The following is a 71,840-nucleotide window of genomic DNA, read 5'->3' as shown; positions in this document are numbered from 1 at the left end:
GTTCAATAATATGACCTCACTTGTGAGAGACTTAAATGACTGGACACCAATGCATCAGCTGCCCTTGCCAAAAGATCATCCATCATGCCATCGGCTTTATGAAGCACGATAAATGAAACCGCTTTGGCCTATTCACTTATAGTGCTTAGTCCAGTGACGAATCTAAATGTCACACCGTTGTACCTATTGCTCAGGTGTTTTTGGACTGTGAGTGTTGGGGACATGGGGATGAAATGGAGAGGATAGAGACCCACCTGAACAGGTGCTCCTCCCATAGAGTCATCCAGCTTCACCGTGAGGAAGGCAGAGGCTGCCAGCTCATCCTGGGTGCACTTCAGTCCCTGCCTGACACACACGCAGATACAGATTAATAAACACAAAAACACACACGTCAAGCCTACCTTATTGAGACCTTTCTACAGGTATCTAGCATGCACTACTACAAGTACGGAGTCAGTTTTGCCATGATTATTTCAGATACATCTTTCTTGATGAACTTAGACTAGGAGAACACATCTAAGGGTTTCAGAATATTCCAGAACAGGTTGGGGTAAGGTAAAATATCCCGTTGGTGTGATTTGTTATTAATGATGTCACGTTCACACACCGGGTTTCGATGTCATTTGCATTGACCAGGTGGAAAGATGCACAGTAGATGATAAGGTATGGTAGCCTAGTGGTTAGAGCATTAGGCCAGTAACTGCAAGGTTGTTGGATCAAACCGACAAGGTAAAAATATGTCGTCCCTGAGCAAGGCAGTTGTTCCCCGGGTGCCGAAGACAGGGATGTCAATCATGGCAGCCCCCCGCACCTCTCTGATTCAAAGGGGTTTGGTTAGATGCAGAATATACATTTCAGTTGTATAACTGACTAGGTATCCCCTTTCCTTGTAGATGATGTCATTTTAACTGTCTAGATGTAAATAAAGATGATGTCATTTTAACTGTCTAGGTGTAAATAAAGATGATGTCATTTTAACTGTCTAGATGTAAATAAAGATGATGTAATTTTAACTGTCTAGATGTAAATAAAGATGATGTCATTTTAACTGTCTAGGTGTAAATAAAGATGATGTCATTTTAACTGTCTAGGTGTAAATAAATGATGTCATGTTTATAGCATATTTGTGGATGATGTCATATGTACTGACCAGGTGTAGATGATGTGCTGCTCCCTGCCTCCCAGCCTGTAGCTGTAGAGGATGAGGTAACAGTCTCCTCCGTAGAACTGGCCATAAGAGGAGGGATCCACAGCCACCTTATCACCATCCTCAACACGCCAGATCTGAAACCAATAGTATAATTTTCCACATGTATGTTGCTGCCCTGATCTGTTTGAAAAGTGCCCAGCACCCTGAGTAACCCTTTGCTTCAAAATCTTGTATTTACCAGGGCTAGTTTTCCCAAAAGCATCTTAAAGGCCCAGTGCAGTCAAACACTTGATTTACCTGTGTTTTATATACAGTATATTTCCACACTATGAGGTAGAAGTAATACTGTGAAATTGTGAAAATTATGGTAATGATTATGCCCTTTAAGTGTAAAAGCTGTTTCAAAAGACTGCCTGAAATGTATGCCTGTTTTGGTGGGATGGAGTTTTGGCCTGCCTGGTGACCTATTAGAAAGAGAGTTCCAAACCTCTCTGCCAATAAAAGCTAGTTTTCAGTTTTCCCCTCCCTACTCAGACCAATTGAGAAATTGCTCTTTGCTAAGAATCTATTTTAATTGAAAACAATCACAGTAAGGTACTTCATTGTTACACAAAACAAAATGGCTGCATGGGACATTTAAGGCTAAGTTCATTGTTAGAACCTTAGTAGGAGAATTGTCAAATCTCCAAGCAGTTTCCCAAAACCAGCGTTATTAGCATTGCACTTTAAAAAGCTCGTAATCTAACGCCTGCCTCAGACCACTCTTAGAACAGCCAACTGCATCATTCGATTCTTTTTAGCCCTCCCGCATCACTTTATACAGACTTAGTTCAGTGGTCTGAAACATACGGGCAGTGAGCTACATCTGGTCCCCTCGCCAATTTAGTGCGGCACGTGGTTGTCTTTGTAAACATAAACAGCCAGACCCTGGGCAAAATTACTATGAGAACCCTCACTTAGTTATTTCCATTGTAGTCCAGTGTTGTGTGTTTTACCTGGACTTTGCCCTTGCCGTCGTCCACCATGTTGTGCTGGGCGGCCATGTTGTTGTTGGAGTGGAGGGTGGAGGCGTCGAAGGGCACTTGCTCCACCTTGGCGATGCGACCGATGCTGTAGGCCTTACTGGGACCCGTGGTCTGGTCCTTGTCCTTCCAGTCACTGAAGAACTGCTTGAACAGAGTGGTCTCGCCTCCTGCTGGTAGTACCTGGATCTGCAAGGCCGAAGAAAAAGGAAGAGTCAGTTGTTCTGTTGTTTACCATGAACCTCGATTCCCTCTCACATGCATTCCAATAGCCAATTGATAATCTAAATTTAGTAGTGTGGTTATGTGAGACTAGTTCACTATCAGTATTTGTTTTCAATTCATTATTGTTCAACATTTTTAGTAAAAAAAAATTTTAAAAAGTGGACATAGCTAACAACATTTTGAACATAGCCTAGTAGTGCCTGAGCAAGACCTAGCAAAGGTCAAAATGTTTTCATCCATGTTCATTTAAAAATGTTACTTCACATTATTCCATCAGCGTACCTGTGTCTTGTCGGAGTAGCCCTTCTCTTTGATGAACTGCTGGGCTGCTGACATGGCTGCTTTGCGCTCGGCTGCATTGGCCTTTGGTCCTGTGATGGAGGTAAGATAAAGTTGATTAATCATCAACACATCTCAACAATACTCTAAAAACTCACATATATGAATCACTTTTAACTGCATTCTATGTAAGAAATGTGTTGCATTGGCAACGTTTGATATCCTGGCAAGTGTTTAAAAACAGTGGCGAGGACTAGTCTACCTTTCCATACGAAGACGTTCTTGTCCACTCCGTTGTCCAGGATGTAGCACTCCTCAGCGCTCAGCATGGCCTGTTTGAAGGGGCTGGACGAGGCCACCACCGACGACTTCATAGAGCCAGAGGCATCGGAGATCTACAAAATACACCGAGATGAGATATCAATAAATACATACATTTATACTGTACATATATTGACAGTACTCCCTTGAAAAATAATTTGTTCTTCTCAAATGGATCCTTAAATAATATACACTAAATGTTATGAACAACTAAACACATAACGTCCTAGATTCACAATGCATGTGAATGAGCTTGAGAGATCAACAACGTGTGAGCACTGAGATGGACAACACCATTATCAAGAGAAGAGAACAATGAGATAGGAACAACAATTACAAATCATTATACTGATGTTGAACAACAAAGGTGCAGTAACATCAGTTACCATGTAGAGGGCACCCTTCTTCCTGTTGGAGGTGTCCACCTTCTCATCATCAGGGGTGCCAGGGGGGATACTGGGTTTGGGCCCCAGAGCCTAGGACAGATCCAAAATGGAGGATTAGCTTCATACAGAGACAGAGCAATGTCTGTCTGTCTGTCAGTCAGTCAGTCAGTCAGTCAGTCAGTCAGTCAGTCAGTCAGTCTCTCTCTCTCTCTCTCTCTCTCTCTCTTTTTGGCACAGAGCTGTCACAGAATGGTATCATCGTCACGTCCAACGATGGAATATTTGAATGTTATTTGGATACAGTAGGTGTGTAAGTACGAGTAACTTGCTTGTGTGTGTGTGTGTCGCTCTAATATCCAATAGTTCTTCCCGGCTGTATGTAATAAGAATTAAGATTCCCTTGGGTAACAATATATGAAATAATACCTAAAAAAAATAAAAATGACTGCATAGTTTCCTAAGGACTCGAAGCGAGGTGACCATCTCTGTCAGCGCCATCTTGTAGAAATTTGAGTTGGATTTGATATATGTGTGTGTGTGTGTGTGTGTGTGTGTGTGTGTGTGTGTGTGTGTGTGTGTGTGTGTGTGTGTGTGTGTGTGTGTGTGTGTGTGTGTGTGTGTGTGTGTGTGTGTGTGTGTGTGTGTGTGTGTGTGTGAACGTGTTTAACTATACTTGTGGGGACCAGAAGTCTCCACAAGAATAGTAAACAAGCAAACATTTGAACAACTGGGGTCAAATGCTATTTCTAGGGAGTTTAGGGTTAAGGTTATAATTAGTGTTAGTGTTAGAATTAGGGCTAGGCAGAGTTGTAGACTCAAGTTACATGACTTGGACTCGAGTCTGAATCGAGTCACAAATTTGATGACTCGAATTGATAGAAAATAAAATAATTTGGACTTGGAGCCCGTAGACATGGGAGTTGAATTGAATTGAGACTGATGACAAGAAAGTATCTGGCCAGGTTTTCAATTTTTTTGTCACTCATTTTGTGGATTATTCACACAGCCAGAGACAGTAACCGCTGCATCACCCTTGTAATACAAAATAACATGCACATTTGAACAGAGGGTGAAACACACCCTCGGCACTCTGATTGCACCAGCAAACTGTCAATCAACACAGGTCGGGAGAGCTGGAAAACAGATTGCTGATTTGCTGTACAGCTATAGGATCGGTTGCAGTGCAAACATGAATTTGGGGGGAGAGAGGATGGCCATAATGATACACAATGATGCCCCAAATCTGGTTTGGTGATCAATAATATTAACTGTATACTTTGCAAGCGCACCTGCAATGGGGCATCAATTACTGGCATAGGCCTAATGGTCTTCTGGCATGTAGACCTAACAATTTCTTGAAATTGATAATTTACTTATGAAGCTTTGCATTTGGAATTTGTTGTTAAAATGTATTCTTACTATTGCAAAGACTCTCGTCACTCACGCTGTCCAAACTCCCGCCAGTGGAGAGCGCTTTTTTTCTCTTGTTGAAATGTTTGCTGTTGCTTTCACACGTTTAAATTCACAGGCCCTATGTGATAAATCTATATTCCATTTAATACAAAAATAATTATTAGCATTTCATCATTCCATCCCGTACCATTAATTGCAACAGGTAGACATTTCTGTTTCATGTTTGATAGGCCTACGACACATTTTCATTTAGCCAACCATTTCTTACCCTGCTCTGAGTGGACGTGATGCCTATATTGTAGATGGACGTTCAAAAGAGTCATGAGGTAGAAGTTTGGTTTATTTTAGTTCTGCGTAATAGGAGCGCACTGTAGCACTGCTTTGGGGTCAGAACGTTGAATAAGATAAAATTATTGTTCCATGTATGCATGGTGTTGAAATATAATAAAAATAATTCCGTCTGATTAAGACAAATGTAACAATGGATATGGAAATAAATTGCCTTTTACAATGCAGAACCAGTTTATTAGTTTTAATTGCAATTATGGTCCTGGGGGCCAAGTGCTTCTATTATGTAGTAGGCCTACCTGCTTGAGCTCCTATTAGACAGAATCCATTTGGCTTTTCAGGGGAGGCTGAACAGTCTTGCACTCTACCAGTGTCCGTTAAGATAGGACAGGTTAAGCCTGATACAGAGGTTATATCTTTTGGGCTATTGCCGTGTATATTTGGTAAATCTACTTGTATATTTGGTATGAAATGACGCTTTCACCATTGGAACATCTGTAAATAAATCTACACTCTGAGCACGTCAACATACCTTGCCTTCTGCTGATGTCATGCCCTTACGACAGCTACAATATCCCTATTTTACATTGATATTGGCTGATAAAAATCACAAAGAGGGAGGGAGGGAGGGAGGGAGGGAGGGAGGGAGGGAGGGAGGGAGGGAGGGAGGGAGGGAGGGAGGGAGGGAGGGAGGGAGGGAGGGAGGGAGGGAGGGAGGGAGGGAGGGAGGGAGGGAGGGAGGGAGGGAGGTACTATTATCCTTAGCTTACCTTTCAGTAATGCATCTAATGTAGCCTTTCAACAACCTGACTCAAACACAGAGGAACGCTAGAAACTTGTTTTAGTTGCAAAATGGAACAGTTTGGACTACTGATTTCACCCTAGATTCCATTTTGCAACTAAAACAAATTTCTAGATCAGCCTGTGTTTGTTGTTGAAAGATGCTAGATCAGCCAGATGCTAGATCAGCTAGATGCTAGATCAGCCAGATTCTAGATCAGCTAGATGCTAGATCAGCCAGATGCTAGATCAGCTAGATGCTATATCAGCCAGTTGCTAGATCAGCTAGATGCTAGATCAGCCAGATGCTAGATCACCAGAGATCCAGATGCTAGATCATCAGATGCTAGATCAGATGCTAGATCAGCCAGATGCTAGATCAGCCAGATGCTAGATCAGCTAGATGCTATATCAGCCAGATGCTAGATCAGCCAGATGCTAGATCAGCCAGATGCTAGATCAGCCAGATGCTAGATCAGCCAGATGCTAGATCAGCCAGATGCTAGATCAGCCAGATGCTAGATCAGCTAGATGCTAGATCAGCCAGATGCTAGATCAGCCAGATGCTAGATCAGCTAGATGCTAGATCAGCCAGATGCTAGATCAGCTAGATGCTAGATCAGCTCGATGCTAGATCAGCTCAGATGCTAGATCAGCCAGATGCTAGATCAGCTAGATGCTAGATCAGCTAGATGCTATATCAGCCAGTTGCTAGATCAGCTAGATGCTAGATGCAGAAGATCAGCCAGATGCTAGATCAGCTAGATGCTAGATCAGCTCGATGCTAGATCAGCTCGATGCTAGATCAGCCAGATGCTAGATCAGCTAGATGCTAGATCAGCTCGATGCTAGATGCAAAAGTGTGCAGTGAATGTGTCACTGTCTGTCACCTTGATTACTCCAATATGTCTCTCGACCTGTGTACCTATGTTATAAACTTTCATTCATATGCTAGGTTGTAGCAACCTCATGATGGGTATAGGGAAAATTCCAGTATCATGTAGTAGCCTAAACCTATTGACGTTACATTGAACTGGGTGAATGGAATATCAATGAAAGTCATCCAATATGCTGTAATAGAAATAAGGCCATGAAAAAACATTTTTCTCTCTCTAATCTTAAACGACACCAACCGTGTGTGTGTGTGTGTGTGTGTATGTAATAATGATTTGGTGGATGCTTATATTAATCCTATTTCACACAAGTGTGTATTATACACATGTGAATTGGAAGTGTGTTTTTTACATATCCTAACGCTCCCTGAGACACCGTCGGAGAGTGGGGTCACGGCCAGGGTCAGCCATTATAAATGGCGAGCCTGTGTAACCGATGAGAAATGGCTAGCTAGTTAGTGGTGGTGCGCGCTAATAGCGTTTCAATCGGTGACGTCACTCGCTCTGAGACCTTGAAGTAGTTGTTCCCCTTGCTCTGTAAGGCTTTTGTGGCGCGATGGGTAACGATGCTTCGTGGGTGTCTGCTGTAGATGTGTGCAGAGGGTCTCTGGTTCGAGCCCAGGTAGGGGTGAAGAGAGGGACGGAAGCTATACTGTTACACCTGGAGTTAAGTGCCTTGCTCAAGGGTACATCGACAAATTTTTCACATTTTCAAACTAGCGACCTTTCGATTACTGGCACAACACTCTAACATCTAGGCTACCTGCCGCCACGGTGTGTGTGTGTGTGTGTGTGTGTGTGTGTGTGTGTGTGTGTGTGTGTGTGTGTGTGTGCGCGCGTGCGTGCGTGTGTGTGTGTATCCCTATCCCTCACCTCAGTGAGTTCCTGTGGCTCAGCACCATCCTCCACCATGTGGAGCTTGGCCCTGCCGTTCCTCTCGTTGTCCCTGATGTCGATGGCCACCTGGGAGGCCTTCAGTCTCTCGAAGCGGTTACACTCACTGCCACACCACTGGTAGATATCCTGAAGAAGAGGTGGAAAAGAAATACAAGACATAAAGTGTTTAGGTTTCCAGTGGTACCATGTAGGTACAGATATTACTGTCCGTTCGGTGACGAAGGCCTCTATACGTGTACTGATATTCCATTTCAGGTGTATATTATTTTTACTTTTCATGTTACTTAGCCAAAAGCCCTTTAGGCTTGTAGGGAAAAATCTTTACTTAAGATGCATAGCTTAACATTTTATTCAAATATATCATTGAGGTCCATGCATGATTATGATGTGAGATACTGCACCTATAAGTTTTCATGTTACTTAGCTCGTAGCCCTGATTCCAGATTACAGTTTTCCAATACTATAGCCTACATATACACAGGCCAGATCTACATTTCACCTGTACTGTAGTGAAGAGTTTTACCTTGCCCAGGTCCACGATAAAGCAGTCTCCCTGGTTGAAGCTGGCCCAGGACAGTACCACCTCCGTGGCCCGGATGGTCCGCCTCCCCTTGATGTGCAACAAGCGCTTCACGCTCATGTCATTGGTCACAACGTGCTGGAAGCCTGAAGCCACGCCCCCTTGCTGTGATAGGAGGGGTCAAATAATGTCAAAGAGTAACGATGAGGCTTGTTCGGTGGTGCGCAATGTTTGAAACCTTGCAGCTTGAAATGTATTACATAAAACTTGCATTATTCCCTATTCGACAAGACAGAGAATAATTTATGTTCTACACTACAGATTTCTACCCTAATGTGCTGTCAGCTGAGCCTTCCTGGTAAGCCGCCACACAAAAACATGCATATGGAGGTTAGAGGGAAATATTGAATCATGATAAAAGTTGGCAAACCATTGATATCACTGTCCAAACTTCAATTCAACTCAAACAATTTGTCCATTGGTTTGGGGAAAAAACATTGGCAAATCCTGGTTCTGCTTTTCCTCTCAAGGGCGTACAAAGTGTGTTCCCATGTGATTATGAAAATTCCCCAAATGAGAAACAGATCTACTCTGAGGGAGAGAGTTCTCCTGAGAAAGACAGATAACTTTCCATGGCAGAGAAGCAGCTTTGTTTATTTTCATGGAAAGAATGTTTTATGTCTACAGGGTAATGAAGCTTTCATATAATGAGCCCTAGCTTGGTACCCTGTTCCCCTCTCCCTCTTTTCTCACCCCTCCCACCCTCTCTCTCTTTCCCCTCTCTCTCAATGTCCAGATGCTTTTTTATCAGCGTCTGTGTTTTGAGGTGGTGGTGGGGAGGGGGTAAATGTGGTGTCGTAGTGAAATGAGGATTTCTCATTAATTCATTTCTCATCTTCCCCTTTTCCCTCTTTGTTCTGCTCCCTCATAATCCACATCTCTTTCTTTCTCCCTCTCTCTATTTTTCTCTCTCAGGGACACTGTGTGTAACTCTACAATAAAAGGAAGATAGTTTCCACAAACCGAACATTTCAAAATGGTAAACAGAACTGGGTTAATTACTGCCATCTAAACCAAGGTCTGAGGTTTTTCTGGAAATGTAAAAAGATGGTGAGAGAAACAGCAAAGGGTAAACTCTCAAATCCCACAGTTGTTGTATTTATAAGGATTTCAAAATGGCTGCCGTTGACATGCTGGTTGCAGTGACTATAGTGCCTGTCACACCTTTGGATGTAAACATGACAAAGGCTAAGAGGAATGAATGTTAATGTCTATGAACTTCAGACTCATTCACTTCATTGCAAAGTTTATGGGATGTCGCTAATGATTAAACCAGTGGTTTTTAGTGACATCCCAGTGACGTCCAAACCGTATCCACTTTTTCTATCCAGTTTTTTCAATATTTTCTATATCTTATTTGGGGATCAGTAATAATGCCTTAATCCTGCTGACCTTATACTGATAGAGTACGTCAATGGATGTCCAAAGAGTATTCCTTCCTATTGCCCAACGCATTGCCACAAACAGGAGCGGTTGTAACAGAGATGTTGCAGATGGCTACGACCAACCCCTCTTGCCTCAACTGTTACCTTTCTAATGCAACACAAACCCTTACATTTCTAATGCACAATAAACCACTTCCTTACCAACCCAGGGTATCCCAAACTCGGTCCTGCCCCCCTAGGTGCCCGTTTAGGTTTTTGACCTCGCACTACACAGCTGATTGAAATAATTACAGCTTGATGATGAATTGGTTATTTGAATCAGCTAGTGCTAGGGTAAAAAACTAAATGTGCACCCAGAGGGTGCCCCAGGACCGAGTTTGGGAAACCCTGAACCCACTGCTCTTGTTCAAAGTGTCATTAGTGGATGATTAATTGGAATTTAAAAAACAAATCACTTCCCACTCTACATCTTTCAGCTGTTAGCAGAAGAAGCTGACCTTGTATTTGATGCCAGACTTAAAGTAGCCCAAGAAGGTGATGGACTCGTTGTTCTGGACCTCTCTGAACTGGACCGGCCCTCCGCCCAGGAAGTCATCCAGCTGGGTGGCAAAGATGGCCGCCGCTCCTCGCTCATCCTGAGAACACTCATCCCCTGGAGGAAAGAGAGGAGAGAAAGTTAGAAATCATCCACAGAGAAATTGCTAAAACTTGTTTTGACCAATAGCGGTTAAGTATTGCCTTTCCAGGCCTTTATTCAAACTGTTGAATATGGTATAGGTGACTGCCTGTTTTGGTTATAGCAAACTTCTTTTGTAATTACAGCACACCAAGTTTACTAGTGAAAGTCTACAAGCCGCTTGCACATTCTTCACATTTTCCTGCCTTAAAATTAAATAGGGAAAAAAGGGACAAAATGTGATTTATTTCGTACTTATCTTCACTACCTACTCCACATTTTCAAAGTGAAAGCAAAAAAATAAAAAACTAACATGCATTGATTGCGTTTGTCTTCACACCCCAGAGTTATTACTTGGTGGAAGCACCTTCGGCAGCCAATACAGCTGGGAATCATTTGGAATCAGATTCAGCCAACTTTGCACAACTCTCAGGGCAACATACAGTGGCTTCAGAAAGTATTCACGCCCCTTGATTTTTTGTCCCACATTTTGTCATGTTACAGCCTGAACTTAAAATTGATTAAATGTAGATGTTGTGTCACTGGCCTACACACAATACGGCATCAGGTGAAAGTGGAATAATGTTTTTAGAAATGTTTATAAATTAATTACAAATGAAAAGCTGAAACGTTTTGACTCAATAAGTATTCAATCCCTTTGTTATGGCAAGCCTAAATAAGTTCAGGAGTAGAAATATGCTTAGCAAGTCACATAGTAAGTTGCAGGGACACACCCTGTGTGCATTAATAGTGTTGAACATGATTTTTGAATGACTACCACATCTGTGTACCCCACACATACAATGGTGTGTCAATACACCCAGTCACGATGAAGATAGAGGTGTCAGTTGCCAGAGAGGAAGGAAACCGCTCAGGAATTTCACCATGAGGCCAATGGTGACTTTAAAACAGTTACAGAGTTTGATGGCTGTGATAAAAGAAAACCGAGGATGAATCAACAACCTTGTAGTTAATCAACAATACTAACCTAAATGACAGAGTGAAAAGGAAGCCTGTAAAGAATAAATAATTCCAAAACATGCATTCTGTTTGCAATAAGGCACTAAAGAAAAACTGCCCTGAAAAAGTCCTGAATACAAAGAGTTATGTTTGGGCCAAATCCAATACAACACATCACTGAGTACCACTGTCCACCAAGCATGGTGGTGGCTGTATCATGTTATGGGTATGCTTTTCATTGGCAAGAACTAGGGAGTTATTTAGGATAAAAATAAACTAATAGAGCTAAGCGCAGGCAAAATTCTAGAGAAAATCCTGGTTCAGTCTGCTATCCAACAGACACCAAGAGACAAATTCCTATTTCAGCAGGACAATAACCTAAAATGCAAAAGGCCAAATATGTAACCCTTTTCAGGAAGCTAGGCGTATGTCGCACGTCACTACACAGGAATCAAATCAAATGTATTTATAAAGCCCTTTTTACATCAGCAGATGTCACAAAGTGCTTATACAGAAACCCAGTCTAAAACCCCAAACAGCAAGCAATGCAGATGTAGAAGCACAGTGGCTAGGAAAAACTCCCTAGAAAGACAGGATCCTAGGAAGAAACCTAAAGAGGAGCCAGGCTCTGAGGGGTTGCCAGTCCTCTTCTGGCTGTGCCGGGTGGAGATTATAAGAGTACATGGCCATTTAGGCCAGATCGTTCTTCAAGATATTCAAATGTTCACAGATGACCAGCAGTGTCAAATAATAATCACAGTGGTTGTAGAGGTGGCAACAGGTCAGCACCTCAGGAGAAAATGTCAGTTGACTTTTCATAGCTGAGCATTCAGAGGTCAGGAGAGGCATTTGAACGTTTTGTTCATTCTTTTGCGGGTTTTGTTGTTGTTGCCGAAATGCCTTCTTAAACGTGAACATTCAAGTGCCCCAATAATAAACTGCCATCTGTAAACATGAATACAATTGTTCAATTACAAGCCTCGTTGGTTGAGCCACAGAAAAAGACAGGAACCTTCCCGTTAGCCACGATTGGCTGGGATATTGGATGCCAAGAGATGAGTTCGGATAAGTCTGACCGGTAGCATGGTTCCCTATAACAAGCTGCTCAGTATGTTTAGATAATCTTTGCTAATGCATTTAAAAATATATATATATATAACCATGGAGAACTTCAAAAGTGTTGCTACTGCTCTCAACAACATTGCTGCACAGAATTTAGCAGACGCTATCGACAAAGATCAGTGGGAAAAATTGCGATGGACTACTTTCTACACACGGTCAGTGTGAACCGGAGTGATTTAACACAACGGGCCAAACAAGCAGTAGTTACAAACAAAACGGAAACAACACGGGACGTCTTACTTAGTTCAAGTGGTTCAGTCCGCCGTGAAGCGTTCATCCATGTATACGGGTAAAAGTCTAGCTACATTTTCAGATATTATGCATATCGAATTTAGTCAGAAAGTCGTTTTCATTGCAAGTTAAAGAGTACTGTTAGCTCGCTAGCGAACGTTAGCTTCCTGGCTCGCTAGCTAACATTACTTGTATGATCTGTGTTGTCTGTGTAATATTATTTGTATCTCAGAGAGCCATTTACCATGCTAATTATAGCCTAATGTTAGTTAGCTAGATAACATTGAACCGAGTTGGTTAGCTTTAGCTACCTGCAGATTCATATTAATGCATTTCATGCATGGTGGCTAGTTATGACAATCCGTTTGTACTGTATGGGTTGGGATTATGGTTCATATTTTAGCTAGCTAGCTTCATGTCTAAACAAGATACTCCACTTCGCCAGATGATTACATGACCCATCAAGTTAGGTAGGTGTGTCTGTGGGTGATTACGGCCTTCTATTGTATTTCATGAACATGTGTACATGTCTAGACAATAGTGAACCACCCACTTAGCCAGATGTGGCTGGGGTGTGGTTATAACATTTCTTTCACATGACCCATCAATTTAGACATGTGTGTCTGGGTCAGCATCATCTAATAATTTAAACACTTTCTATTTTTGACATTGCTACTATGCAAGAAACCATTTCACTCTACCGTTTACACCTTCTGTATCCTGTGCAAGTGACAAGTCAACTTTGATTGTATTTGATATAGTGTGTGTTTACCAGAGATGGTAATGTGAAGAACAACATGACCTGCACCAAAGTCAGATTAGGATAAAGGCCAAGAACTAGATAAAGTGTATTTTTACCTGGAGTTGTTCCCTTATTATAGGCTCCAATTTTCCCAAATTTTAGTCTTGAAATCTTTGTTCACTGCACTACCTTACTCCATTTGTTTAGCACATGTCTTCACATGTGAATCCTTGAAGAGATGGGTGGGGCTAAGGCTTAAGAGCGTGTGAACAATGCTGAATAAGTATATTCAAGGGACATTCTCAAAAGTGGGGTTACAAGTTTATAAACTTTCAAAGCAGAATTAGTTCCCATCCCACTGCAGTGTATGATTTTGTAGCTCTGTGTCTCTACTTTTATCCAATGTAAAAAACACTTTCTAATTTTGCAACATAAGAACAAATCGAGGTGGTCGGTCACATATACAATGAATTTGCTTATCAACGACTTTGAATGTTCCTGAGTGGCCTAGTAATGGCAATACTTGAAAATGGCTGTCTAGCAATGATCAACCACCAACTTGACAGAGCTTGAAGAATTTGTTAAATAATGATGTGCAAATAATGTACAATCCAGGTGTGCAAAGCTCTTAGAGACTTACCCAGAAAGTCTCACAGGTGTAATCACTGCCAAAGGTGATTCTAACATGTATTAACTCAGTAGTGTGAATACTTATGTAAATGAGATAATTCTATATTTCATTTTCAATCAATTTGCTTAAATTTCTAAAAACATATTTTCACTTTTTCATTATTGGCTGTTGTGTGTAGATGCGGGCAAAAACATCTAAATGTAATCTCTTTTGAATTCAGGCTGTAACACAACAAAATGTTGTTGAAATTTCATTGAAATAAGGTGATTCAACCAATCTGTGCCTAGTTGTAACTTCATCCCAGGGTTAGGTTGTCAGAAGACTGAGGCGGGTTTTCCTTTTTACTTGGGCTTTCCTCCATTTATATGTATGTCGATCCTAACAAACTCCCCAGTCCCTGCCAGTGACAAGCATATGTCATGGTTCCTCCGGGCACCAGAGGCACCAGAGACTATCTTTGCTACTCAGGTGTTGCTTATCATTTCATTATTATTTTCCTTTTAAAATAGGTGTATTTTCTGTCCTTGTTTGCAGAAGCTTGATTTTGGTTGCCCTGTGTGTTTGTTGCCTGAGTAAGAGGTCTAGAGTTTGTTGGTTGTCAGTGTTACTGTTATCCTTCTGTTACCTTATTTTCAGTCAAGTATTTACTGTTATCCTAAACCATTGATTCCTCATCTGGTTCAGCACCTGGATCCAACCCCACCACGTCACAGCAAGCTTCTGTCCCAACATGGACCCAGCAGAGATCAACCAGATGAGAGGTCATAACCCACAGAGGAGCACTGTTGGGAAGACAGCAAGAACAATTTTCCCAGATCTCCCAGATCCTCCGGCACTCACCAATTCCTTCTGTCCACAGCACACCCCAACCCAGGAGGAGCCAATGCCCAAGTCTCATCGCCCAGTGCTACAGGCGTTACCGTAGTTCCTCCAGGGACCCTGCACTGGGAACCCAAGATCCCAGCCCCTGAGCGGTATGACGGCCACCCAGGAGGATGTAAGGGTTGTCTCACTCAGTGCTCTCTGGTGTTCGAGTTACAGTCCTCCCCGTTTCACTCCGATCGGGCCATGATCACCTACATCATCTCTCTGCTCTCGAGCAGGGCCCTGGTGTGGGCCGTGTAGGAACAGCAGCCACCATCCTGCAGCTCCATATTAGCCTTCGCTGCCGAGCTGTGTCGAGTCTTTGACTACCCAGTCGATGGACGGGGAGCAGCAAGCTAACTGGTCCGCCAGGGGGCCAGACCAGTGGCTGACTTCGCCATTGAGTTCCATACCCTTGCCACCGAGAGTAGGTGGAATACTGAGGCACTGGTTACCGCTTCCACTAGGGCCTGTCTAACTCTATCATGGACGACCTGGCTGCCTGGGAACTTGGAGAGGACCTTGAGTCCCTGATGACACTGGAAATCAGGCTTTACAACCGCATCTGAGATTGGGGGTGAGAGTCGGGTTTTTTTACACCACCCCAGTATCCCGGCTTTCTGAGCATCCCACCTGAACCCAGCATTGAGGAGCCAATCCAGCTGGGACACACGTCTGAGCCCACAGGAGTGTGACAGAAACACGCGCGAAGGCTGCTGCCTCTACTGCGGAGGTTGCGGTCATCACCATGCTACATGTCCAGAGCTGACGGGAAACACCAGGGCTCGCCAGGACAAGGGGAGACCCTGATAAGCTGTGCAGTTACCGCCCGGCTACCCAGTCACTGTATGTTGCTACCCACAACCCTCCACTGGGAAAACCGTCAACACCAGTTTCAACTCTTCATGGACTCTGGGGCCGCAGATAACTTTCATTGATCCCCTGTGTGAAATGTCCCATCCCTCTGCAGATTCAAGCCCTCGATGGACACCCCACTGGCTCTGGCCAGGGGGACTATCAGACCAAGCCCATCCTACTGCAGGTTGGGGTGAACCACTCAGACTTAAGTTTTATTTTGATCACTGCTCCTGAGAACCCACTTATCCTAGGGTACTCCTGGCTAGTGCTACATAACCCACGATTCTCCTGGTCCATGGGACACCTACTAGACTGGGGTAAGGACTGCCAGATTAAATGACTATGATCCCCACCAAGGGCCTAGCCATGTCCTACATCCATTAAAGGCCAAGACCTCTCCTCTCTCCCTCCCGAATACTTCGACCTCTGGGAGGCCTTCAGTAAGAGGCTACAGGCCACCCTTCTCCCTCATCTCCCTCACAGTTATGACTGTGCCATAACTCCTACCTGGCTCCGCACCTCCCCGGAGCCATCTGTACTCTTTCTCAACCCTTGAAGTGGCAGTCCTGGACAATTACATCCGGGAGTCGCTGGAGGCAAGATTAATTCGACCCTCTACATCCCCAGCTGATACAGGCTTCTTTTTTGTGTGTAAGGATGCAGGCCTGCGTCCGTGCATCGATTAGAGGGCTGAACCGGATTACGATCAAGAATGTCCACTGCCTTAGAGTTGGCCAAATTCTTCACCAGGGAAGGAGATTAGTGGAAAACTGCCTTTAACACCCCTAGTGGCCACTATGAGTATTTAGTCATGTCTTTCTACTACAGACTTCCCCAGGACATTGTCTCATATCTGGGCCCCCAGTTTGTTGCAAGCTATTGGAAGACCTTCTGCTCTGTTGGGGGCATCTGTAATTCTCTACTCGGGGTTCCACCCACAGTTGAATGCGCAAACGGAGCGTGCCAACCAGGAGCTAGGGAAGTTACTCCGCTGCTTCGTCTACACTCAGGCCAGAAACTGGAGCAGATAACTCATCTGGGCGGAGTATGCTCATAACACACTGCCGAACTCATCCACTGGACTGTCACCGTCACCTGCCCAACATCAACATCAGGCAAACCGGCACCGAAGACATCTTCGGGCTCCTCCGACTGGGTCAACTGGTGTCACTGTTCATTCATGATCTGTCCTTAAAGGTGAATTTGTGGGGGCTTGCTCCTCGCTACATAGGACCCTTCAAGATCCTGAGTCGCATCAACCTGGATACCCATCGTCTCCAGCTTCCCAGGTACATGAGGTTCTGTCTGTCCTTCCATGTCTCCAGTCTCAAGCCAGTGAGTATGCTTGTCACCGGCAGGGACTGGGGAGTTTGTCAGAATAAAAAAATAAAGGAGACCAGATAAAAAGTTGAAGGAAACCATGCGTCAGTCTTCTGAATATCTCACCCTGGGATAGGTTGCTTTTCAGCGGAACAATTACACAAATGTTTATGCCAAAGACAGACTAGAATGGCTTTCCAATAGGTGTTGAGTGTTCCGGAATGATCCGGTCTCTGTCCTGACTTAAATCTGTTTGAAAAAATATATATAAGGTTTGAATATTGCTGTACAATAATTCATTGCCAAATTTACTGAGCCTGAGAAATGTTTACATAAACAATGGATATGTTGCCCAAAGAGTTACAGTGGGGCAAAAAACTATTTAGTCAGCCACCAATTGTGCAAGTTCTCCCACTTAAAAAGATGAGAGAGGCCTGTAATTTTCATCATAGGTACACTTCAACTATGACAGACAAAATGAGAAAATAAATTCCAGAAAATCACATTGTAGGATTTTTAATTAATTTATTTGCAAATTATGGTGGAAAATAAGTATTTGGTCAATAGCAAAAGTGTATCTCAATACTTTGTTATATACCCTTTGTTGGCAATGACAGAGGTCAAATGTGTTCTGTAAGTCTTCACAAGGTTTTCACACACTGTTGCTGGTATTTTGGCCCATTCCTCCATGCAGATCTCCTCTAGAGCAGTGATGTTTTGGGGCTGTTGCTGGGCAACACGGACTTTCAACTCCCTCTAAAGATTTTCTATGGGGTTGAGATCTGGAGACTGGCTAGGCCACTCCAGGACCTTGAAATGCTTCTTACGAAGCCACTCCTTCATTGCCTGGGCGGTGTGTTTGGGATCATTGTCATGCTGAAAGACCCAGCCACGTTTCATCTTCAATGCCCTTGCTGATGGAAGGAGGTTTTCACTCAAAATCTCACGATACATGACCCCATTCATTATTTCCTTTACACGGATCAGTTGTCCTGGTCCCTTTGCAGAAAAACAGCCACAAAGCATGATGTTTCCACCCCCATGCTTCACAGTAGGTATGGTGTTCTTTGGATGCAACTCAGCATTCTTTGTCCTCCAAACACGATGAGTTGAGTTACTTTTTTGCCCCACTGTATGCAAAGTTGGTAGAATCTTTGATTTATATCTGTAAAAAAAATATCTGGGGTGTGAAGACTTATACAATCAAAACATGTTTTTGTAAAAAAATATATTTAAAAAATATTCACTTTGAAAATGTTGTAGGTATTGTAAAACGGTAGGAAAAAACGATCCTATTTTATACATTTTTAAATGTGACGACTCTTCAAGGAGTGTGTAGACTTTCAATGGGTACTGCACAGTATGTACATAAATACTTATTTTAAAACTTGTTTGATCAGATTCAACAAGAACTCCACCAAGAGCCAGAAAGTTCTCTTTACCACAGCTAAATATGGTTTGAGTTTTGCCCTGGGGCTCCAACATGTGGTTGAAAAATTGAAACAATGGGATGGAGTCGTTTGCAACTCTGCGTGGATCCCTCTCAGATCTCAAACGGGAATGATAGAGAATGTTAGATCAGTAAAAGGCCGCCACCACAACAAAGAACTGAAGCCTCGATCAGAGGGAGAGCTGGGCACCACATAAACCCATCCAGACCCAGGCCTCTCTAATGTGGCTGGGTAATGACTAACAGGCACTGGTATGCTATGTGTGAGAGCCGGCAGCAAGCACACTGTGTTCACTCTGGTATGTCTCAGTGCAAAGTCGAACTGACAAACTAGACATAGGAGAGTTGGAGGGAAGCGGAGAGAAAGACAGAGAAAGAGAGGAAAGGAAAGAGAGCTAGAGAGAGAGGGAGGAAAGGAGACAGAGACAGAAAGAAGGAGATGAGGGAGTGTAGTATACACTCTCTCCTACATGTAATTACTTGTGTGCTTTCTTTGAAGATGTGCAGCTTTTTGACAATTGAATCAAGCTAATAGACATGACAGGAAAACGAGAGGGGAAATAGAATTACACAAGTTGATTTCACACAAGAGTTTCAACACTTCTTGTATCTCAACACTTAGATACAGTGTCAGGGTGGAAATGCTTTCTCAAGTATGTGTGTTGAGAAAGAGGAACATTTCCTGCTAAGCAATATTTGTTATATGCAGATTCAGAGTCTACAATACGTGTATATTTGACCATAGCTATAGGGTATTTATTCACATGCACACTGACAAAAGTAATGTTTTCTATAAGGGTTTATGTGTAGATTAACCACAGCTACCACAGGTATTTTTACATTATTTATATCATGCAAATTCACACGGCCTCTTATGGTCGAAACCGTGTAACAAAATAGCAAGTATTTGTAGAAGGATCTTAAGTCGATAAGGAACTGAAATGCTGCATCTCTCACCAATAGGGTCTATTGTCTCTGTAATGGCTGCTGTATCTCCCACCAAGATTGTCTATTTGTCTCTGTAATGGCTACTGTATTAACCACCAAGATTGTCTATTTGTCTCTGTAATGGCTACTGTATTAACCACCAATAGGGTCTATTGTCTCTGTAATGGCTGCTGTATCTCCCACCAAGATTGTCTATTTGTCTCTGTAATGGCTACTGTATTAACCACCAATAGGGTCTATTGTCTCTGTAATGCCTGCTGTATCTCTGACCAATAGGGTCTATTGTCTCTGTAATGGCTACTGTATCAACCACCAATAGGGTCTATTGTTTCTGAATCTAGCCATAATTTATTTCACACTGACCGTAATGTCCTATAAGAGAGCTCAGCCCAGGTATTTCTGAAAAACCACACTCGATCCCTCCGATGGTCAACAACTAACAGACCAGTATGCTCTTAAGCTCTCTCCATCCTCACCAATAGGGATCCCGCTAATGGCTACTGTATCAACCACCAATAGGGTCTATTGTCTCTGTAATGGCTACTGCATCAACCACCAATAGGGTCTATTGTCTCTGTAATGCCTGCTGTATCTCCCACCAAGAGGGTCTATTTGTCTCTGCAATGGCTACTGTATCACTTACCAAGGTGTTGGAACTGAAATGATTTCCAATCGTTTTGTTCTGAACTAAACCAGTATTTTGTTTGTTCTATTCCACTGTTCCAACCAGCAAAATACATTTCTGAGCCGGGTTCAAAGCCCCGGTTTATATCGTTCCTTTCTGTTCTTTGAAAATCTCTGAAATCGTAATTGTTTTACATTTTGTTCGATGTTAAATTACTTAACCAATTATGCAGTACGGATAGACCGGTTGCTATGGACCAGGCAAACTATAGCTCAGTGAATTGTTTACAGGCAAGATATAGCTCAGTGAGTTGTTTACAGGCAAGCTATAGCTCAGTGAGTTGTTTACAAGCAAGCTATAGCTCATTGAGTTGTTTACAGGGAAGATGGAAAGATAAGTGTCGGGGGTGAGATGCAGCTAAAATTTTGCGGGTTGGGAGAGAGCGAGAGAGGGTGGAGGACGAGGCTTGGCTTGCAACGCTTAGCATCTTGTAATGACATGTAGTATCTGAATTAGGCCTACATAATTATACCTACAGAGGAGCGGTTTCTAGGGCGGAACTTTGAATGTCTTTGAACTTCAGAGTTGACTTAACGTTGGACCAGAAAAGTTAGCTAGCTAACAAGCTTGTGTGTGCAGAGCGACACCAGAATTAAAAACACATCTTACCTTTTAGTAGTTAATAAATCCAGTGTGAAATGTGATAACTATAGTATCCCTAACAAGCATTGAAAAAGTTTATCCATTGTTCTCTAATTAAAAATCTCTCTCCCTATCTTCTGAATCACGCTTATAACGTCAGTAGGCTACAGCTAAGCTTCAGAGGGGGCGGCAGGCAGATGTCCAGCTGGCAGAAGTATCTGATTGACAGAGGGGGGGGCTTTGCATAGGCGCTTTGTTGCCTGGATGTAAAATGATGTTATTAACCGGTTTCCATGCTTTTAAAATAATGGTTCTCTTCTGGAACAGTATAGTTCACTTAGTTCCTGGTTCTGATTCTTTTCCTTGAAAATGTGTATTATTTTCCGGTTTTCTGTTCTGTTCCCTGAACCGGTTTCAACAAAGTAGCTCTTCTCTCCCTCTCTTTCTCAAAGTAAACATTGATCTAACATGACTGGATGAAAGCAAGAAATCTACTACATAGATATCTCAGATCCAGTCCATGTCCAATCAGTGGTTACTAATAGGAGTCTAGTGTAGTCTGTTTGTGTGTGTGTGTGTGCGTTTGTGCGTGTGTGTGTGTGTGTGTGTACGCAAGTCTTACCCATCCACATGTGTATGTAGTAGGAGGGAGCTGCAGTTGTGTAGAGGAGCAGATAGGCATCTCCTGTGTAGAAGTTGCCGTGCAGGGCCTTGGGGACAGGCTTCAGGTCCATGTTCTCAATACGCCAAACCTGCAGCCCTTTCTCCTTCCCTGCGGTCACAAACTCCTTGTGTGACACCATGACAGCTCTGAGAGAGAGAGACAGAGAGAGCTGGAGCTTCAAGAGGCAGACATACCATAAACATCATAAACATAAGTCATAAACATCTCTTTTACAACTTCTCTTCTTAATGGTTCAATATGCAGAAATCTCTCCATTTTCTGGTTGCTAAAATTCTAATAGTTCACCTACTATCAGTTTATGTAGCAAAACAAGCAAGTATAGTGTAGCAAATCATTGTACTAACCACTGTGAAATATATTTTCCATAATCCAAAATATTGTATTTTCAGCTGTTTGAAGCTTGTTTAAAAAAAACAAAAGTAAAATAAGCAAAAAACTAAATTTAAGAAGGAGAACCATAGAAATACTGCACATAGAACAGATCTAACGCTCCTTAGACTTGCTTTCAATGAGAATGACAGATCTATAATTTCTAAGTGAATTTGGTGTGTGTTGATAGTAGTGGGAGAGGTTGATTACACCGTGAATCAAATCATCGTACAGTGATAACCCACTGCCCTTACTCTACCCTCTCAGCACCATAAGGCTTAATGTGCCTCTAATACAGATAACCCCTTATCATGGGGCATTGCATAATCTTTTTCAGATCAGAAAGTGGTTTGCTAGTGTCATGTAGCCTATGGGCTCAATTTAAACAAAACTAGCGCAATGGAAAATCTAAGCGCAGGCGATAGCGCTATGGGTTCAGGGAAGTGTCAGAAATGATCGGTGCACTTGTCAGAGGCTTGGCCCCTCACTGGCCAATCAGAACGTGCTCCATGGCCAAATATGTGGTTGCTTCAAGTTGTGTATTTCCAACCGTTTATGTATTGCCTTGGAATCAACTCCAATTCCAATGTTAGTCCGTTATAGTTTGATCAACGGCCAAACCCTCCCATAACCTGGACGACGCTGGGCCCATTGTGTGCCGCCCTGTCAGGATTTGGCCAGGGTTGTTCCAGTTGTTGGTCACTAGATGCCCCCATTGTGCTTTTTGTCCTTATGTTTTTCCCTTTTTCCCCATTATTATTTGCACCTGTGTCTCGTTTCCCCTGAGTGTATTTAAACCCTTAGTTTCCCTCTGTTCTGTGCTCTGTGTTTGTATGTTAGCACCCTGCCCTAGTGTTCTGTGTGCGCTTGTCGATTCCGGGTGACGTTCTTGTGGTATTCTGTTTTTTGTTTTTGTTTATTTTTGGTGAGTTTCTTTTGAGGTCTTTTTGTGTTTTACCTACCACCTTTTGGATTTGCCATTTTTTATTTTAGGATTTTTTCTTTATTAAATACACCGTCTTAAGTACTGCTGTGTCTGCCTCATCTTCTGGGTTCTGCTGTCTATTCGTGGCTCAGTTGGTTAAGTGACTGTTTCTCACTCCGGAGACCCAGGTTGGAAACCGGGTCCTGACACCGCCCCATGGGTCTCCCAGTCGCGTCTGGCTGCGACAGAGCCTAGACTCGAACCCAGAAACTCTAGTGGCACAGCCTTAGACCACTGCACCACTCGGGAGGTCCGATACGTTTCTAATTCGGTCAGAAAGTCATTTTCATTACAAGTTAAAGCATACTGTTAGCTGGCTGGCTCACTAGCTAACATTACGGGTATGATCTGTGTAATAATATTATTTATAGTTATAGCCTAATGTTAGCTAGCTATGTCGGCCCCATGTTTCATGAGTTGAACGTTAGATAGCTAGCTAACAAGCTAGAAACGAACCAAAACATTGTTTAGAACGTTGCTTTTAGTTGCCTGGTTTGCTAGATTGACATATACTAAATTCATTTTTAAACTGATGGGTTTTTAAGTGTCAAAATACACCCGGTATGCTATTTTGGCTGCTGATGTCATGAACCTGTCGTTTTTGTGTTCATACTTTTTCATAACGTCGACGACAAGTTTGACGTCAGATGACAATAGAATGTTGATGTTGTCACTGCGACAACTGTCTACAGACATGTCAATAGAATGTTGATGTTGTCACCGCGACAACTGTCTACAGACATGTCAATAGAATGTTCATGATGTCACCATGACAACTGTCTACAGACATGTCAATAGACATAGTATAAACCAGCCTTCAGTCTTGAAATCTTTGGTTATTTAGTACACTACTGTACTCACTCTGTATAGCACATGGCATCACGTGAATCCTTAAAGAGATGGTTGGCGCTAAGGCTTAAGAGGGTGGGAATTATCTTGAATGGGAGTAGACAAAGAGGAGCTCTCCAGTAGGTGCACCAAAACATTCAAGGGCCATTTTCTCAAAAGTGGGGTTATCAAAGCAGAATTACTTTCCCATTGATCCTTAAATGTAGTGTATGATATACCATTTACTAGTTCTGAGTCTCCACTTTTATCCAATGTAAAAAACCCAAGTTCAAATTTTGTTACGTAAAGATCAAACCAGTCGGCAACAAATGATCATACAAAATATATATTTTATACATAACTTCAGACTACTGGCACAGATCAAAAATAGTTCAACTAACATTGTACTATTTGTCATCACTCATTCAGTCAATATATTCAATATAATGTAGTGTAAGGGTCAGGAAACTTTGACTTTTAAATTTGTATTAACCTATGGAGGAAACCCCTGAATCTGACACTGACCGACCTAGATTGAGAGATTGTGTAGGGATTATGCCAACTACAGATTATGTAGCTCCTTTCCCAGAACCAAGATTTGCTACCACAAGCCCACAGTGTAATATTGTGTTGACATAACCGTGGCTTCGGTATGCTTTCTTGACTCTTAAATGACACAGGGAAGATGAGGGAGATTAAACTGAAAATAGAAGCAAGGATAACATTTTATGTGCCTAGCAATTCTGAATCAAATCAAATCTAATTTTATTTGTCACATGCGCCGAATACAACATGTGTAGACCTTTCCGTGAAATGCTTACTTACAAGCCCTTAACCAACAACGCCGTTTAAGAAATAGAGTTAATAAAATATTTACTAAATTAACTAAAGTAAAAAAAATCTAATCAATCAAAAAGCAACACAATAAATGTAAATAACAACAACGAGACTTTATACAGGGTCTACCAGTACTGAGTCAATGTGCAGGGGTACAGGTTAGTCCAGGTCATTTGTAAAGTGACTATACATAGATAATAAACAGAGAGTAGCAGCAATGTAAAAACAAAGGGCAGGGGGGGGTCAATGTAAATAGTCTGGGTGGCCTTTTAATTAGTTGTTCAGCAGTCTTATGGCTTGGGGGTAGACGCTGTTAAGGAGCCTTTTGGCCCTAGGCGATCCTGTACCGCTTACCGTGCGGTAGTAGAGAGAACAGTTTTTGACTTGGGTGACTGGAGTCATGACAATTTTTAGGGGCTTCCTCTGACACCGCCTAGTATATAGGTCCTGGATGTCAGGAAGCTTGGCAAACTGCTTCTAAAACCACTGTTTCTAATGATGCCTACTACTATAACAAATCAGCAGAAGTGATATTATTATATGATAACAGCGGGTGACTCATTAGCTCACAAACCTTAGCCAACTGTGCTGCCTGTGAATTAACTAGCTCTCTGGTTCTGCTCTAACTGAGATAGATCCTCATCTATCTTTGCACTCAATCAACAACACACCCTTGAGACAATGTAAATGTGTTAGGTGAGCTAGTTATCATATCGACTGAAATAAAATGTGGTGACACCACACGGTAGCCAAGCGCGTTGGGCCAGTAACCGGAAGCTCGCTGATTCGAATACCCGGATGTGCCCTGAGCAAGACACTTAACCCTAATTTACTCCAGGGGTGCTGTACTACTATGGCTGACCCTGTAACACAACACATTTTGCTGCACCTATCCAGTGTGTGACAATAAAAGATAAACAAATTTATGACCAAATATTAAAATACCTTTCTCTCTCACACAGACCAACACACATGCTTGTCTTTTCATTTCCACGTGGGGATAATCCAATAATGTACAGTGAATGGAATTCTGTATTGAAAGCTGCAATAAGTAATTATATATATTTTTCAACCAGACTCAAATAGAAATATGTGTTATAGATCTGCCATTCTCATTGAAAGCAAGTCTAAGAAGCAGTAGCACTGTTCTTTTTGTGCTATTTCTATGCTTCCCATTCTTAAATTTCGTTTTTTGCCTTTTTTACTTTCAGGTTTTGTACACCAGCTTCAAAAACTGCAAAGACAATATTTTTGGTTATGGAAAATATACTTCACAGCGGTTTAGATGGTACAATGATTCTCTCCACTACACTTTCTTGTTTTGTCACATAAACTGAAATCAAGCAAACTATTATAATTCTTAGCAACCAGGAAATTTCGGAATGATTTCTGCATAGTGCATCTTTAAGTATTTTTGTTGTTGTAGTGAAAAAAAATGATACTTTAATGACAATGTTTTTAATATTTTTTTCATGTTTTATTTTGATGTTTACCTTACATAATATAATTTAAAAGTATTCATTAAGGTGTCTGTAATAAGGTGTCAGTACACATTTTCACAACGGTGGGGGAGTGCCAAAATGAAGACGGGAGGCTTCAAAACAGCGCCCCATATATATACTCTATACCTCATCTAGTGTACTAGTATAGGTCTATAAAATAAATCACTGGCATAATCTGATGCATATAATAATGAATCTGATGCACTTCGAACACAATGGTGACATTTTTTCATCTTCGCAGGGAACATAACAGAATAGGCTAGCCTGTGCCCCCAAATGGGCTGGCTGTGCTGGGAAATGTTATCAAACCGAGTAGTATAAATGATCCCATGCACAACTCACAATATGATACGCCTATTTACACTTCATTGATAAAGATGGTAAAATAAAGGCATTTGTTTGGCTATTAGTCAACTGCGTAAAGAGTTGAAGAGATAATGTTTCAGTCGATCTCTGTTCAGATTTAAAACAGGAATAGACCGAATTCACAGTCGGTCACACACATCTGGATATGAAATCATTTGGAACTTTGCGCAAATTTTTGAATAATTAAATCCAAACTTCAACAGTGTCTACGATTGCGCACGATAATTTAGACGAAGCTCGATAAACGTTTAGGCGTAATAAAGTTTCCATAGAGACCATTGGAGGTTCAAACAAGTCTCGCAACTTTGTAATAAAATGCATTGCAACAAAGAATCAAAATGCACCAAATTATAATACAAAATTAATTAATATCAAAAAGTAACTCACGGTTTGACAGATGTGTAATGGAAAATAAGACAATGGGTGCTAAGTGAGCAGAAACAGATGTGGACGCGAATACAACTTCTTAAAACGCCTGTTCATTGCTTGTTGAGTGTTCAGCCCTTATGGGTTTGACATTGAAGCAACGCATTGATTGGTCGACAATCAAAGCCATGAAAAAAAGAGCTGTACAGAAAATCGAATGAAAGGTAATTCGTCACTTGCTTCGTAAACAACAGGTGTGGACTAACAGTGAAACGCTTACTTACGGACTCTTCCCAACAATGCAGAGAGAAAGAAAATAATAGAAAAGTAAAACATAATAATACAAGTAATAATAGATACACAATGAGCGACCATAACTTGGCTATATACACGCGGTATCAGTACCGATTCGATGTGCAGGAGTACGAGGTAAATGAGGTAGACGTGCATATTAGTAGGAATAAAGGGACAGATAGTAAAGTGTAGTAGCAGCATATTTGATGATGAACAGTTGGCAAAAGAAAAGGTGTCAATGCAGATACTTAAATAGTTAACCAAATAGCTACCTGAACTAACTATTTAGCAGTCTTATTATGGCTTGGGGGGAGAAGCTGTTCAGGGTTCTGTTGGTTCCAGACTTGGTGCATCGGTACCATTTGCCGTGCTGTAGCAGAGAGAAAAGTCTATGATTTGGGTGACTGAAGTCTTTGATCATTTTTAGGGCCTTCCTCTGACACGACCAGTATAGAGGTTGTGGATGGCAGGGATCTCGGCCCCAGTGATGTACTGGGCCATTCACACTACCCTCTGTAGCGCCGTGTGGTCGGATGACAAGCAGTTAGTTACCATACCAAGCGGTGATGCAGCCAGTCAAGATGGTCTCAATGGTGCAGCCACATAACTTTTTGAGGATCTGAGAGCCCATGCCTCCTGAAGGGGAAGGGGCGTTGTCGTGTCCTCTTCACGACTGTGCTATGGTGTTTGATCCTTAATGATGTGGACACCAAGGAAGTTGAAGCTCTCGACCCGTTCCACTACAGCCGCGTCGACGTGAATGAGGGCCGTTTCCTGTAGTCCGCGACCAGCTCCTTTGTTTTGCTGACGTTGAGGGAGAGGTTGTAGAAAACTGTACATCAATGACTATAGACAAATTGGTCTCTTGGGTTCGACCATAATGTAACATAATAAGGCAGTGCAAACGGTAGGCTGTGTTCATGTCCTGTAGGATTCATAGTCTACTTACCTTCTTGCACACCCACACACACACATAGAGAGAGGCTGCAGCCAATCATTTCCATCGATAAATGGTCAGGTAAAGTCAGAAATTAATAAGCAAGTCTCGTTCTGGAACGTATTGACTTGAGTGACTTGCTGCTCTCTGGTTACGGCCAGCTGAAACATCACTACAAGCTAAACACTCTTATTTTGAGAGAATAAAAGTATTCATGATGTCATGCGCTACCGCCAGCTCCTGGTCAAATCAAATACAATTGTATTGGTTTCTTACACATATTTTGCGAATGTTATCGCCGGCGTAGCGTCATTTTTACAAACATTATTGGGCAACTGCACAAAGGGCAAGAAGGTAGAGACAACAATACATCACACAAAGCAGCCACAACTTTCAGTAAGAGTGTCCATGATTGAGTCTTTGAATGAAGAGACTGAGATAAAACTGTCCAGTTTGAGTGTTTGTTGCAGATCATTCCAGTCGCTAGCTGCAGCGACCTGAAAAGACGAGCGACCCAGGGATGTGTGTGCTTTGGGGACCTTTAACAGAATGTGACTGGCAGAACGGGTGTTGTATGTGGAGGATGAGGGCTGCAATAGATATCTCAGATAAGGGGGAGTGAGGCCTAAGAGTTTTATAAAAAAGCATCAACCAGTGGGTCTTGCGACAGGTATACAGAGATGACCAGTTTACAGAGGAGTATAGAGTATAGAGACTAGAATACAATATATACAGTGGGGACAACAAGTATTTGACAATCTGCTAAATCGGCAGTGTTTTCTACTTATAAAGCATGTAGAGGTCTGTAATTTTTATCATAGGTACACTTCAACTGTGAGAGACGGAATCTAAAACAAAAATCCAGAAAATTACATTGTATGATTTTTAAGGAATTAATTTGCATTTTATTGCATGACATAAGTATTTGATCAGGCTAGGAGTTAGGATAAAGTTAGGGTTAAGGTTAAGTTTACGAGTTAGGTTAAAGGGTTAGGGGAAGGGTTAGCTAAAATGGTTAGGGTTAGCTAACATGCTAAGTACTTGCAAAGTAGCTAAAAAGTATTAAGTAGGTATTTAGCTAAAATGTTAAAGTTGTCCATGATGAGATTCAAACTCGCAACCTTTGGGTTGCTAGACGTTCGCGGTTTATGCACACCATCCACCCTACTTTCATTTTAGCCTTAAGTTACAGTTTGTCTTATGTAAACATACCAAACGTAATATATCATACTGATTTGAGTGTCCCCGATTTACATGTGTTATGTTACGTCTAGTCTATTAGACCAGGCTGGTCTCTAAGGTGCAGGGTAGAGTACCAGGTGGTAGCCGGCTAGTAACAGTGACTAACGTTCAGCATTGTCTCCGTCTTCTAGATGGTAGCGGGCTGAACAGGCCGTCGCTCGGGTGGCTGAGGTCCTTGATAATCTTCTTGGTATCTGTAGACGTTTGTGAGGGTGTTAGGGGCCAAGACACATTTCTTCAGCCTCCTGAGGTTAAAGAGATGCTGCTGCTCCTTCTTCACCACACTGTCTGTGTGGATGGACCATTTCAGCTTGTCAGTGATGTGCACGCCAAGGCTTTTAACCCTCTCCACGTTCGGCCCTGTCGATGCACCACTGCCATGGCCCTCCCCTCCTTCCAGCAGGCTATCTTGTCATTGTTTCTAATTAGACAAGCCTACCACACTGGTGTAGTTTTAGGCTGTGTTTGACTGTCTAAAGGCCTGCAGAATAGAAGTAGCCTAACACATTAGCTGGGACATTTGGAGAATTCTCCACACAATAACTAGTTCAGTACATTAAACAAAACTCAGCAACCATTACGCCAACTAAAGCCCAAGTTCACACCCACAGACACTCTCTCTCTCTCACAGTAAAGAGATGTTTACACACTCTTAAGATTCCATATGTCCACACTAGAAGTGAGTAATGTGGAATATATGTGCCTTGTGCTGGTTAGAACTACATTGAAGTGTTATATACTTGTGAATGAAGGTATACAACTCACAGGAGAAGCAAATTCATACAAAACCATGTTAAACTGAAACACACGCTATGGGAAGCAGTTGGTCAATGCCAGTAAGAGTGTTTGGTTTCAGTGCCCTCCCACTGGGCACAGACGTCAGTTCAACATCTAGTTTGGATGTATTGTACATTTGGTTGAGTTGTCAACTAATGTGAATTCAACGTGAAATCAACAACAAAAAATGTCACCATGTCATTGGATTTAGGTTCAAAGTTGGGTGGGAAAAAAAGACGAAATTACTTTTTTCAAATCGAATCAGTTTTCCACAGTTGATTCAACCTCATCACGTTTACTTTTTTGATTGAAATGACATGGAAACAATGTTGATTCAAACCATTTTCGCCCAGCGGGCTGGCTCAACTTAAGGACTTTCCTCTCAAAATGTCCTCTGAAGATCCCAACACCCAAGGAGCTGAAGGCCTTACTGTTCAATTTAGATTTTATTTCTAAAAACCAACTGTTCCCTTCTTATTGATCTGAACTGCAGCAATTTACAGTTAGTCTGATATAAACCCCCTCTGAAGTAAAACATGAAACAGACGATGTGACTTTAGAAATGCTGCAAAATAGTAATATATTTTTATGGAAGTTTGATAGAATAACTCGTAAGTATGCAAATGTGTTTGTTTCAATGAAGAAAAACAAAACTGTCCCTTTCCATGACTGAATGACAACATCATAAAATATGCATCTGCTATACACAGATATTGATAGCAATCTAATATTACCAACTATGCAAGATGTTGATATGAAACAAGTGGAATAAGACATGAACAACCAGACAATGAAAGAAGGCACGAAGTGTGTTGTAGTCAGCACAAATGACACAAAAGCCGGGAAGACTCCACAGTAGGTCAACATGTGACAACATAACATCTCAAAACATGGCCGACCCAGGAGCACACACACACACACACTTCAGTTCGCTCCTCTAGCAGACAAACACCCAATGTATTTGTGACATCTCTACCAAGACCAATAACACACTCTCAGGCATAGCAAACAGGAACCCTTTATGATGTCACAACATCTGTTGCCACGGTGCCCACAGAGGACCTTTTCCTTTCATGGTCAGTTTGACCAGGAGTGTTGTTTAAAGACCAGAGGGCTGTAAGCTAGGAGAACTGGGGGAGAGATAAGGACCTCTACCATCCTACGTTTCCATTGAGTCCATGTCCCAGACAGTGTGAGAATTTTGTATGCGCGTTGTGGGGACATTGTAAGAGCCTCCATTGTGTGAAGGCTTTGATAACATTTTCAGACAGGCGGGCGCTTGGCCGTACTCTTAGCTGTCAGATATACACGGTGTATATCTCAATTCATGGGATCTACAAAGTGTCAAAAGCGTTCGACAGGGATGCTGGCCCATGTTGACTCCAATGCTTCTCACACTTGTGTCAAGTTGGCTGGATGTCCTTTGGGTGGTGGACCATACTTGATACACACGGGAAACTGTAGAGCTTGAAAAACTCTGCAGCTTTGCAGTTCTTGACACACTTCAAACCGGTGCGCCTGGCACCTACTACAATACCCCGTTCAAAGGCACTTCAATCTTTTGTCTTACCCATTCACCTTCTGAATGGCACACATACACAATCCATGTCTCAATTGTCTGAAGGCTTAAAAAACGTTCTTTAATCTGTCTCCTCCCCTTCATCTACACTGACTGAAGTGGATTTAAGTGACATCAATGAGGGATCATAGCTTTCACCTGGATTCACCTGGTTTGTCTAAGTCATAGAAAGAGTTTCTCTCTCTCTCTCTCTCTCTCCCCCCTACAAATAAACAAATTAACCAGAATATTTCCCTCATAAAATAATATATTTTAAGTCACTGGGTTTAGAGAAGTAAAAATAATAGAGTGAAGTATTCTTTTAGGGATACTTCTGAAACCTGCGATTCAACATAGACCTACAGGCTGCATCTGCACCACATGCCAGTACAACCACATCCTCTTTACTGATAGCTGCACACGCACATCCTCAACCTCAGTGATTCACGATGGTGTGTGAGAGAGAGAACCAACCGTACATTGACATCACTAAACAGCTTGGTTAGGGATAGCGTGAAGAAAAAAGTCTACGCCCCAAAAACACACTTTTCTGCACACCATTTTCCAAACTAAGATGCAACCATTTAATTGCTTTTACATTACTAACATGTTAGTCACTGGAACACATAGTAACATGGGCCAGTTCTACTGCTTTTGGAGAAGAGTCACCTCAGTCACTTCTGACCTTTTGAAGAAAACAAAACCTACAGAGTGTGTTTGGATCGTATGGACATGTCCAGAGCCTAAATGCTCTTTCTATGGCCCCTAAATAGTGCTCATCATAGTTCGTATCACTGAAGGGTTCAATACAAGGCTAGTACATTTAGTTTGAAATGGTATTTCACTTCTGTTATCTATTTCACTTGCTTTGCCAATTTAGACATACGCTTCCAATGCCAATAAAGCCCTTTGAATTTAATTGAAAGAGACAGACAGAGAAAGAGAGAGACAGAAAGGGATAGACAGAGACAGAGACGGAGAAAGAGACAGACACAGAAAGAGAGAGACAGAAAGGGATAGACAGAGAGACAGAGACGGAGAAAGAGACAGACAGAGAAAGAGAGAGAGACAGAAAGAGACAGAAAAAAAGAGAACGAGAGCGAGAGAGACAATAATACAAACACACATCCCTAAACAGCTTGATTAGGGATAGCTTGAAGAAAAAACACAATGCATTTATTTTTGAATAACCTTCAGATACATATGGTACAGGCAGACAGTGGGTGGAGTCTGTGCAAACACATACAAGGGTGACACACATACACAAAGCTTTCACCTGGATTCATCTAGTCAGTCTAAGTCATAGAAAGAGAAAGAGTTCCTAATGTTTTGTACACTCAGCGTAGATAGCTTGGCTCCTTCACTCATGGCTATGGAGAGCTGTTTGAAGTTGGGATGGCGCCATCTTTGACGGCTTGAGTAGTATTTGTCATTGTCAAATACAAAAGTCAGTCAATTCTTAGTCATTTCTGACCTTTGAAGAAAACAAAACCTACAGAGAGTGTTTGGATCGTATGGACATTTCCAGAGCCTAAATGCTCTTTCTATGGCCCCTAAATAGTGCTCATCATAGTTCTTATCACTAAAGGGTTCAATACAAGGCTAGTACACTGATATCTCAAAGTGCTGTACAAAAACCCAGCCTAAAAGCCCAAACAGCAAGCAATGCAGGTGTAGAAGCACGGTGGCTAGGAAAAACTCCCTAGAAAGGCCAAAACCTAGGAAGAAACCAGGCTATGTGGGGTGGCCAGTCCTCTTCTGGCTGTGCCGGGTGGAGATTATAACAGAACATGGCCAAAATGTTCATAAATGACCAGCATGGTCAAATAATAATAATCACAGGCAGAACAGTTGAAACTGGAGCAGCAGCACGGCCAGGTGGACTGGGGACAGCAAGGAGTCATCATGCCCGGTAGTCCTGAGGCATGGTCCTAGGGCTCAGGTCCTCCGAGAGAGAGAAAGAAAGAGAGAATTAGACAGAGCATACTTAAATTCACACAGGACACCGGATAGGACAAGAGAAGTACTCCAGATATAACAAACTGACCCTAGCCCCCTGACACATAAACTACTGCAGCATAAATACTGGAGGCTGAGACAGGAGGGGTCAGGAGACACTGTGGCCCCATCCGATGACACCCCCCGGACAGGGCCAAACAGGAAGGATATAACCTGAAGAGGTTCTTCTTGTTTTCATTGTTGTGTCTCATAACGAGGACAACCGATGCCAGCTGTGGTGAGATGGCGTGGCACAGAAACCACTCACACTTCACACTCTCTCTCTCTCTTTTGCTTCTACCTCAAATCACACTGGGCCCTGCACCCTACATTAACCTAACCACTGTACCCAAGCATATTCAACTGTCTATACAAGCTCAAATCAATAGGCTAATTTTCTCCTACAATATATAGCTACGCTGGTTCAAAGTGTCTGAAATGTGACAGTTACAGTACATAGTCAAAGAATGACAACAGTAGGAAGGAAGTCAAAAACAGAAGACAATGACAATGGTTTATCTTCTACAAAAAACAAGTTAACAAGAATGTTTGCCTCATAAAATAATATATTTTAAATCACTGGGTTTAGAGAAGTAGAAATAGAGTGAAGTCTTATTTTAGGGATACTTCTGAAACCTGCGATTCAACATGTAACCTGGACAAAAGGCTAAATGGGATATATTAACATAGACCTACAGGCTGCATCTGCACCACATGCCAGTACAACCACATCCTCTTTACTGATAGCTGCACACGCACATCCTCAACCTCAGTGATTCACGATGGTGTGTGAGAGCGAGAACCAACTGTACATTGACACATCACTAAACAGCTTGGTTAGGGATAGAGTGAAGAAAAAAATGTGAGCCAAAAAAACCCCCACTTTTCTGCACACCATTTTCCAAACTAAGATGCAACCATTTAAATGCTTTTACATTACTAACATGTTAGTCACTGGAACACATAGTAACATGGGCCAGATACAGTACATACATGGTCATCCTCAACCTTAGTAATCCCCGATGGTGACAGGGGAGGGGGGGGGCAGAGCGAGCGAGAGAGACAGCAACACTGTATACTGTATATGCATAATGACATTTGAAATGTCTTCTTTTTGAACTTGTGGAATGTTTACTATTCATTTTTGTTTATCTATTTCACTTGCTTTGGTAATGTAAACAAATGCTTCCCATGCCAATAAAGCCCCTTAAATTGAAATTGAGAGAGAGAAAGAAAAAGAGGGGGAGGATAAGAGAGAGAGAGAAAAAGGACGAGACAGAGGCAAAAAGAGAGCAATAATATGACATTTGAAATGTCTATGTCTATGTCAGACATTTCTATACAAATGCAGTACAAATACACATCACTAAACAGCTTGATCAGGGATAACTTGAGGGAAAAAACACTGCATTTATTTTTGTATACCTTTCAGATACAATGGTACAGGCAGACAGTGGGGGAGTCTGTGCAAACACATACAGGAAGACACACACACACGCATGCACACACAAACAGTCACACAGTCACGCTAGCAGACTTTCACACACACAATGTACGTTTATTGCTCTTAGTAAGCAGCAAACCCTCCGCAGGCCTGTCTGTTCTTTCCAGACAGCTTTGTATGTAGCCTACTGTCTCCAAATAGCAAACCCACATTTGTACACCAAGTATTGTGTTCCCTGTCTGTGTGTGCAGTTTTTCCTGTCATGTCATGACACGATAATCTTACTTGATCTGTATTTCATTGTGTGTGTCTATTATTTCAAATAATGTTTTTCCTGTCATGTCATGACACGATAATCTTACTTGATCTGTATTTCATTGTGCTTGTTAACCTAGCTTGGGCTTGTTAACCTAGCTTGGGCTTGTTAACCTAGCTTGGGCTTGTTAACCTAGCTTGGGCTTGTAAACCTAGCTTGGGCTTGTTAACCTAGCTTGGGCTTGTTAACCTAGCTTGGGCTTGTTAACCTAGCTTGGGCTTGTTAACCTAGCTTGGGCTTGTTAACCTAGCTTGGGCTTGTAAACCTAGCTTGGGCTTGTTAACCTAGCTTGGGCTTGTTAACTTGCTTGTTAACCTAGCTTGGGCTTGTTAACCTAGCTTGGGCTTGTTAACCTAGCTTGGGCTTGTAAACCTAGCTTGGGCTTGTTAACCTAGCTTGGGCTTGTTAACCTAGCTTGGGCTTGTTAACCTAGCTTGGGCTTGTAAACCTAGCTTGGGCTTGTAAACCTAGCTTGGGCTTGTAAACCTAGCTTGGGCTTGTTAACCTAGCTTGGGCTTGTTAACCTAGCTTGGGCTTGTTAACCTAGCTTGGGCTTGTTAACCTAGCTTGGGCTTGTAAACCTAGCTTGGGCTTGTTAACCTAGCTTGGGCTTGTTAACCTAGCTTGGGCTTGTAAACCTAGCTTGGGCTTGTAAACCTAGCTTGGGCTTGTAAACCTAGCTTGGGCTTGTCAGCTTGGGCTTGTACCTAGCTTGGGCTTGTAAACCTAGCTTGGGCTTGTTAACCTAGCTTGGGCTTGTTAACCTAGCTTGGGCTTGTTAACCTAGCTTGGGCTTGTTAACCTAGCTTGGGCTTGTAAACCTAGCTTGGGCTAACCTAGCTTGGGCTTGTAAACCTAGCTTGGGCTTGTTAACCTAGCTTGGGCTTGTAAACCTAGCTTGGGCTTGTTAACCTAGCTTGGGCTTGTAAACCTAGCTTGGGCTTGCTAACCTAGCTTGGGCTTGTTAACCTAGCTTGGGCTTGTAAACCTAGCTTGGGCTTGTTAACCTAGCTTGGGCTTGTTAACCTAGCTTGGGCTTGTTAACCTAGCTTGGGCTTGTAAACCTAGCTTGGGCTTGTTAACCTAGCTTGGGCTTGTAAACCTAGCTTGGGCTTGTTAACCTAGCTTGGGCTTGTTAACCTAGCTTGGGCTTGTTAACCTAGCTTGGGCTTGTAAACCTAGCTTGGGCTTGTTAACCTAGCTTGGGCTTGTAAACCTAGCTTGGGCTTGTTAACCTAGCTTGGGCTTGTTAACCTAGCTTGGGCTTGTTAACCGAGGGTCATAAATAGCAGGTTTCAACTTTAATTCAGTCAAATCTACCATTTCCTCAGTAAAAAATAAAGTATGCATATTATTTAAATTAGTGACTATTAGTGACAATCATGCAGCTGATGATCTTAGTGAAAATATATAACTTCACTAGTTTTAACTTACCCTCGTTTCTAAGTTGAGTACAGAGCGTCTTTACCCCACGCATTTCATCTCTGAGTCCTAAAACTATCCAAATTCTACACTACTTTGTCCTTACTATGTAAACCCCTCTCCTAGTGCCAATTCCAAATGAGAAAGTTGGGCTGTCGTTTGGACCACTAATTTCTCCCGAGGGCTGGCAAGTTACCTTCTTCCCCTGGCAACATGACTGTACAGTTCTGCACATTGATGCCAAAATCATCAAAGTGAAGTTCAGGTCAAAAGTTTTCTACTAAAATTGATTAATTCATTTGAATTTAAAATATAACATCAATATTTTAAAAAAATCAGCAAAAAAAGAAACCTGCCCTTTTTCAAGACCCTGTCTTTCAAAGATATTTCTTAAAAATCCAAATAACTTTACAGATCTTCACTGTAAAGTGTTTAAACACCGTTTCCCATGCTTGTTCAATGAACCATAAACAATTAATGAACATGCACCTGTGGAATGGTCGTTAAGACAGTACCAGCTTACAGACGGTAGGCAATTAAGGTCCCAGTTCTGATAACTTAAGACACTAAAGAGGCCTTTCTACTGACTCTGAAAAACACCAAAAGAAAGATGCCCAGGGTCTCTGCTCATCTGCGTGAACGTGCCTTAGGCATGCTGCAAGGAGGCATGAGGACTGCAGATGTGTCCAGGTCAATAAATCGCAATGTCCATACTGTGAGACTCCTAAGACAGAGCTACAGGGAGACAGGGCGGACAGCTGATCGTTCTCACAGTGGCAGACCACGTGTAGCAACATCAACTTCAGTATGATAATGCACAGCCCCATGTCTCAAATATCTGTACACAATTCCTGGAAGCTGAAAATGGCCCAGTTCTCCAATGTCCTGCACACTCACCGGATGTGTCACCCATTGACCATGTTTGGGATGCTCTGTATCAATGTGTAGGACAGCGTGTTCCAATTCCCTCCAATATCCAGCAACTTGGCACAGGCATTGAAGAGGAGTGGGACAATATTCCACAGGCCACAATCAACAGTATGATCAAGTCTATGTGAAGGAGATGTGTCGCGCTGCACGAGGCAAATGGTTTATCACACCAGATACGGACGGGTTTTCTGATCCAAGACCCTATCTTTTTTGTTTAAAATATATTTGACCAACAGATGCATATCTGTATTCATGTTAAGTCCATAGATTAGGTTCTAATGAATTCATTTCAATTGACTGATTTCCTTATACGAACTAACTCAGAAAAAATCTTTGATATTGTTGCATTTTGAGCTTCTATATTTGTTCAATATTAGTACCAGACAAAAGTTTGGACACACCTACTCATTCAAGGGTTATTCTTTATTTTTTACTATTTTCTACATTGTAGAATAATAGTGAAGACATCACACCTATGAAATAACACATATGGAATCATGTAGTAACCAAGTGTTAAACAAATCAAAATATATTTTAGTTTTGAGATTCTTCAAAGTAGCCACCCTTTGCCTTGATGATAGCTGTGCACACTCTTGGCATTCTCTCAACCAGCTTCATGAGGTAGTCACTTGGAATGCATTTCAATTAACAGGTGTGACTTGTTCAAAGTTAATTTGTGTAATTTAATTTCTTCTTAATGTGTTTGAGCCAATCAGTTGTGTTGTGACAAGGTAGAGGTGGTATACAGAAGATATAAGATAAGTGGTGATTACAGAAATAAAGAGAACAGGTGATTAGGGAAAAAAGAGAAACAAAGTGAAAGAGGAACTGTGGAATAGATTGATATCCAAGAGCAGAGCAGTAGAGATAGAGAGAGACAGAGGAAACTGAGGAGAAAGACAAAGATAGTGACTGTGTGTGAGAGACTGACTGACAGACAAAGGAAGAAAGAAAACAAAAGAGAGCAAGAGACAGCAACAGAGAGAGAAAGAGAGACAGACAGAGACAGCAAAAGAGAGAGAGAGAGACAGCAACAGAGAGAGAGACAGCAAGAGAGAAATAGAGACAGACAGAGACAGCAACAGAGAGAGAAAGAGAGACAGACAGAGACAGCAACAGAGAGAGAAAGAGAGACAGACAGAGACAGCAACAGAGAGAGAGAGAGAGACAGCAAGAGAGAGAGACAGAAAAAGAGAGACAGCAAAAGAGAGAGCGACAAAGACAGCAACAGAGAGAGAAAGAGAGAGAGAGACAGCAACAGAGAGAGAAATAGAGACAGACAGAGACAGCAACAGAGAGAGAAAGAGAGACAGAGACAGCAACAGAGAGAGAGAGAGACAGCAAAAGAGAGAGACAGCAAAAGAGAGCGAGCGACAAAGACAGCAACAGAGAGAGAAAGAGAGAGAGACAGCAACAGAGAGAGAAAGCGAGAGAGACAGCAAAAGAGAGAGACAGAGACAGCAACAGAGAGAGAGACAGCAACAGAGAGAGAGAAAGAGACAGCAACAGAGAGAGAAAGAGACAGCAACAGAGAGAGAAAGAGACAGCAACAGAGAGAGAGGGAGAGACAGCAACAGAGAGACAGACAGCAACAGAGAGAGAGAGACAGCAACAGAGAGAGAGAGAGAGACAGCAACAGAGAGAGAGAGAGAGACAGCAACACAGAGACAGACAGAGACAGCAACACAGAGAGACAGACAGCAACAGAGAGAAAGAGACTGACTGAAACAAAGAAAGAGAGAAAACGACTGAAAGACACTACAAAGACCGTTGTTGGGCCCTGTTGTACCTGCCGTTCTCTCTCCTCCAGCTGCAGAGAGGAGACAGTGGCTTGCAGTCTGACCTCTGCCTGGACCCCACACCTGTGCCTCCTATAGAAGACAACACACAGGTCATCTTCTAGCCATAGTAAAATTAACAGAAATACCACACTTTGTTGTGTTATGGATACAACACAGAAAGAATGCATGGTTTCATTTGGGTATGTCCTTTTATAAACAGCAACAAAATGAAGGTTTCGCCTTGCCCCTGGCATGTTGGGTGATGCTTTCCATCGCTCTGCACAGGCTCTCACAGCAAGTGTATCCTGCAGCTCCCCAGCCGTCCTCTGGAGTTCTTGTGTTGTTCTCTCCCGAGACACAGGTGCTGGCTCTGCTGCAGAGTCCTGCAGCAATAGGTCAAAGGTCAGTTAGAGGGTGCCTACTCCTAGATGGTCAAATCAGATATCTGAAGCTGATCTGGGACCAGTTTATGGTTTCAGATGGTTCTGAAAGGTAACTGAAGACTGAACACCATGAAATGATGTTATGATGTTACTGGTGGTGTTTTGTCAGAACAATACTTCAGGTACGCAACCATCAATCTCTCCCTCCATTCATCAGTATAATACCATAACTCATCTCTCCCTCATCAGTATAATACCATAACTCATCTCTCCCTCATCAGTATAATACCATAACTCATCTCTCCCTCATCAGTATAATACCATAACTCATCTCTCCCTCATCAGTATAATACCATAACTCATCTCTCCCTCTCTCATACCTTCCTAAGAATCCTCCTTCCCATGTAGTTGTGCTTTTAGCAGGTCTAACCTGTCACTCAAAAACTCCACATGTAGAGACAAAACATGAGGTGATAGTCAACAGCCCTTCACATTTATCACTATACCAGAATGGAGAGTATGTGGTTTCCAGGGCCAACAACAACTCCAAATGAGTGTAGTGTGGCCTTTATGATGTCTGTCTCAGTCTTTAACCTCTTTCTCTGGTCCAGTCTGCTGTAGGGACTGACCCTTTTTGACTATCTCCAGGGTAAGGTCTCTGATGACCACGTCCATCTGGCCCAGCTGAGGAAGAGGAGGGAGACACACAGAGAGAGAGAGAAAGGCCTTATTTCTTATAATTCCATCCATTAAGACTTTGGTCATTCAAATGAAATATACTATGGCGTGCCACACAGTTAATGTTGCCACACACACACACTGGATCTGAAGGCATGTTATGTGGAGCTGGGGAACCTACCCAGAAGCACCGGCACAACTGAAATCACACACCCGCACTCAATTATTCCTACATATTTGGGCTGTGAAATCACTGTTCACCAGGGGCATATTCTATTTCAACCAGAAGATCTCATCTGATCACATCTGTGTAAAGGGCATTTTGTTTCACACACACACACACGAGGGAATCAAAGGAAAACTACTTGCGACTGTAATGCAGAGATGTTGTGTGCGTTTGAGATGAACTGCGTCGCAGTCTGAGTCACTGATCAACAAATCACCCTGCATCCTAAATAACTAGTCAGTGTGTAATCTCAGTTAACCCATAACAAAAAAATCTCACGCAATGTGGTCAGATGTTCATGTTTAGGTAGTTCTGTCCGGGAGAGATGAATCAGTGTGTGACCCAGATAAGTGATTCTGATCCCCTCAGGCAGCCTGTACTCAGTCACAGAACGTAGTCTTTTTGACGCATTTAGTTTAACTTCAACACTACTCCATCCATGCCTGAGGGGAGGAGTTACAGCACAGTAGCTGTTCAATAGGATTTACAGATCATCAGGTGTTGCTGTAGTTGTCATTATGTTTGAATGAGAGATGATCCACGTGTATACATGTCAAAGCTTCACAATAATCCCCATGACATACACCCGGTTAGAGCCCTTTGACAGTTTGTGACACTGTCAACTTGTCAAGTCATGTTGGCTGAGGGACAACTGTGTATTTGACAAAGATGTTTACCAAAGATGAAGTGGCTGGTTGGTATCAAACAGAGGTCATTAACTCCATACCAGACAGACAAGAGTGATATTGTATTTGGAATGGAGAACAGGACGTAAAATGTAATATCCTGTTCTGTGTCTCTAGGTACACAAAGAGATCATGTGTATCAAGTGATTTATGACTCATCACGGGTGCTTGATATCCGTGTGTGTGTGTGTGTGTGTGTGTGTCCAAAGCAACTGCTCTTTGTTCTCCGCACTGCGACAAAGCCTCAAAAGAAGACACAATTTATACATTATAAAAACAATACATTATGAAATATATAATACAAATAGAATGATCCATATTATGAATGACAGAGACCAACTCAGCCTGCCACTGTATAGTACAGTTAGCCTCCTCCTCTTGAAACGGAGGCTTTCCCTTGATGATGATGATGAAGACATCAGGATTCAGTGTAAATAGGAGCTACGTTTTCAGCATTGCACCTAATTCTCAACAAATAAGTTATGCACAGTACGTAATATGTACTTTTAAAAATAGTATATACATATTACACATATCATATTTCCTTTTTTATATAGTAAAAAAAATTACAGTAAAAAGACAAACAAGGTCATCCAAAATCAATGATTATTAAATCTGACCAAAGAATGTTTTCATTGTGTTAAAACCAAATCAAAACGCAGGACTTTGGAACCAGTCTTCCCAAATCGGTCTGTCAACGAAGTCGCAGACAACAAATCCACAGCGCTCGGCAGGTCAGCGGTTGCCATGGTTACACTGTCCATAGACAACACGTGTTACTTCCGGTGTGCTGGCAGCGCTTCTTCAATGAAATGTGTAATGAAATAGGTTTTAGAAATGAAATACCTTCACCTTCAAATCTCCATGCAGTCATTTTATTACATTTTCCCCTGACCGTACTTGGGGAGGGGGACTTTTGTCTGTTTGGAGATGATTTTGTTTAAGAAGCATTTCCTAAAGGTTTGAGGGGAAACCTGTCTTCTTCAATGAAGCAACAAATGGAGACCACCGGTCATGGGGTGTGTGTGTGTGTGTGTGTGTGTGTGTGTGTTGGCAGAGAAGCTCACCTGAGCTCGGCGGACAGTTTCTCCAATGAAATCTGTCTTTCATCTGCGCCAAGCTGCGTGACCTGTAACAGGTCTCTCAGCTCCTGTAGTTTCTCTAGGGTGTCGTGCATCTCATCGCGCACCTCCTGTAGCTGTCCCTCCAGATCCTTCACATGCTGCACAGAGGTCTGCCTGTCCTCCTCACAGCAGTGGAGCTTCTCCTCCAAGTCCACAACTGCAGGGGGGAGGAGAAGGGGAAGAGAAGGGGAGGAGAAGGGGAAGAGAAGGGGAGGAGAAGGGGAAGAATGGGAGGAGAAGGGGAGGAGAAGGGGAAGAGAAGGGGAAGAGAAGGGGAAGAGAAGGGGAAGAGAAGGGGAGGAGAAGGGGAAGAGAAGGGGAAGAGAAGGGGAAGAGAAGGGGAGGAGAAGGGGAAGAGAGGGTTTCCACAATGAACATTCTTTGTTCAGTTCTAGAATCACAGAAGTCTAAAGGAAATGGGCCCTAATAAATGAAGAAATGAAGAAAAAAGGAAGGATCTAAAATCCCCCCCCCCCCAGTGTCCTACCCGTGTCGTTCTTCTCCTCCAATAGGCCCTGGGTCTTCCGCAGGGTCTCCTCCACGTAGCTGAGCTGGGAGGAATTCATACTGGTGTCTCTCCGCAGCCTCTGCAGCTCCTGCTCCATGGATGACAGCTCCCCACGACACGTATTTATCTCATACGACAGCTGACTAGAATACACACACGTTAGTAGGCATATCCTCACATAGATCAAATCAAATACACTGTCACAGACATGCAGAGATCACACCGGGAACTCACACACATTCTAGACACCCTCCATCTGGCGTCCACCTAACAGTGCACAACCGTGCCCCCATAATGCTACTGCACTACCCGCAAAAAAACTCAGGATCTGTAGGACCTGGGACCAAATTAAAGTACTGAGTGACTTAAAACTAGAATACTGAGTAACTTCAAACTAGAATACTGAGTAATTTAAAATTAGAATACTGAGTAACTTAAGTACTAACTGACAAGTGTTAGAAGCATCTTCCATCCCCTGTATAGACTACATAGAAGAAGCAATGTTCTAAAGTGCTCCTCTATTCTCCGCTGTTAAACTCCACCCTGAGCACAGAAAACTCACTCTTCCTAGGAACGATGCTTCAGAGAGCAGAGCGCTCTATATATATATATATACACCCCATGAGAGTGGAGTGTGGGGGAGGAGATAGGGTGTGTGGGGGGTCATGAGGGAGAGGAGATGGAGGGGTTAGAGGAGGAGATGGGAGGTTAGAGGAGGAGATGGGAGGTTAGAGGAGGAGATGGGGGGTGGTGGGAGGAGATGGGGAGGAGATGGGGGTTAGGGGAGGAGATGGGGGGTGGTGGGAGGAGATGGGGGTGGTGGGAGGAGATGGGAGGTTAGAAGAGGAGATGGGGGTTAGGGGAGGAGCTGGGGGGTTAGGGGAGGAGCTGGGGGGTTAGAAGGGGGAGATGGAGGGTGGTGGGAGGAGATGGGACACAATAAGAACACTGGTTGTGGAGGCACTAGAGTCATGGGGCTGTCTCATTCTGTCAGCTCCTCAGGGGATAAGAATATCTCTCCCTCTCTCTCGCTTTGTTATAGGGTAGGAGCTGCTCTGTCTGACTGAACTCAAATGACACCCATTATACAACAGTGAACAGTTGGAGTCTACAAACATAAATTATTTTGTGGTCTTATCTGATGGTTTCTACCATGCCTTCAAAAAGTATTGACACCTCTTTACTTTTTAGACATTTTATTGTATCACATCCTGAATTTAAAATAGATTATTTTGAGAATGTTTTGACACTGGCCTACACACAATACCCCATAATGTCAAGAAAATGAAAAGCTGAAATGCCTTGAGTAAATATATATTCAACCCAATTGTTATAGCGAGCCTAAATAAGTTCAGGAATAAGATTATTTTAACAAGTCACATAAGTTGCATGGACTCACTATGTGTGCAATAATAGTGTTTAACATTATTTTTGAATGACAACCACACATACAATTATCTGTAGGGTCCCTCAGTTGAGCAGTGAATTCCAAATACAAATTCAACGCAAAGACCAGGGAGGTTTTCCAATGCCTCACAAAGTAGGGAAGTTATTGGTAGATGAGTCACTGCAAATATACAGGCGTCCTTCCCCACTCAGTTGACGGAGAGAAAGGAAATCACACGACTGCCCTCATTTCACCACGAGGCCAGTCGTAACTATAAAACACTTAGTGTTCTACTGTCACAGCCATTAAACTCTAAAACACCAACAACGTCACAGTTACTCCACAATACAACTCTAATTGACAGAGTGAAAAGAAAGAAGCCTTTACATAATAAAACATATTCAAAAATATTCCTCCTGTTTGCAACAAGACACCATAACAAAGGGATTGAACACATATTTACTCAAGACATTTCAGCTTTTCATTTTAAATTCATTTGTAAAAATTTGTAAAAACATAATTCCACTTTCACCCTAACAGTGAAATGCTTACAAGCCCTTAACCAACAATGCAGTCAAGAAAATACCTGAAAGAAAAGTAAGAGATAAGAATAACAAATAATTAAAGAGCAGCAGTAAATAACAAAAGCGGGGCTATATACAGGGAGTGCCGGTACAGAGTCAATGTGCGGGGGCACAGGCTAGTCGAGGTAATATGTACATGTAGGTAGAGTTTTCAAAGTGACTATGCATAGATAATAGAGTAGCAGCAGCATTGATGCAGATAGTCTGGATAGCCATTTGATTAGCTGTTCAGGAGTCTTACGGCTTGGGAGTAAAAGCTGTTAAGAAGCCTCTTGGACCTAGACTTGGAGCTCCGGTATCGCTTGCCATGTGGTAGCAGAGAGAACAATCTATGACTAGGGTGGCTGGAGTCCTTGACAATTTTTAGGGCCTTCCTCTGACACCGCCTGGTATAGAGGTCCTGGATGGCAGGAAGTTTGGTCCCAGTGATGTACTGGGTAGTACGCACTACCCTCTGTAGTGCCTCGCAGTCGGAGGCCGAGCAGTTGCCATATCAGGCAGTGATACAACCCGTCAGAACGCTCTCGAAGGCGCAGCTGTAAAACCTTTTGAGGATCTGAGGACCCATGCCAAATCTTTTCAGTCTCCTGAGAGGGAATAGGTTTTGTCATGCCCTCTTCACGACTGTCTTGGTGTGCTTGGACCAATGGGGTATTGTGTGTAGGCCAGTAACAACAAATCTCCAAATAATCTATTTTAAATTTAGGCCCAGAACCACCAAAATGTCTAAAAAGGGGTGTGAATACTTTCCATATTTTCAAGCATACCGGTGGCTGCATCATGTTATGGGTATACTTGTAATCGTTAAGGACTGGGGAGTTTTTCAGGATAAAACATTTACAGAATGGAGCTATGCACAGGCAGAATCCTAGAAGAAAACCTTCAGTGTTCTTCCTAACAGACACTGGAAGATGAAGTCCCCTAACCTAAAACACAAGTCCAAATCTACACAGGAGTTGCTTACAAAGACAGTGAATGTTCCTGAGTGGCCGAGTTACAGTTTTGACTTAAATCTGCTTGAAAATCTATGGCAATGCTAGATAACCATTTTCAAGCCATGATCAACAACCAATTTGAAAGAGCTTGAAGAGAATAAATGGGCAAATATTGTACAATCCAGGAGCCTGAACCAGAAAAACTCACAGCTGGAATCACTACCAAAGCTGATTCTAACATTGAATAAGGGGTATGAATATTTATTTAAATGAGATATTTCTGTATTTAATTTTCAATGAATCTCCAACAAATTCTAAAAAACATGTTTTCACTTTGTTATTATGGGGTATTGTGTGTAGATGTGTGTGTGTGTGTGGGGGATCCATGAATTCAGGCTGTAACAACAAAATGTGGAATAAGTCAAGGGGTGTGAATACTTTGTGAAGGCTCTGTAAAGGCAGTGTGGTATGTTTCCGTGTGGCACCGACTACAACTATAGAGGATTATTGTAAATTAAACTTTTCATCGATTAGATATCATAATATCTGTTTTGTTTTGTGCATAAACAAAGAAGCACATTTGACTGGCTTGATTAACGAATCAGCCATTAATGCAATGACTTAATTAAATTAAATAGAGTGAATTGTGTGACTGAAGCGTTCTATAGAAAACTACACATCAAATGTGAATGAATAAAAATCTGTGGAGCCGGGGAGCTGTGGAGCTGTGCTGCCGGGGGAGCTGTGCTGCCGGGGGAGCTGGGAGCTGTGCTGCCGGGGAGCTGTGGAGCTGTGCCGGGGGAGGGGAGCTGTGCTGTGGAGCTGTGCTGCCGGGGGAGCTGTGGAGCTGTGCTGCCGGGGGAGCTGTGGAGCTGTGGAGCCGGGGGAGCTGTGGAGCTGTGCTGCCGGGGGAGCTGTGGAGCTGTGCTGCCGGGGGAGCTGTGGAGCTGGGAGCTGTGCTGCCGGGGGAGCTGTGCTGCCGGGGGAGCTGTGGAGCCGGGGGAGCTGTGCTGCCGGGGGAGCTGTGCTGCCGGGGGAGCTGTGGAGCTGTGGAGCCGGGGGAGCTGTGGAGCTGTGCTGCGGGGGAGCTGTGGAGCTGTGCTGTGGAGCCGGGGGAGCTGTGGAGCTGTGCTGCCGGGGGAGCTGTGCTGCCGGGGTGGAGCTGTGCTGCCGGGGGAGCTGTGCTGCCGGGGGAGCTGTGCTGCCGGGGGAGCTGTGCTGCCGGGGGAGCTGTGCTGCCGGGGGATATCACATATTCATATTAAATTACTAATAATGAGTTTAAGCACAATCCTAAACATACAGTGCATTCTGAAAGTATTCAGACACCTTCACTTTTTCCACATTTTGTTACATTACAGCCATAATGAAAAATGTTCCTCAATCTACACACAATACTCCATAATGACAAAGTGAAAACAGGTTTAGACATTTTTTCAAATTGATAATTTTTTTAAAAATGATAAATGATTTACATAATTATTCAGACCCTTTGCTATGATGAGACTCGAAATTGAACTCAGGTGCATCCCGTTTCCAATTGATTGGAGTCCACCTGTGGTAAATTTAATTAATTGGACATGATGTGGAAAGGCACACACCTGTCTATATAAAGGTCCCACAGTTGACAGTGCATGTCAGAGCAAAAACCAAGCCATGCGGTCGAAAGAATTGTCCGTAGAGCCCCGAGACAAGATTGTGTTGAGGCACAGATCTAGGGAAGGGCAACAAAAAATGGCTGCAGTATTAAAGGTCTCCAAGAACACATTGGCCTCCATCATTCTTAAATGGAAGAAGCTCTCTTAGAGCTGGCCGCTCAACCAAACGGAACAAGCGGGGGAGAAGGGCCTTGGTCAGGGAGGTGACCAAGAACCTGATGGACACTCTGACAGAGCTCCAGAGTTCCTCTGTGGAGTCGGGAGAACCTTCTAGCAGCAGCACTCCACCAATCAGGCCTGGTAGAGTGGCCAGACGGAAACCACTCCTCAGTAAATGGCACATGACAGCCCACTTGTAGTTTTCCCAAAAGGCCCCTAAAGACTCTCAGATAATGAGAAACAAGATTCTCTGGTCTGATGAAACCAAGATTGAACTTGAATGACAAGTGTCACATCGGGAGGAAACCTGGCAACCTCCCTATGGCAAAGCATGTTGGTGGCAGCATCATGCTGTGGGGATGTTTTTCAGTGGCAGGGACTGGGAGACTAGTCAGGATCGAGAGAAAGATGAACGGAGCAAAGTACAGAGAGATCCTTGTTGAAAACCTGCTCCAACAGGACAACGACCCTAAGCACACAGCCAAGACAACACAGGGACAAGTCTCTGAATGCCCTTGAGTCCTTGAGTGGCCCAGCCAGAGCATGGACTTGAACCCAATCAAACATCTCTGGAGAGACCTGAAAATAGATGTGCAGCGACGCTCCCCAACCAACCTGACAGAGCTTCAGAGGATCTGCAGAGAAGAATGGGAGAAACACCCCAAATTCAGGTGTGCCCAGCTTGTAGCGTCATACCCAAGAAGACTCAAGGCTGTAATCGCTGCCTCGAAAGGTACTTCAATAAAGTACTGAGTAAAGGGTCTGAATACTTATGTAAATGTGATATTTCATTTTCTTTATTTGCAAAAATGTCAAAAAACAGTTTTTGCTTTGTTATTATGAGGTATTGTGTGTAGATTGATGAGAAGAAAAAAGGCATTTTATAATAAGCCTCTAAAGTAACAAAATGTTGAACAAGTTTAATTCACATTAAGTTGTTTTCATCCCTGTGGAGTCATGGAAACAAATGTTTTTTTTTTTACAGTTGTAAATTTTGAACTGAATGTCAGATAAGCAAAGTACAATACACAGATAAATGAACGATAAATATTTATTTCTGTAGGCGATAGTATGTGCGTCAATGGGAGGGATTTCAAGAAGCACAAGACTTGCATTCAAGTAGATCTCTTTTTCTGGTGCTGCTTCCAGTAGGAAAACAGTGTTATTACTGTCTGTAGCCTAGTATTAGACAGACATAAACCAGGCCACATCAGCAAGTTAGATCAGAGTCCATATCACCAGAGCTAAATTCAAAACTCATATGATTTTTCACTATGGACCGACCCTGAGTTGTGATAATCTGTGGGCGTAACATTAAAGTTGAAACAAATGCAGACCATTGTGGATAAGAAATTGCACATCTTAAAATGATTTTGTCAAGTCAGGAACGGAACTTTGATAATTTCCTGAATTGTGTTGGGATTGATCCACAGCGCTGCATCTCACAAAGATCACGATGTCTGCTAGATTATGTCCCTTTGGAATTCCCCATGATAGGGAATGTCCTCACTGCTCGAAAGACTCCTTTCTACTACCGCAAACAGTTAACATGATTCACCTTAAAACAACGGAAGACTTGGTGATACCCTAAGATTTCAAATTTTACACAGAAAGAGTGTTGCCTTTGGGAAGTTCAGATCTCATGGCTCCTGTCAATCCGCGCTTTCAGAAATGTTAATCTCCGCAACTGTAGATACTTAGATCTGGTCAATGAAGTCCTTTATACTGTGTTCTTGGTGAAAAAAAAAGAAAAAAAAGAACAGTGACACAACAATATGGCAAGAGCATCTGAAATGACTTGCTAAGACGATTATAACCACATACAGAACCCTGCTATGTCAAATATTCAAATAAATGGAGTACTATGCAATAGCTTTTGCTTGACAGATGTGTGTTTTACCTTAGGTCTCAGTGCAATGTTAGGGTTCTCCCTGTCTGTAAGACACATATTCATACCTGGCATCTAGGTAGACCATTTGTCTTAGTCTCTCTAGTTGGTTTACCACCCTGTAGCTGGCTCAATGGCCCGTGTTTTACCAAGTTGGCACTACACCTCGTTATTTGTGACGTCCCTCTATAGGACACATTTACACCCATCTAGGTAGAGTATTTATCTTCGTCTCTCATCTAGGTAGAGTATTTGTCTTCGTCTCTCATCTAGGTAGAGTATTTGTCTTCGTCTCTCATCTAGGTAGAGTATTTGTCTTAGTCTCTCATCTGGGTAGAGTACTTGTCTATTGATCTTGTCTCTTCCATATGTTTCTCTACATGTCCATGTAGCTGGCTCTGGCTGTCCTCCAGCTCCGCCAGCGGGTGCTGCTCTCCTGTAACATGTTCTGCTGCAGGGAGTACTGGAGCTGGACACTGAAGTGACTACACACCAGAGTGCTGCTACGCAGAAAGATGAAGGGGAGAAGGGAGACGGAACGACGAAGGGGAGAAGGGAGACGGAAAGACGAAGGGGAGAAGGGAGACGGAAAGACGAAGGAGAGAAGGGAGACGGAACGATGAAGGGGAGACGGAACGATGTAGGGGAGAAGGGAGACGGAACGATGTAGGGGAGAAGGGAGATGGAAAGACGAAGGGGAGAAGGAACGATGATGGGGAGAAGGAACGATGAAGGGGTTTACATCTAATTGTTGTATAAGATGAATGAGTGAGTATGATACTGTTTGTATAATTGTGTAATATGAGTGTGGACTGTTTAATGAAGAAAAATACAATTCCCTTTTAATTTGAACTAAATCAGAGGACCGCCACTGAGCCCAGTTAGGGTCAGACATCCTGGGACAGCCCTTTTCTGCCATTCCGAATAAAACCCAACTTTGAGAAATTATCACCAGACCATGTTTTTCTCCATTAGGGGAAGACAAAGGTTGTAGACCAAGCTTACCTCAATTACGAGATGGCTAAAGGTTGTAGAATCTTTTAACCATACCACGTGGTTAAACTCTTAGACTATCGATACCGACAGAATAAGAACAAGTCTTTGATATTGATTACTAGTCTGCATCTCGGAATCATTGAACGCGAAGAAAGACAACTGCCGAAACATCCATTCTATAACGAATGTCACTTTGAACTATCCCCTCTAACCAAGACAGAGAGAGAGAGGGAGACGGACAATTATACAAAAGAAACAACTTTCCACCAGCGATCAAGACGACACACTGAGCGTAAATATATATATTGATTGCAATTGTTCCCGAATGAGTGAGCGTTCATGTGTAAGGGATTAGCATTTTAATTGTTATAATTAACTCTGTAGTGACTTCTTAGTCGATCCCCCATTGCCCCTTTGTCTAACAAGCCGCCATGCCGGTTCAGCCCACTAGGGCACATCTCTATCATTTCATGTAACCATATTTACTGTTTGTTTATGCATTTCTGTGAATTACTTAGTAATAAATAAATGATTTAAGACAATTGATGTATGGATGACTCATAGTGAAGACTGGATTCGTGCAGATAACCAACAACGTTTGGAATGAGACTAACGTGAGGTCAAATAAATAAATCATTGATCAGATATGAAAATATCTGAAAGGTTATATTGGGAAATTATAACTTTTTAATCTTAATACTTTCCTTGGTGCCCCAACTTCCTAGTTAATTACAGTTACATGATTATTCAATTTAATAGAGTAACTAATTACAGAGAATCTTTGATAAAAACGAAGTCTTCGGTTTAATGATAGTAAAGACAACAGGAGATGGAACGATGTAGGGGAGAAGGGAGACGGAACGATGTAGGGGAGACGGGAGAAGGAACGATGTAGGGGAGATGGGAGACGGAACGATGTAGGGGAGAAGGAACGATGAAGGGGAGAAGGGAGACGGAACGATGAAGGGGAGAAGGGAGACGGAAAGATGAGGGAGAGAAGAGGAGAAGGGAGACGATGTAGGGGAGAAGGAACGATGAAGGGGAGAAGGGAGACGGAACGATGAAGGGGAGAAGGGAGACGGAAAGATGAGGGAGAGAAGAGGAGAAGGGAGACGGAACGATGAAGGTGGAGAAGGAACGATGTAGGGGAGAAGGGAGACGGAACGATGAAGGGGAGAAGGGAGACGGAACGATGTAGGGGAGAAGGGAGACAGAAAGATTAGAGTGGCATGTAGCCTAGTGCAGGTTTACCCCTAGGGGTACGCGCAATGCAGTCGGGGGTATGCCAAATAAAAATTTAATTCACATTTAAAAAAATAAAATTAAAATATATATAGTTTAAATGTTTTTATTTTTTCCCCACATTTTTAAACAGTCCATTTTCCAATGGGGCTATGCACTTGGGTGAGGTTTTTTTCTTGCTTGTGTAGCCTCGTTTGACTGCCAAAAATAATATTAAAACATCTAGTGTTCAGAGAAATAACAACACAATGTCAAATACAGGTAGCCTTGTCAAATAATGAACATCTAATCACATTAACCGTTAGTCACTCGCAGAAATTCCACTAACGGTCCTTATGTAACCAAACATAGCTTCTGCTCATTTCGTTTGCTCGAAAATGGATAAATGATTTTAAAAAGTACGGCCCGCATCCATAGAGACACATACCAACTCTACAGTTAGTACTGCTACTACCAGCAGTACTACACCTGCACTGACACTGACGGACACTGACGGCTGTGAATCTGATGGAGTCAAAGAGCTAATGCCCCCTTCCCTGGGAAAGCACCGAACAACAGACAGGGACGTTGGACCATCAATGTAGGGGAAGAGGCGCAAATATGATGAGAACTACATTGATTTGGGGTTCACTTATATTGGGAGTAGTGCCCTTCCTCAGCCACATATGTCCAAAAGTACTGTCTCACAACTCAATGAAACCTTCACTCTTGCGCAGACATTGAAAAAAAAACATGCCAATTTGAAAAATAAGCCACGGGAGTTTTTTGAGAGAGAATTAAGACAACTTGAGTAGTAAGACATGTATAAAAGCAGGTACCATTAATAAGAAGGGGCTAGAAGCGTCTTATATGGTGAGCTGCTGCCGCGGATATGGCTGGGGCAATGCTGGGGAAAGAGGCCCAAAAAACTATACAGACAATGCCTTCATCAAACAACACAGTTACACAATGCATCAGTGGCAGGAGATGTTTTGAAACAATTACTGATTTGCGTACAAGCCAGTGAATTCTATGCGTTACAGCTGGATGAGTCAACAGACGTGGCGGGCCTTGCACAGCTCCAGGTACAGTGCCTTGCGAAAGTATTTGGCCCCCTTGAACTTTGCGACCTTTTGCCACATTTCAGGCTTCAAACATAAAGATATAAAACTGTATTTTTTTGTGAAGAATCAACAACAAGTGGGACACAATCATGAAGTGGAAGGACATTTATTGGATATTTCAAACTTTTTTAACAAATCAAAAACTGAAAAATTGGACGTGCAAAATTATTCAGCCCCTTTACTTTCAGTGCAGCAAACTCTCTCCAGAAGTTCAGTGAGGATCTGCAGAGCCACGTATCAACCGGAGTGATGGTACAGGTAATTAGACAACACTTTGTAGAATAAGGATGGTAGAGTAGGTTAGGAAAGACGTTGTGGCCTATGTGATAACAAACTACTTAAAACATTTTTTTTTGTAATATATAAATATAGCAAATGGATAGAAAAGTTCCCAACTTACTTGGTGGACACGATTATGGTAACTAAAAAATTAAGTCAAGATATTATCCCAAGAGTTGGGTTACTAGGATCTATTTCTTTAAATAATGGATGACAGTTTAGCTAATCAGGTAGAACAAATAGAAGGCCAGAGTTAGGGACCAGAACAGGTAGATATAGAAGTTGAAGATATACTAGCAGAACACATGAGAAGACTGTTTGTTAACCAAACCCGCATGTCCAAGATTTTGTGTCCAACAGGTGAATTACAGAAGGTGATTCACTCAATCCAACCAGGAGACTGGGTGTGGATCCAGTCCCTGAGGAGAATAGACTGGAAGCAGCCCCGTTGGGAAGGTCCATACCAGCTTCTGTTAAACCACCGCCTTTGCCATTAGAATAGCTGAGAAAGTCACTTGGGTCCACATTACCCACCGCAAGAAGGTATGTACACATATGAGCACGGCTGATCACACACAGAGTTAGGAGAAGAACTGTTTGTACTCCTAGAAGTGTGAGGTGGTACCTAGCAGACCAACTAAGGGCAGGAGAGGGTTGGCGGTTTTTGGGAAGAGTAGGGGCTCTGAGCTGCATCATAGTCTTGGTAACCTTTCTGATACATCCAGATCTACCACCTGCTGGTACTAATTTTATGACACCATTGTCAGTGATAAGAAGTAAATGATAAACTATATAATACACTGATAAGTCACTTACAGAATAAGGAGTCAAAGAAGATCAAGATGTAGGATTTATGGTAAACATTAAACAATTCCCTAGGAAAGTAAATGACTTTATAGGGATTGGATTGGCCAGATTGAAGTATTCGGCCAACCCACCTCGGTTCACTTTAACACCTGATGAGCACCAGTGTTATAAATACAAGAATGGCACAGAGAACTTAGATGATTTTAATGGCTAATGGCTAATGGCTAATGGCTAATTGTTAATGTGACTGACTTAGGTTTGGAAGTACAGCACCTATAACTGATGTATGGTAGGCTTGTACCAGCAAAGGACGCATACGATAGACACTACAAAATGGGTGGTTAGGAACTTGCGCCCCGGGGTTATTGGTCCAACCAGTTCGAGTTAGTCATCAGATGTGACAGAGTCTGGAGACGCTGTGGAGAAAGTTCTGCTGCCTGCAACATCCTCCAGCATGACCGGTTTGGCGGTGGGTCAGTCATGGTGTGGCATTTCTTTGGGGGGCCGCACAGCCCTCCATGTGCTTGCCAGAGGTAGCCTGACTGCCATTAGGTACCGAGATGAGATCCTCAGACCCCTTGTGAGACCATATGCTGGTGCGGTTGGCCCTGGGTTCCTCCTAATGCAAGACAACGCTAGACCTCATGTGGCTGGAGTGTGTCAGCAGTTCCTGCAAGAGGAAGGCATTGCTGCTATAGACTGGCCTGCCCATACCCCAGACCTGAATCCAATTGAGCACATCTGGGACATCATGTCTCACTCCATCCACCAACGCCACGTTGCACCACAGACTGTCCAGGAGTTGGTGGATGCTTTAGTCCAGGTCTGGGAGGAGATCCCTCAGGAGACCATCCGCCCCCTCATCAGGAGCATGCCCAGGCGTTGTAAGGTCATACAGGCATGTGGAGGCCACACACACTACTGAGCCTCATTTTGACTTCTTTTAAGGACATTACATCAAAGTTGGATCAGCCTGTAGTGTGGTTTTCCACTTTAACTTTGAGTGTGACTCCAAATCCAGACCTCCATGGGTTGATAAATTTGATTTCCATTGATAATTTTTGTGTGATTTTGTTGTCAGCACATTCATTCTATGTAAAGAAAAAAGTATTTAATGAGAATATTTCATTCTTTCAGATTCCGTCAGAAGCAAACAAGAAATCACTCACCCAGAGGCGGCGCTCCTATTAGCTGGGGAATATAATTCAGGGAAACTTAAATCAGTTTTACCTCATTTCTATCAACATGTTAAATGTGCAACCTGAGAGAAAAGAACTCTGGACCGCCTATATTCAACACACAGAGATGGATACAAAGCTCTCCCTCACCCTCCACTTGGCAAATCTGACCATAATTCTATCCTCCCAATTCCTGCTTACAAGCAAAAATTAAAGCAGGAAGCACCAGTGACTAGATAAATCAGAAAGTGGTCAGATTAAGCAGATGCTAAGCTACAGGACTGCTTTGCACAGACTGGAATATGTTCTGGGATTCCTCCGATGACATTGAGGAGTACACCAGATCTGTCATTGGCTTCATCAATAAGTGCATTGATGACATCGTCCCCACAGTGATCGTATGTACATACCCCAACCAAAAACCATGGATTACAGGCAGCATCCACACTGAACTAAAGGCTAGAGCTGCCGCTTTCAAGGAGCGGGACTTCAACCCAGAAGCTTATAAGAAATCCCGCTATGCCCTCCGATGAACCATCAAACAGGCAAAGCGCCAATACAGGACTAAGATCGAGTCGTACTACACCGGCTCTGATGCTCTTTGGATGTGGCAGAGCCTGCAAACCATTACGGACTACAAAGGGAAGCACAGCCGAGAGCTGCCCAGTGACACAAGCCGACCGGACGAGCTAAACTACTTCTATGCTCGCTTTGAGGAAAATAACACTGAAACATGCATGAGAGCACCAGCTGTACCGGAAGACTGTGTGATCATGCTCTCCGCAGCCGATGTGAATAAGACCTTTAGACAGGTCAACACTCACAAGAGGTCAACACTCACGCATTTCCGGTTCCGGGTTGGAGCGAGCGGTCGCATCTACACTTCGGTCCGCAGGTAGTATAACTTTTCATTACATTTCATTATAGTACAACGGTTTGATTTGTCTAATCTTAGCAATTTCTTCTTAGCTAGCTACATAGCCGTCTTTGTATCAAAGATAATTGCATAATTATCGTATTTCGTCGTCCTAACGTATCTGCCCAGCAGCTAGCTAAGCAGCTAGCTAACATCCACTGTCCACCAGCACTGTAGAAACTATTACACTCAACTGAACGATTTCGATTAGCGTAGTGTCAGCTAGCTACATAGTTGTCTTCGCTGTCTTCGTATCCAAGATAATTGTGTAGTTTAGAGTGTGTAGACTGAGTGATTATCTTAATTTACCGAGGTTAGCTAGCCAGCTATTTGTCGTCCTTAACGTAGGAGATGCTGCTAGCTAGCTAGCCAACAGCTAGCCAACCTCTACCGAATTGAACTTCAACTACCCGGTCAACATTCCGCGTCGCTCCACAGGTAGTATCACATTTTCATTTCACTTCATTACAGTACAACGGTTTGATTTGTTTGATCGTAGCTAGCCAGCTACATAGCCGTCTTTGTATCTAAGACAATTGTGTAGTCTAGAGCGATTTTCTAGGTTAGCTGGCCAGCTATTGTCGTTCTTTTAACGTAGCTAGCCAGCTAGCCCCCGAATAGCAGCACTGTAGAAACTATTACAGTACAACGGTTTGATTTGTTTGATCGTAGCTAGCTAGCTACATAGCCGTCTTTGTATCTAAGACAATTGTGTAGCCTAGAGCGATTTTCTAGGTTAGCTAGCCAGCTATTGTCGTTCTTTTAAGGTAACGTAACGCAATCAACCTGCTAGCTAGCCAGCTAGCCCCGAATAGCAGCACTGTAGAAACTATTACACTCGACGGAACGACTTGATTAGTGTAGTGTCAACATCGCAGCCACTACCAGCTAGCCTACTCCAGCAGTACTGTATCATTTCAATCATTTTAGTCAATAAGATTCTTGCTACGTAAGCTTAACTTTCTGAACATTCGAGACGTGTAGTCCACTTGTCATTCCAATCTCCTTTGCATTAGCGTAGCCTCTTCTGTAGCCTGTCAACTATGTGTCTATCTATCCCTGTTCTCTCCTCTCTGCACAGACCATACAAACGCTCCACACCGCGTGGCCGCGGCCACCCTAATCTGGTGGTCCCAGCGCGCACGACCCACGTGGAGTTCCTGGTCTCCGGTAGCCTCTGGAACTGCCGATCTTTCGGCCAACAAGGCAGAGTTCATCTCAGCCTATGCCTCCCTCAAGTCCCTCGACTTCCTGGCACTGACGGAAACATGGATCACCACAGATAACACTGCTACTCCTACTGCTCTCTCTTCGTCCGCCCACGTGTTCTCGCACACCCCGAGAGCTTCTGGTCAGCGGGGTGGTGGCACCGGGATCCTCATCTCTCCCAAGTGGTCATTCTCTCTCTCTCCCCTTACCCATCTGTCTATCGCCTCCTTTGAATTCCATGCTGTCACAGTTACCAGCCCTTTCAAGCTTAACATCCTTATCATTTATCGCCCTCCAGGTTCCTCGGAGAGTTCATCAATGAGCTTGATGCCTTGATAAGCTCCTTTCCTGAGGACGGCTCACCTCTCACAGTCCTGGGCGACTTTAACCTCCCCACGTCTACCTTTGACTCATTCCTCTCTGCCTCCTTCTTTCCACTCCTCTCCTCTTTTGACCTCACCCTCTCACCTTCCCCCTACTCACAAGGCAGGCAATACGCTCGACCTCATCTTTACTAGATGCTGTTCTTCCACTAACCTCATTGCAACTCCCCTCCAAGTCTCCGATCACTACCTTGTATCCTTTTCCCTCTCGCTCTCATCCAACACTTCCCACACTGCCCCTACTCGGATGGTATCGCGCCGTCCCAACCTTCGCTCTCTCTCCCCGCTACTCTCTCCTCTTCCATCCTATCATCTCTTCCCTCTGCTCATACCTTCTCCAACCTATCTCCTGATTCTGCCTCCTCAACCCTCCTCTCTTCCCTTTCTGCATCCTTTGACTCTCTATGTCCCCTATCCTCCAGGCCGGCTCGGTCCTCCCCTCCCGCTCCGTGGCTCGATGACTCATTGCGAGCTCACAGAACAGAGCTCCGGGCAGCCGAGCGGAAATGGAGGAAAACCCGCCTCCCTGCGGACCTGGCATCCTTTCACTCCCTCCTCTCTACATTTTCCTCCTCTGTCTCTGCTGCTAAAGCCACTTTCTACCACTCTAAATTCCAAGCATCTGCCTCTAACCCTAGGAAGCTCTTTGCCACCTTCTCCTCCCTCCTGAATCCTTCTCCCCCCCCCCCTCCTCCTCTCTGCAGATGACTTCGTCAACCATTTTGAAAGAAGGTCGACGACATCCGATCCTCGTTTGCTAAGTCAAACGACACCGCTGGTTCTGCTCACACTGCCCTACCCTGTGCTCTGACCTCTTTCTCCCCTCTCTCTCCAGATGAAATCTCGCTTCTTGTGATGGCCGGCCGCCCAACAACCTGCCCGCTTGACCCTATCCCTCCTCTCTTCTCCAGACCATTTCCGGAGACCTTCTCCCTTACCTCACCTCGCTCATCAACTCATCCCTGACCGCTGGCTACGTCCCTTCTGTCTTCAAGAGAGCGAGAGTTGCACCCCTTCTGAAAAAACCTACACTCGATCCCTCCGATGTCAACAACTACAGACCAGTATCCCTTCTTTCTTTTCTCTCCAAAACTCTTGAACGTGCCGTCCTTGGCCAGCTCTCCCGCTATCTCTCTCAGAATGACCTTCTTGATCCAAATCAGTCAGGTTTCAAGACTAGTCATTCAACTGAGACTGCTCTTCTCTGTATCACGGAGGCGCTCCGCACTGCTAAAGCTAACTCTCTCTCCTCTGCTCTCATCCTCCTAGACCTATCGGCTGCCTTCGATACTGTGAACCATCAGATCCTCCTCTCCACCCTCTCCGAGTTGGGCATCTCCGCGCGGCCCACGCTTGGATTGCGTCCTACCTGACAGGTCGCTCCTACCAGGTGGCGTGGCGAGAATCTGTCTCCTCGCCACGCGCTCTCACCACTGGTGTCCCCCAGGGCTCTGTTCTAGGCCCTCTCCTATTCTCGCTATACACCAAGTCACTTGGCTCTGTCATAACCTCACATGGTCTCTCCTATCATTGCTATGCAGACGACACACAATTAATCTTCTCCTTTCCCCCTTCTGATGACCAGGTGGCGAATCGCATCTCTGCATGTCTGGCAGACATATCAGTGTGGATGACGGATCACCACCTCAAGCTGAACCTCGGCAAGACGGAGCTGCTCTTCCTCCCGGGGAAGGACTGCCCGTTCCATGATCTCGCCATCACGGTTGACAACTCCATTGTGTCCTCCTCCCAGAGCGCTAAGAACCTTGGCGTGATCCTGGACAACACCCTGTCGTTCTCAACCAACATCATGGCGGTGGCCCGTTCCTGTAGGTTCATGCTCTACAACATCCGCAGAGTACGACCCTGCCTCACACAGGAAGCGGCGCAGGTCCTAATCCAGGCACTTGTCATCTCCCGTCTGGATTACTGCAACTCGCTGTTGGCTGGGCTCCCTGCCTGTGCCATTAAACCCCTACAACTCATCCAGAACGCCGCAGCCCGTCTGGTGTTCAACCTTCCCAAGTTCTCTCCACGTCACCCCGCTCCTCCGCTCTCTCCACTGGCTTCCAGTTGAAGCTCGCATCCGCTACAAGACCATGGTGCTTGCCTACGGAGCTGTGAGGGGAACGGCACCGCAGTACCTCCAGGCTCTGATCAGGCCCTACACCCAAGCAAGGGCACTGCGTTCATCCACCTCTGGCCTGCTCGCCTCCCTACCATTGAGGATGTACAGTTCCCGCTCAGCCCAGTCAAAACTGTTCGCTGCTCTGGCCCCCCAATGGTGGAACAAACTCCCTCACGACGCCAGGACAGCGGAGTCAATCACCACCTTCCGGAGACACCTGAAACCCCACCTCTTCAAGGAATACCTAGGATAGGATAAGTAATCCTCCCCCCCCCCTTAATGATTTAGATGCACTATTGTAAAGTGGCTGTTCCACTGGATGTCAGAAGGTGAATTCACCAATTTGTAAGTCGCTCTGGATAAGAGCGTCTGCTAAATGACTTAAATGTAAATGTAAATGTAAGACTGCAGGGCCAGACGGATTACCAGAATGTGTACTGCCAGCATGCGCTAACCAACTAGCAAGTGTCTTCACTGACATTTTCAAACTCTCCCTGTCCGAGTCTGTAATGCCAACAAGTTTTAAGCAGACCACCTTAGTGCCTGTGCCCAAGAACACTAAGGTAACCTGCCTAAATGACTACCGACCCGTAGCACTCACGTCTGTAGCCATGAAGTGCTTTGAAAGGCTGGTTATGGCTCACATCAACACCATCATCCCAGAAACCCTAGACCCAGTTAATTTGCATAATGCCCTAACAGATTCACAGATGGTGCAGTCTTTATTGCACCTATGTGAGAATGCTATTTATTGACTACAGTTCAACTATAGTGCCCTCAAAGCTCATCAATAAGCTAAGGACCCTGGGACTAAACACCTCCCTCCACAACTGGATCCTGGACTTCCTGATGGGCCGCCCCCAGGTGGTAAGGGTAGGTAACAACACCTATGCCACGCTGATCCTCAACACAGGGGCCCCTCGGGGGTGCGTGCTCAGCCCCTTCCTGTACTCCCTGTTCACTCATGACTGCACGGCCAGGCACGACTCCAACACGATCATAAAATTTGCAGATGACAACAGTGGTACGCCTGATCACCGACAACAACGAGACAGCCTATAGGGAGGAGGTCAGAGACCTGGCCGTGTGGTGCTAGGACAACAACCTCCCCCTCAACGTGATCAAGACTAAGGAGATGATTGTGGACTAGAGAAAAAAGAGGACTGAGCAAGCCCTCATTCTCATCGACCCGGGGCTGCAGTGGAGCAGGTTGAGAGCTTCAAGTTCCTTGGTGCCCACATCACCAAGAAACAAACATAGTCCAAGCACACCAAGACAGTCATGAAGCGGGCACAACAAAATCTATTCCCTCTCAGGACACTGAAAAGATTTGGCATGGGTCCTCAGATCCTCCAAATGTTCTTCAGCTGCACCAGAGAGCATTCTGACTGGTTGCATCACTGCCTGGTATGGCAATTGCTCGGCACTACAGAGGGTAGTGCGAACGGCCCAGTACATCACTGGGGCCAAGCTTCCTACCATCCAGGACCACTATACCAGGCGGTGTCAAAGGAAGGCCCTGAAAATTGTCAAAGACTCCAGCCACTCTAGTCATAGACTGTTTCACTGTCCAACGCTGGTCCGACCAAGCTGACTCCACACTCCAAGACTGCTTCCATCACGTGGAATGGGACATGTTTCGTATTGCGTCAAATAACAGCATTGACGAATACGCTGATTCGGTGTGCGAGTTCATTAGAACGTGCGTTGAAGATGTCGTTCCCATAGCAACGATTAAACGTTCCCTAACCAGAAACCTTGGATTGATGGCAGCATTCGTGTGAAACTGAAAGCACGAACCACTGCTTTCAATCAGGGCAAGGTGTCTGGCAACATGACTGAATACAAACAATGCAGCTATTCCCTCCGTAAGGCTATCAAACAAGCTAAGCGTCAGTACAGAGACAAAGTAGAATCCCAATTCAACGGCTCAGACACAAGAGGCATGTGGCAGGGTCTACAGTCAATCACGGACTACAGGAAGAAATCCAGCCCAGTCACGGACCAGGATGTCTTGCTCCCAGGCAGACTAAATAACTTTTTTGCCCGCTTTGAGGACAATACAGTGCCACTGACACTGCCTGCAACGGAAAAATGCGGTCTCTCCTTCACTGCAGCCGAGGTGAGTAAAACATTTAAACGTGTTAACCCTCGCAAGGCTGCAGGCCCAGACGGCATCCCCAGCCGCGCCCTCAGAGCATGCGCAGACCAGCTGGCTGGTGTGTTTACGGACATATTCAATCAATCCCTATACCAGTCTGCTGTTCCCACATGCTTCAAGAGGGCCACCATCGTTCCTGTTCCCAAGAAAGCTAAGGTAACTGAGCTAAACGACTACCGCCCCGTAGCACTCACTTCCGTCATCATGAAGTGCTTTGAGAGACTAGTCAAGGACCATATCACCTCCACCCTACCTGACTCCCTAGACCCACTCCAATTTGCTTACCGCTCAAATAGGTCCACAGACGATGCAATCTCAACCACACTGCACACTGCCCTAACCCATCTGGACAAGAGGAATACCTATGTGAGAATGCTGTTCATCGACTACAGCTCGGCATTCAACACCATAGTACCCTCCAAGCTCGTCATCAAGCTCGAGACCTTGGGTCTCGACCCCGCCCTGTGCAACTGGGTACTGGACTTCCTGACGGGCCGCCCCAGGTGGTGAGGGTAGGTAACAACATCTCCTCCCCGCTGATCCTCAACACTGGGGCCCCACAAGGGTGCGTTCTGAGCCCTCTCCTGTACTCCCTGTTCACCCACGACTGCGTGGCCACGCACGCCTCCAACTCAATCATCAAGTTTGCGGACGACACAACAGTGGTAGGCTTGATTACCAACAACGACGAGACGGCCTACAGGGAGGAGGTGAGGGCCCTCGGAGTGTGGTGTCAGGAAAATAACCTCACACTCAACGTCAACAAAACTAAGGAGATGATTGTGGACTTCAGGAAACAGCAGAGGGAACACCCCCCTATCCACATCGATGGAACAGTAGTGAGAGAGTAGCAAGTTTTAAGTTCCTCGGCATACACATCACAGACAAACTGAATTGGTCCACTCACACAGACAGCATCGTGAAGAAGGCGCAGCAGCGCTCTTAACCTCAGGAGGCTGAAGAAATTCGGCTTGTCACCAAAAGCACTCACAAACTTCTACAGAGGCACAATCGAGAGCATCCTGGCGGGCTGTATCACCGCCTGGTACGGCAACTGCTCCGCCCTCAACCGTAAGGCTCTCCAGAGGGTAGTGAGGTCTGCACAACGCATCATCGGGGGCAAACTACCTGCCCTCCAGGACACCTACACCACCCGATGTTACAGGAAGGCCATAAAGATCATCAAGGACATCTACCACCCGAGCCACTGCCTGTTCACCCCGCTATCATCCAGAAGGCGAGTCAGTACAGGTGCATCAAAGCTGGGACCGAGAGACTGAAAAACAGCTTCTATCTCAAGGCCATCAGACTGTTAAACAGCCACCACTAACATTGAGTGGCTGCTGCCTACACACTGACACTGACTCAACTCCAGCCACTTTAATAATGGGAACTGATGGGAAATGTTGTAAATATATCACTAGCCACTTTAAACAATGCTACCTTATATAATGTTACTTACCCTACATTATTCATCTCATATGCATACCTATATACTGTACTCTATATCATCGACTGCATCCTTATGTAATACATGTATCACTAGCCACTTTAACTATGCCACTTTGTTTACATATTCATCTCACATGTATATACTGTACTCGATACCATCTACTGTATCTTGCCTATGCTGCTCTGTACCATCACTCACTCATATATCCTTATGTACATATTCTTTATCCCCTTACACTGTGTATAAGACAGTAGATTAGGAATTGTTAGTTAGATTACTTGTTGGTTATTACTGCATTGTCGGAACTAGAAGCACAAGCATTTCGCTACACTCGCATTAACATCTGCTAACCATGTGTATGTGACAAATAAAATTTGATTTGATTTACCACACGGCAAGCGGTCCCAGAATGCCAAGTCAAGAGGCTTCTAAACAGCTTCTACCCCCAAGCCATATGACTCCTGAACAGCTAGTCAAATGGCTACCCAGACTATTCACATTGACCCCCCCCCCCCCCTACATCACTGCCACTCTCTGTTGTCATCTATGCATAGTCACTTTAATTAACTCTACCTCGATGTACATACTACCTCAACTAACCGGTACCCCCGCACATTGACTCTGTACTGGCACCACCCTGTATATATATTTTTTGCTCCTCTATTTTTTACTTTGCTCCTCTTTAATTAGTTGTTACTTCACTCTCTTACTCTTATCCGTATTTTTTTTAACTGCACTGTCGGTTAGGGGCTCGTAAGTAAGCATTTCACTGTAAGGTCTACACCTGTTGTATTCAGCATTTCACTGTAAGGTCTACACCTGTTGCATTCAGCATTTCACTGTAAGGTCTACACCTGTTGTATTCAGCATTTCACTGTAAGGTCTACACCTGTTGTATTCAGCATTTCACTGTAAGGTCTACACCTGTTGTATTCGGTGCATGTGACTAATAAAATGTGATTTGATGTTATACAAACAGACAAAGTCATGGACAAGATACACACTAGTGCACAAATGACCACACACATTCACAAAGATAAACAGTTACAGACACTGTCCACCACAAAAACTGGATGGTTCTCTCCATTGACTTATACAATATAACCATTGGTGATCTCTCTCACCCTGGACTCATTACTAGGTAGGCTGAGGGATCTCTCCAGAATTGGGTTGCCAGGTGGGGTTATTCCCCAATGCTGGAAAGTGACCCCTGCTCTAGGGTCAGATGACCTGGCAACCCACATGTTGTACTCTGCTCAGACCACTCACTGTGACTTATGTCCTGAATGACTAGGAGGATGGGGAAGAGACATGTCAAAGTGAGGGCCACACATTTCGGACTTTCAGAGGACTGATCCGTCTGTTAATGTTAGTCAATTGGGCTAGCTATGTGGGTGATGAAATGGCATTTGTCTGGCTTTGGCCAACCTGACCTGCACCAGTAACCATGTCAATTGACAATTATATGCTAAGTTAGCGTTGCTTACCATAATTGTTCTCCCAAACTTTTCAAACTTATCTCCGTCAATCACAATTGATTCCTTAAAGTGGCCACATCTACAAGATCCTCATCGTTGTTAAACATTGGTGGCTGTTATATTACACACGTTAGCTAGCTAACGTTACCCTGCTTACATCAATCAACAGGTTGTTAGGGTTTATGTTAGTTAGCTAACTGAAGCTATAGCAACTGTGATACTCTGGAAAATATGTGGTGCTCATTTTTACCGCTTGACAGTTCCCTGATTCGCTCACTTCCAAATTAAAAACAACACAACTACACGCTCCAACATCACCTCATCCGATTGGACGAGAGGGAACTGTCTAAAAAGTGATTGGTTGTACAAAGAGGTCGTGAACTGCAAATGCCACGAATGGTGTCACGATTAGACCTCCCAATTGAAATCATTGCCAGAGATTTCTAATGTATCACTTGTTCTTAAATATGCAGAATGACCAAATAATATAATGCATGGAGATGAAGTCACCGGGTCATACCTTTTGATTCATGTATCATGAGTCAAAAAGCCAAATAAATTCCCTTCAAAATGAGATTGATCTCAACATTTGATGAGAGAACAAACTTCTTACAGCAGCATTTTCATAAAGAAATACAATTACTTTGAAGGTAATTTAAGAGATAAGAAACGCCATAAGGGGATAGTATCTACAGGTGAGACATTCAATTGTGTCCCAACATGCCAGATTCAACATACCTCTATTTATATCACAAGTGGCTTCATCTGTTAGACATTTAACATACAGATTCCGTGGAACCGACTTCTTGGACTATTCGATCAACTCTTGAATATGGATCAAGTGCATTAAACATGATAGATAGGTGTGTTAAACTCTGCTAAGAGCTAACACACATCTCCTGATTTACCTTAACACCCATTGAGACTTTGTGCTCCAGCCTCATGACTCCCACTGGACTCTGATCAACAAGGCACATTCTGATGGGAAGCAGGCTTTAGAGTGTGTTTATATGATCGATGTAGCTACTGTATATTAGCCAGTGGGTGGATAGAAGACTGCACCATCAGTAATAGTGACCTTTGGGCGTCTGTGTAACATTTGAGTAATCAATACTGTTTTATCATCCGTTACAACCAACTGAATGAATGTGTGATTAAAGCCAGGATCACAGTATATAATGGAAAGCCTATTTATTTATGGTCAGATTGCCTCATGGTTTGCAATGGTGTATTACTCATAGCAAAAATTCTTGCCAGACCATTCGTGTCACACATGAACCTGACTGCCAGGGAACTTTATCAATATTTGAGTCCAAAGGGGAGAATAGATTAGAACAGGATTTAGACTTGGCAGCCAGACCTATATAGTCCGTTTTGAACTCGACCGCTGGATTAAGACTCAAAGAAAGTCATGAAGTATTTCTTTGAACTTTGAATGCCCGTTAATTTTCTTCTTTGTCGATCTCTCCACTCTACTTTACTTTAAAAATATATACATTTCACTAAAGGACTCATGAATGCATGAAGTGGCAGTTTATTATTGAAGGAAGTGAATATACGCTTCATGGGCATCTCCTTCCTCATTGGCGAGCAGGAGGCAAATTCCTCCTCTGGTGATGGTGTAGACACTATGAACAAGAGGATGTGGTGTTTAAAAAACAGATCACAACCAATACTGATCATGCACAACACTAACTGCATGCTTTATGTCTCCCTCTGGATGGTCGGAAGGGGAGTGAGATCCACTTACATTTTTGTTGAGATATTTCTTTGGAAGCTTCGTGAATGAGATTAATAGGTGAAAGGAGAGTTTTGAAGTGAGTTTTGAAATGAGTTTTGAAATGAGTTTTGAAAGAGTTGAAAGGACTGGTTGACAAAAAAGTAACAATTATTGGGCCTCTTCTTCCTTGTTGGGGAGTAGGAGGCAAGATGGTCCTCTGATGTAGTTGCAAAACCCGTGTAGAAGACTGACAACAGCAAATCCCACTGGGCACAGATGTCAGTTCAACATCTAGTTTTGATTTACATTTGGTTGAGTTGTCAACTAACGTCACTTCAACGTTTAAAAAAAAATCACCATGTCATTGGATTCAGATTAAAAGTTGGGTGAAAAAAAGACGTAATGCCCTGACGTTCATGACTTGTTGTAAATCCTATCAGTTCATCGTGTAGATTTTTTAGTGTGTTGAGATGATGTGGAAGCAATGTTGATTAAACCATTTTTTTGCCCAGTGGAATGTCAGTAGGACTGAGTTGAAATGATTGGCTATGGCAGTGAAAATGAACACTTCTTGAGCCTCTCCTTCCTCGTTGTGGAGTAGGTGGCGAGATGGTCCTCTGGTTGTGTTGCCAAATAACCAAACGGACATTTCTACTGAAGCTAGCTGTTTTCAAGCCTAGACTTGGCAGAGTATACCCGGATTAAAAATAATGGGTTTTTGGCCTTTCCTTCCTCTGTGAGGAGCAGGAGGCCAGATCTTCCTCTTGTCGTTGTGCATTATCTGGTGTTGGAGTAGTGCAGAATACTGTGAACAAAGAATGTGGCGTTAGAAAATGGATAACAGAAAACACTGACCATGCACAGTACTACGTCTATGCTTTTGAAAGCAAAGATAGTCATCTATTAGATACATACTACTATAGTCGACATCAGCAGGATCCTTGGTGGTCTCAAGGGGAGTAATATCCCCTTGGTTGACTTTCTTGCTCTGATGGTTTAAACGTGAGGAAAGAAGAATTTCAAAGAATGTCAAACAAGCATTTATTTTTTGATTGCAGTCAAAATACCAATACATTTACTGTCCAAGTTGATCTCAATGCCTTGCCCAAAATAATGAAGACTGGGTTTTACCTTTATGAGACTGATCTTTGGGAGCTTAGGAAATGAGAATGTCAAGCTCTTGACTTTGTTTGTTGGTTTGGTCACCAAAGATCTGTTGCACTCACGGTTGATCGGGTGGACAGATGGGGTTGAATCAGTGGGCAGTGGTGCTGTGTTGCTACAAAGCCTTCCATCAATGTTCTCTCCGGGGGGAGACATATCCATTTCACTGGCTGTCTCAACCACCTGTCTTGTGATCGTAAAGACATCTATGATCACACGGCAAATCATTGACAGAGGGTTGCAGCACCCTGGGCTAACTTCAGAACTCATCACCTGAGAGGGAGTGACTGGTCGGATGTTCTGACATGACCTGGCAACCTCAACCACTACAGATGGAGGGAGGAGGGCAGTGAGCAGCTGCTCCAAAAGGGCCTTTATAGATCTCTCAGTGATAGTATATGCTATCTCCAGCAAACCGTTCCTTGAGATCTCCCTTTGGAGTTCCCCTGTCATGCTGGACTTCGGCAGAGCAGATTCTGATTTTGACCTGCCAGACACAGATTGTGCTGTAAATGTGCTGTTCACCATCAAAAGTTTTTGCAGCTGGTCAACTAACTTGTCAGTGTGAGGACGAAGAATACCAGAGGAGAGGAGGATGTCCAGGCTCTTCTCTGCTGACGCTGCATCCTCACGGCTGAGCACCATCCTCTCCATTAACTCCGACACAGACTTTTTTGCATAACTTAATCCCTCTGCGTCTGACCAAGTTGCAGGGCTCTTTCTGCCACTTTCAGCCACTCTTCTCTCTGAGGAGACAGGGCTGTCCAGTCCACCTCCCTGGTGGTGCAGACTCTGCTCTGGCGTTTCTGGGGTAGTGATAATGCTTCTACCCCTGTCACTTCCAGAAGTGGTCAAAGTAGCAACAGTCTTCTGGACATCGTCCATGCTGAAAATGGTGCTGGTTGAAGAAGTTGTCCTGGAACAAACCTTAGACAAGCCTTCATCAACACTTTCTTCCTGCACCATACTTTCTGGTGTTAACTTTGATGGGACCTTGCCGTATAGTTCCACTGAATCCTCTGTAAGAGGCATGGATCCAACGTGGAAGAGCATTCCCCCGATGGAGGGAAGTAGAGAATCATCAGATTCCGACTGAAGAACTTCACTGACCTCTGTGATCTCCTCCCTAGCGGGTTCAGAAACTGTACTAGATCCAGCTTTCTCTGCTGCCTCTTGCTCTGTACCCTCGTCAGATGATGCTGGCAGCTCAACAACTAGCCTGTGCTCTTGTTGTGCACTCTCGCTGCTCTGTTTGATCCCCTTGGAGATACTCCTCATTTTTGCTGACAAAACACGAACAAAGCTGTTAAAACAACGTTTCAACGGTCTACTTCCTTCCTTGTTGCCATCCCTGTCTCCATCTGCTGACGAGGTGATCAAAGGAACTCCTTGGCCCTCCACCGCTGCCAACCCATCTTTGCTATAGAGCTTGGCAGATCCCACTATAGTATGTAATTGTGATCCCGAGCAGGTATGTTGGAGAGCCCTGGAGAGGGCGGCATTGATCTGCTGCACTACCACCTTTACAATGGCTCTAGCTTGCCTGTCAGAGACACTCTGGAATAGCTGTTGCTCTAGCTGGTTAGCTGCCGAGTAGATGTCCTGCAACATTTCAATCACTCTATCATGGACGTCTGTGTATATCATATCCTGAGTGATGCCAAAAAGCTCCTCCAGAGGGTCCATCGGGATTTGGAGGCTCACTTGTGTGCCTGAGCTGTGTGCAATCTGATCATGTGCCTCAGTGGAGGTAAGGGATCTGTAATAGAGAATGAAGGACACCGTTTGGAACATACAAAGAGTTTCATTCCACTCATGACTCCATTCTATGCACACAAAAATGACGATCTGTTTCTCTGAATTGCCTTGTGAAAGCCTAAGACTGTAAGATTGTATTTTATAATTTGTTGGCAATAGAAAAAGCTTTGAAATTATGCCCACCTGACCCAGATTGTGATTTATAATGAACTGTTCTTAGGATTGTGTAAACAACAACAGTAATTGTGTTCCAAACAAAACAACTACAAGTGTGCTTGGTCTAATTCTTCAAAGGCACAGCTAGGAGATTTTAAAAAGGCACCTTATAGTTGAAGACTCTTGAGTCATAAAAGTGCATGGAAATTACTAAGGAACTGTGCACACTTTGGAGAGGTGTGTGGCCACTTGGAAACACCAGTTAGACCTCTCACTCGAACCTTTGTAAAAAAAAAAAAAAAAAAATTGTCTTATGTTGTACCAAGCCCAAATGTTTCAAGGATATTCATATTATGTTACTGAATGTATCCAGAGTGTTTTCAGATTTCTTTATCAACAAATGCAGCAAAAAGTGGCTGACAGTAAATTTCGAATGTGCACAATATCAACGGTGTAATGTTTGGATTCAGTCTTGTCAGGTGAACTGTTGTGTCCTCACCTTTAGTCTAATAATTTCCCCATAATCTCCAAATTGCTACCATGGTTATGCATATACTTTCCATATTTCTTCTGTTAGAAACATTTTCATTTAGCCATATCCATATAGGCCAATTCCCATTAGTGTAAGGGGTTAAACAATGGATATATCGCGTTTAGAAAAGAAACACATCTTAAAGCTAAAGTATATTAATTCAAATTCTGAGAATAGTACTATTAATATTAAAACAGTAATCATTTGCACACAAAGGTGAAAAATGTGTGAATATTACAATTTGCAACAAAACTCTATCAGATAAGTGATGTCATAGACCACCTGTTTAGGACATTTTTTCAACTCTTACAAGAATGAGAATGGAATGAATAACATAGTCAAATGAAATGAACATACAATCTTGACTGGTACGGGGTGGGTACACTACTGCAATACGTCTTCAAGCTTCCACTCCTCTCCGGAATTGGGCTGCTTTCAAAGGGAACTGTTCTCGACAGAGAGCGACAATCCATAGTGTCCTTGTCCAGCACTCTGTCGTTCTCCTCCTGAAGAATACTGGAGAAGGACATCCGGTTCAGGGTGAATGAAGATAAGTCGATATCTAGCACCTTGACCTCCACCTCATCACATGTATCCACCCTCAGGGCCCCTTGGTACTGCAGCTGCTCTCGGCTCTCCCCTGAGTTGTTATCCGTGTTGACTGTAGATGTAAGGGACACTAGAGGAAAGGAGATCAAATGTCTGACACTTATCTTACACATTGGACATTGATGGTGTTATCATAGTGATACAATAAAGTAATCAAGTAAAGATTAAACACTGACCTGAGTCAAAGCTTGGAATACATCCAAGTGAACACCCAACAGAGGACAAACTTAGGTTTCCCTGTTTTGAGACAATTGTAAACCGTGTCAAATATACTAATATAGGCAATGCAGCATTCATAACATTTGATAGCACATTGAGTTCATGAAGTAGACGATGAAATGCAGCCATTACACTGGGTAAAAGAGCAAGAGCTAATAACGTTTGACGGGAGTGCCCTTGGCTTTTGAAGGCATGTTGGCAGGTTATTTGTGAGAAATGGACTGACAATAACAATAGATGATTGCTACCTTTAGTCTCTTTCTCTGACTTTCAGTTGCTTCCACTTGTTCACCATTTTCTTGTGTTTGACTGTCCATCACTTGATCCAAGGAGCTAAGCATCTCATTCTGTGAGCATAAAAATCGATTGATTAATAGCTTGCTAGGCTAAAGGTACTAGATAACCTATTGTAGATTAGATTGCTATCATGTTTTATGCTTTTAACTAGACCCAGCAGATTTTGAAGACATTTATGTTCAAGATTTCTTCAACAATTTCAATATAATTTTTTTACCGTGTGTTCCATTGCTCCAGAGAAGGACACATCTGTCATGGGCAGGACAGCAGACTCAGGTGAAGGGTCCCTGTAGGCCACAGCACGTCTGAGTTAACCATTGAGATTTGGTTGTTGAGTCTATTTAGTGGTCGTAAGTGGTTGTTGAGCACCTATATAGATCCATTTTAGATCCCTCAGTCTGTCTGCTTTAAAAATAGCTACCTGGACTTCTCAGAGGACGCCTCGGACTCCTCGGGAACAGTTCCCTCGATCTTCACAATGTAGTCAGACATTTTTAGGATGAAGTTGTCT

The 71,840-nt window shown here is 43.5% G+C and overlaps 3 protein-coding genes across 4 annotated transcripts in view; all 3 read right to left on the bottom strand.

Moving 5' to 3' along the window:
• LOC135558498 (gelsolin-like) overlaps positions 1 to 26,758 on the bottom strand; it is a 32,573-nt gene extending 5,815 nt beyond the window's left edge. Inside the window, exons 1-11 of one of the 2 annotated variants that reach the window (XM_064992339.1) lie at positions 26,648 to 26,758; positions 21,311 to 21,527; positions 10,117 to 10,271; positions 8,178 to 8,339; positions 7,631 to 7,780; positions 3,384 to 3,473; positions 2,939 to 3,071; positions 2,680 to 2,768; positions 2,146 to 2,361; positions 1,151 to 1,284; positions 255 to 345 (exon numbers count right to left, since the gene is read on the bottom strand). In XM_064992339.1, coding sequence (XP_064848411.1) covers positions 255 to 345; positions 1,151 to 1,284; positions 2,146 to 2,361; positions 2,680 to 2,768; positions 2,939 to 3,071; positions 3,384 to 3,473; positions 7,631 to 7,780; positions 8,178 to 8,339; positions 10,117 to 10,271; positions 21,311 to 21,491 — 1,401 coding nt within the window. In that variant the 5' untranslated portion in view covers positions 21,492 to 21,527; positions 26,648 to 26,758. The remainder of the gene's footprint in view (positions 1 to 254; positions 346 to 1,150; positions 1,285 to 2,145; positions 2,362 to 2,679; positions 2,769 to 2,938; positions 3,072 to 3,383; positions 3,474 to 7,630; positions 7,781 to 8,177; positions 8,340 to 10,116; positions 10,272 to 21,310; positions 21,528 to 26,647) is intronic. The other variant, XM_064992338.1, reaches the window with a different exon arrangement.
• Positions 26,759 to 32,588: 5,830 nt separating this feature from the next.
• LOC135558497 (uncharacterized) lies at positions 32,589 to 43,689 on the bottom strand. Its single transcript, XM_064992337.1, has 7 exons — positions 43,165 to 43,689; positions 42,910 to 43,073; positions 42,366 to 42,579; positions 40,215 to 40,392; positions 39,571 to 39,708; positions 39,334 to 39,415; positions 32,589 to 33,379 (listed from the first exon to the last, which is right to left on the bottom strand). Exons 1-4 carry the CDS (start codon positions 43,221 to 43,223, stop codon positions 40,347 to 40,349), a joined length of 483 nt encoding a protein of 160 aa, XP_064848409.1. The 5' UTR covers positions 43,224 to 43,689; the 3' UTR covers positions 32,589 to 33,379; positions 39,334 to 39,415; positions 39,571 to 39,708; positions 40,215 to 40,346.
• A 3,261-nt stretch (positions 43,690 to 46,950) lies between these two features.
• On the bottom strand, positions 46,951 to 71,613 carry LOC135558496 (uncharacterized). The gene is made up of 8 exons (XM_064992336.1): positions 71,547 to 71,613; positions 71,281 to 71,379; positions 70,990 to 71,050; positions 70,562 to 70,883; positions 67,726 to 69,517; positions 67,510 to 67,582; positions 65,613 to 67,399; positions 46,951 to 47,071 (listed from the first exon to the last, which is right to left on the bottom strand). The coding sequence occupies exons 1-7, from the start codon at positions 71,583 to 71,585 to the stop codon at positions 67,296 to 67,298; spliced, it is 2,490 nt and encodes an 829-aa protein (XP_064848408.1). The 5' UTR covers positions 71,586 to 71,613; the 3' UTR covers positions 46,951 to 47,071; positions 65,613 to 67,295.
• Between the last annotated feature and the right edge of the window lie 227 nt (positions 71,614 to 71,840).

Source organism: Oncorhynchus masou, chromosome 17 (genome assembly GCF_036934945.1).
Source record: "Oncorhynchus masou masou isolate Uvic2021 chromosome 17, UVic_Omas_1.1, whole genome shotgun sequence".
NCBI classification, from domain to species: domain Eukaryota; kingdom Metazoa; phylum Chordata; class Actinopteri; order Salmoniformes; family Salmonidae; genus Oncorhynchus; species Oncorhynchus masou.
This window is presented reverse-complemented; position numbering and strand designations above follow the sequence as displayed.

Bases quoted from the DNA above. Each gene is read 5' to 3' on its own strand.
- LOC135558496 (XM_064992336.1), bottom strand. From the start codon at position 71,585: ATGACAGATGTGTCCTTCTCTGGAGCAATGGAACACACG. The intron at 71,051-71,280 runs GTAGCAATCATC...GTCTCAAAACAG, and splicing joins GTCAGAGAAAGAGACTAAAG to GGAAACCTAAGTTTGTCCTC. The intron at 67,583-67,725 runs GTAAAACCCAGT...TTAAACCATCAG, and splicing joins CAAAGATCAGTCTCATAAAG to AGCAAGAAAGTCAACCAAGG.
- LOC135558497 (XM_064992337.1), bottom strand. From the start codon at position 43,223: ATGGGGGCACGGTTGTGCACTGTTAGGTGGACGCCAGATGGAGGGTGT. The intron at 42,580-42,909 runs GTAGGACACTGG...TCCCCCCTGCAG, and splicing joins GGAGGAGAAGAACGACACGG to TTGTGGACTTGGAGGAGAAG. The intron at 40,393-42,365 runs GTGAGCTTCTCT...CCTCTTCCTCAG, and splicing joins AAACTGTCCGCCGAGCTCAG to CTGGGCCAGATGGACGTGGT.